Source organism: Haliotis cracherodii, unplaced genomic scaffold (assembly GCF_022045235.1).
Source record: "Haliotis cracherodii isolate W230 unplaced genomic scaffold, xgHalCrac1.p SCAF_7, whole genome shotgun sequence".
Classification (NCBI taxonomy): domain Eukaryota; kingdom Metazoa; phylum Mollusca; class Gastropoda; order Lepetellida; family Haliotidae; genus Haliotis; species Haliotis cracherodii.
This window is the reverse complement of record NW_027266330.1, coordinates 17,858,076-17,919,420: the sequence shown is the minus strand read 5'-3', so window position 1 is coordinate 17,919,420 and position 61,345 is coordinate 17,858,076. Positions and strand designations below refer to the sequence as shown.

Below are 61,345 nucleotides of genomic sequence, written 5' to 3'. Positions count from 1 at the left end.
TTCATTTCGTTAAATGTCACCAGTTTCAATTATGTCTCACGCTCCAAGAGTGTAGCTTGTTCATAGACTTGAATCATTCTTCTTGCGTCACATGCAGATAATCCAAAAAGGAAAGCACTCATTCCATGGCAGTGTCATGTTTCACCTCCGTCACCTCTAACAGAACCTTCAGAACACAGTACCTACAGTCGATTTCGAAACCCTGGACGACCCAGGTGAACACGTGTTGAACAACAGTGGGTAAGCCAGGTTAACCATGCTTGACCACTGTTTGAACATGTTAACTCATTTACGCCATACTTCGGTTGACCAAAGGTGCCCATATCTATTGAACCCGTCGGGTGCGATTCTCTGTTTAGCAGCCTCTAAGTGACATCTTCGTTAAAACTAATTTTGTTTAAATTATTGATTTTGTTCAGGAGTTGGTGAAAGAGCATAATCTGTCCTATATGCAAGGGAAGTAATAAGGAGTTTGGTTTAACGCCGCCTTTAACAGTATTTCAGTTATATCGCGGCGTATCAACTTAATGTGGGAGGAAAGCCCGAAGTGATGCAGGTCTTAGACGTTTACCACTTCGGTGAAACCCACGAGAACGGGTATGGTGCTGACAAACTTAGTAAACGTACGTACGAGAATCTGTACTTTACTACGAAAGTGATAACATTTGTTACATTTGACCACGTTCTTAATGGCATTGTGTGTTCATATTTAGGAACAGTTTTCACCCCCAAGTTGTCGTGGAGTAAGACCTTCAGTAGCCTAACAGCTCAAGCCAACAAATCACTCAGATTCATTAACTGCTGTCAAAAGAAAAATGGATACCTGTCATTTCAAGATGCCCTTAGAATATTTTACAGTGTTGTCGTTCCGATCTTAAGTTACGGAGCTGAAGTTTGGGGAACATCGTACAACAAATGAATTGAATATGTCCAAATATCCTTCTGTAAACGGTATCTAAGAATACACCTAATATATATGGTACCCTTTGCTATTGATGTACTTGGATAGTACCGAAGAGTGCGATGTCAACCTGTGACTGCCTGGGCCTGACACTAGTTTAGGTGCCTTCTTCATAAAGCTGGAGTGTCGTTGACTGTGGTGTATAACATTCAGTCACTACCATTCTTAGTACTATTGTAGCATTCTAAGGACGTACATTCTTTGATTTTACAGCGCTATTTTGGATATATTCGGTATGCTGTGATCTCAGGCCGCTACGCAAATTCTGCATACCACTTACATAAACTGTGTAAGCCTTGTAACATCTTTTTCCTAAACAATGTTTGTATTCTGAAACCTGAAATCCCTTCACATATTGTATAGAGGGGAGGGGCGGGTGGCCAAGTGGTCTAATGCGCCGGAATGTGCTGTACAGATATATCTACCCATGGGATCGAACATCGCGCTTAAATCGTCAGCCCCATACCCGTGTTCTTTGGTTTCACCTGAGCGGTAAATGAGATGCACCAGTTCGGGATTTCCGAACTAAACATTAAGCTGACACGACGTGACATAACAGAAAGAGCGGAAGGTCCGGGGTTCGATCCCCGGCCGCGTGATGCCAAAAGACGTTAAACGAATGTACTTGTTGTTATCCTGTCTGGCGCTCGGCATTAAGGGGCTAAAACAAGGACTGGTCGGCTCGGAGTCAGTATACTGTGTCTGAGTGGGGTATTCATGTTAAACTGCAGCATGGTATCTCAGTGGGCTAGCACTATAAATCGGCATCAGTCCGGACTAGTACAAGCAGCCACACACACGTACATGTACGTCGCTATATAAATGCAATTATCTTGGACGCGATGTTAAACCCCATTTCACCTCACCACCTAGAACAAATATAGGTGATCACTTTCCAAATCCGCACTAACGTATGCATGATGATTGAAATAAAGCCAGTATCAAGGGTCAGCGCTTTGCACAAGGATGTCTCTTCCTCTTCTTCATTTACCTTAGCTAAATGTCATACCTGTTGTTATGGCACCTTCCCAACCCATACCCCCACCCACGGGTCGACTTTGAGTCGAGACGCAAATTCATTACATGTTTTGCTTTACTCAAAGTGTTAAACAACAAACTTTAAATCAATCCAGGATATCAAAGCTTGTTTTTACAAAATGTGATTTAGAAAAGTTGAAAGAGTATATCTAATTTATTCAAGTAAGATTGGACGATCGTAGTCGTCGTAAAATTCCATAATCGAAAGTATAATTGGGTGTATATGTGTTTATTACAATTATAATTGTACCTCAACAGTCTCTTTGCCGAATCGAAGTTATCGTAAAAGTTTAGATTCAAAACAAAAATGTTTGCTTATTGTTTAACGCCGCACTAAGAACCTACATGTACATTTTAGATACATGTCAATATAATGTGTGCTCGTACCACTGCTTCATATGTATGTCTGTATGTCTGTACGTCTGTATGTCTGTATGTCTGTCTGTATGTATGTATGTATGGATGTATGTATGTATGTATGTATGTATGTATGTATGTATGTATGTATAGTGAAACAATACAGTGAGTCGCGATATTAAAGGAATTCGATTGTCACCTTTAACCAATAGAAAATATACATTATATTCATATCAAAAGGTCTGTCACTAAGAATTCAATTGTAAAACATAGGTCTTACAATTCATATGTAATACCCCAAAGCAGGTTTAGAAAACGTTAATTGAAAAACATATGGCCTCCAATTCAAGAAGTAAAATATCTGAGCATGTCTCACTTGTAAGTAGAACCTCTCACAAGGTCACAATGTGATAGTAAGATTCTTGGCAGCAGGAATGTCGTCCCGGGGTAGTTATCGATATACAATTAAAGCAAGCATGGTACATACTTTACCGATGCATGTTTTATTGCTTAAATGAGGGACATGATTTATTTATGAACAGAAATATCTTAATCGCGATGTCACTCCCTTGCAAAAATATAACCCCCCGTTAAATCTATGCTTTGTTTACAACTGTCGAATACATCAAAATACGATACATAAAAAAATCATAACACACAAACAATCGTCGTCACTGACTTCATAGACATAGCCATAATTAATCTGTTGTTCGATTAATAGTCTCCGTCGGTATATTTTCCCTTTTACCACAATTTTCCATTTCAGTTGGCTCGGCTATGTTGAAGCTGTTGTATGCACGTATAACAAAAGTCGGTCGAGTCGGCAACACCACTGCCTCATGCGTTTTGATACAGCTGATTAATGTGGTCTCAGATTTTTAATAAATGACCAATGAGATTTCATATACCATGACCTTTCATGCGATAAACTATATATAAAACAAGTCACCATATCACATAAAATAAGAGTGGTCTGTGATGTGGTATACTATACACAACGGAGTATGCTTGTTGTGAGAGGCAACTAACGGGATCGGGTGGTCCGGCTCGCTGACTTGGTTGATACATGTCATCGTATCAAAATTGCGTGGATCGATGCTCATGATGTCAGTCACTGAATTGTTTGGTCAAGGCACGATTATTCACAGACCACCGTCATATAGCTAGAATATTGGTGAGTGCGGCGTTAAACAACAAACAAACAAACAAACACACAAACAAACAAACATACACCACGGAGTATGGTTATCCCTATTGTTTGTTGAGGCCATTGAAATCATCTCACACCGCAGGCATGGGTTATCTGGCGACCTATATTCGGCAAGTTATACAATGGCCATCACTTTCAGTGAGTATGAACTTACTGTTGGGGTATGGTGACAGGAGTTACCTCCCGTGGACTACGATAGAGTGAGAATGTCAACAAATGCATGCAGGTCTTTGGCGTTTACCACTTTGGTAAACATTTCTTAGGAAAGTCAAGACAAGTTAGCATATATCCATGTGTAGTTGTGAATGTCGTGAGTTATGAGGAACAGGGAGTTCGATGTAATGCCCTATTTTAAAATTGACTTGTGTGTTTGTGATCGCTGCAACCGGTGGTACAGGATACGCTCACTTTTTACATAGTATTATCAGTATTGATATTATAGTATTGATAGTGATTCATAAACACTTGCTCGTGTTACAGTCGGAATCGTACGAAGGACTGTTCTAATGATTATGGAAAGGGTTTTGTCGGTTTTATTTATCTGTACGGCTTATCGTCGCTGAGATTTATGACCACAACAAGGAAAGTGCAGTTGCAGAACATTACAGTCCAACATATTTCTGTTTCCAAGATGCAGTAAAAGGGTGGTCCAGTCGTCATAATTCGCTTTCCAGAATTTGCAGATTCCCTTAAACGTGCAAGATTCCGATAATTCATAGTTTGAATCCCAGTTTCTCCCCTATAATTCACTGAGTTTTGACTTGTTGGCCATGGTTTATTTGTATTAGAAAAGTTTATGGATTAGATTTGGAGTCATAATATTGTTTCGCGCGTTTGATTCTAAGAGAATGTGGCTGCAACGATACTTTTGGTTCATACTGCACGAGACCGGAATAGTCAATCACCCTACTCCAGAAACACATCACCGACTTTAACAAACTTAAAAAGATAGCTAAACCTATCCGTGTATCGATCCCTATGACTACGAGAAACACTCTACAACTAATATGCAAGCTACATGAAACCCAAATTAAAATGATTGTTTCACGTAATTGTGTCAACTCATTTCGTTATTGGTTTGAATATGTACTGTTACTTGTGCAAGAACCGCTTCCGTGGTCTAATGATAGAGCGTCTACCCAGAGAGCGGAAGGTCCTGGTTCGATCCCCAGCTGCGTCAAACCGAAAGACGTTAAACAATCGTATTTCTCTTTCCGTGCCTGCCTTGGCATTAAGGGGATAAAACAAGGACTGGTCGGCTCGGGGTCAGCATTATGTGTTTAAGTGGGGTATAGATATTAAACATCAGCATGGTGTCTCGGTGGGTTAGCACTATAAACCCGGTATTAATCCGGACTAGTACAAGCAGCAACACACATGCACGTCGCTTTATAAATGCATTACTCTTGAATGAGACATTAAATTCACCTCACATCACCTCATACCACCTATCGAGAAGAACATTCTAGCAGATATTCTAATGATTCTCTATCTGTGTCAGTACAAACGTAGAACTAACAAATCATAATTTGATAGGGTTGTTAATGATACTGAAGTAGATATATATAATATAGTAGTAGGATGATGCACGATGTTTTACTTCTCCTTCAAATTTTAGATTCTTACCTTAAATGTATTCTTTAATAAATGTTACACCAAACACTAATTACTGGAGAAAATGAGCAGTGAAAACATAAATATGTTCATTCATTGTGCCATACTTGACACTGCCAACTGTAAATCATTAGTATGCAGGTATTTGGCCATCCTGTGTATTAAAAACATGGCTCACGCACTACAGATAAGTGCACATGCAAGTACCGTGATATCTATCTGATCAAGGTACCATGATATGTTTTGTTTTGTTTCTTGTTAAACGCCGCACTCAGCAATATTATAGCTATATGACGGCGGTCTGCAAATAATCGAGTCTGGACCAGACAATCCAGTGATTGACATCATGAACATCAATCCACGTAATTGGGATCGATTACATGCATCAACTCAGTCAGCGAGTCTGACCACCCGATCCCGTTAGTCGCCTCTTACGACAAGCATAGTCGCCTTTTACGGCAAGCATGGGTTGCTGAGCACCTATTCTACCCCAGTTCTTGACGGGTCTATCATGATAATTATGTATCAAATCGCACAGTTGGTGTATCGTCCCTATATAGATCATGACATTATGTATCCTTCAGTGGATCTCTGTGTCCTATAGGCGCCGATTGTCATACTGAAATGTTAAGTTAGCACTTTGTTGTCATATATGTGTTAATACAGTGCGCCCTCGCCTTCGGCCCTCGAGCTGATATTGGGGTCTCGAACTGAAATTGGGTATGATATCAAAACTACAATATAATAACCTCTTTATCATATATACCATGACATAAAATTGTAAAATGTATCTATTTGCAAATGAATGCAAAACATCTTCACCTTGTTTGGAAGTCATTGTCGCGGGAAAGCCAACTGAGCAGACGACGCACTAAGGGACGTAACTCTAATTTGTTACCACAGCGCTGATATTGATCGCCCATTCAAAATGTATTGACAAGCCATATCAGCCCGACAGGGGGTGTAATACGGGTCTGGTTATTACATCCCCTGTTTAATGACCGCATCCATGTTGGCTCCATCATGCAAAATGCCCCATATCATTGCCAGGCATATGATGACGTAAATTGTCAGACAACATTGTGTCATTATGCGCTTCTGTTCAATGACACGTAACCGCTTTTAGGGTAATGAATATGGCGTAAAACTTCGCCTCATATAATAAAGAACGGTGTTTCATCTTATTTGATAGTGATTCATAGACACATGCTTATGATATAGTTCGGATTAGGAAAACGGACGGAGCTTTTAGCAGGCGTTTCTTATGATAATTGAAAGGGATTTGTCACCTTTACTAACCGACATCCTACTCGGGAAGCAAGGGAGTAGTGACATTTCAGAATTTCATACCACATATCTTCGACGACATCCCCGTAAACTTACAAAGGCTTGAGAATCTAAATAAGAGGCGAACGTGTTTGTGTGATGATGAATATGCTCTTTTCCGTCCAACTACCTGACATTACTTCAGATAAATTCAGCAAATCTCAATTTTTCATTTTCAAATTTAATCCCTTTGTCAGAGTATGATTTTAAGCACAAGAAATGCATCTGGAATTGTATTTAATAGTTCACATTATCATCATATTTTAGTCAATACATTTTAGTTAATAGTTCACATTATCATTATATTTTAGGCAATACATTTTAGTTAATAGTTCACATTATCATTTTATTTTAGTCAGTATATTCAGCGAATTTAGTATATTCAGCATACAAATGTTACAAGACAATAGCCACACGCGACGTAGGACTTCAAATAATGGCCGATACTGCCGCTGTTTTACTCAGTAAACAAACAGGTTTATGAAAACATTGTCTTTTCTTGATACGGGGACAGTGGGAACTATTTCCGAATAAGGTTCTTGAGAACACTCGTAAGGTTGAAGCATTTTAAACTATCGTTCTGAAATAACCCCTTCAGTGTAGATAGCCCTGCAACCCCTTGTAGATAATTTGTATGCGTCTCCTTGTCTAAAGCCATAATCATGCTACTGTATTTAACATCTTGTCCAGGCGTTACATCAGTGAGATTACTGGCAGTGATCAAACCTATCACAGTGTGAGCATCATCTCAGTGCGGCACCGTATCAGCAATAGGTATCTCTCTTAAAATCCGTATAAAGAGATACACATATATTTCGAAGCAAGTGTACGGTCTCATTATCAAACGATTCATTCCAGGCATCAATACTTTTGTAAAGACTTGACGGTGCAGATTCTGACAAAAAGAAAACAATAACAAACGACGATGTATGTGCTTCAACTTTATATACATTGAGATAGACATCTACTAAATTTGAAACGCCATGCGATTATCCACCGAAACAAATTCCATGACAAGACAGGACACTCGGCCTGGAGATGCCACCGTGAGGTGAGGTGACCTGTTCCGTAAAGAACATGTTACATGTGTAACAGAAACTGCTCTCATGGTTGTAAGGGAGACGGATGACACAGGAATGGTTACCTGCCATATCACCTACACCGACGTCTTTAGAAACGCACGGATCCATTCCTTGATATCCATTTGGGTGACTAGTCTTTGTGTGTTGTCATATTTGTAGGCCAATCGTCCCATTTTATCATAAAACACAATCCCACTAACTGACCTGACAGAAACGTGAATGATAACAGGTTGACCATTAGGTCTGTCTTTTGTTTCTTTAGAATGTGACATGCAAGGAATAAAGTGAACTTCAGCTACATTAGCATCTGGTAATGTGTTCCCATCATAGTCACAGACAAGAATAGTATCGCGAATCTTCTGCTCCAAAGTCTTTTTTAAATAATCTTGATTATTGATTACAACAGAGTCAAGTCGGGATGTTTTAGATGCATACCCATGTTCCGTTTACTCCATTTAAATAGGAACCCCCGCCTTCAAGTTTGGTGAATGCGGTTATATATTCTGCAAGTTTAAAACTATTAAGTATGGAACAAGCAAGTTCCTCATCGCTTTCCTTTGAAAGAAAGTGACCCTTCATTTCAATTGATCTGCTTTCGTGCACATGCTTGAGGTCATCCGCACATACGATTCCTGAAAGTCTGTGGAAGGTTTCACTTAATCGTCTTTTTGTTCTCAAAAAGCTCCGAAGCGTTTTTTTGCTGTCGGTTCTATTATACAATCATCAAGTGCAATCTTTGTATTGAAGTTTGAAGTTGCAGTTTGCGGAAGCGGCACTGACGAAAAGAGACAGAAAGTCATGAAAATATTGTAGTTCTGTGTGAGTGCTTAGTCGTTGTTTGTTATACACATCACTAAACATGTTGCCATCCTGAATCAAGCCATTTAGTTTTATATCCACAAACTCATCAAATGCACCAGTGAAAAAATCCCCTGATACTAAACCAACAAGATGAATCAGCACGTATACCCCGTTTGAATTACGCAGTGCCGAGACGTTTCTTGACAGTTCCTGAATTTTATTTTCCCTTTTCTCTCTCTTTTTCTTTCTAGCGTCTTTCTCGTGTACAGCGGCACCGTACAGGTAGCTAACGTCAATTCCCATCGACAGGACGTTGCTTGCTGAATAGACAAGCTGTACAAAAGTACGAACTGCTTTTTCACACCTGGCTCTGTGTTCACTGAAAAGTAAGAGTTACACTGTCTTAGTCTTAGTAAACAATAAGAAAATATTTTGATGACAGGAAGCATAGTTCAGGCAGGACATACACAACGAATACCTATTAACAATAACTTGTGAAATTGACAAGAAAAAACCCTCTCTCCTTACCATATTTCTAATCCTTCCAGAATGAGTTGGTGAATATCGTTTTACGCCGCTTTTAGCAACATTCAACCGATATCACTGGACACCAGAAATGGGCTTCGAACACTGTACCCATGTGGGGAATGGAAACCCGGGTATTTGGCGTGACGAGCGAACACTTTAACCATAGACAACCCTACCGCCCCTACTCCTTTAAGATAGATATTGTATAGAATTGCATTTCTGTATCATAAGCGGTTGCTAGGATTCTATAATGGGATTATAATGCGCAAGTCAGTACATTTTGATATAATATCATTTTGTGATTAATATCAACGTCTTTTCTCACCCTGTACCATAAATTCATAAGCATAGGTTTACTAGCTTAAGGTTTCTAAAATTAATTCTGTTGTAAATGTACTTGCACAAGACAGTGGACAAGTAAGTCAAAGGAGAGAGTTATTGTTGTTTTCCGCACCAGTTAATACAATAGCACATTTACCCAAACTATTGCATCAGAAAAAAATAGAAATGTAAAGCCGTAATATTTTAATTATAATATAAATTATGATAAAATAATAAATAAAAAAAAAAAAATAAAAAAAAATATTTTTTTTTTATATTATCACAATAAGAGTGTTCAAGCGTCATATTCAAGTATATGTATTCAGTCCTCGCAGTGTGTGTCCTACTTACAACAGACACTCTGTGTGCAGTACTTGTTCAGCTGTTAGACGAATATCAGTTGATGTTGTAATGTAACCTTCCCTGCTGTATGGCGCAGCGTCCGATCTGACACAGACGTTGACACATTGTACTCCAAATGGTATATGACTCGTATCCCTTCTCTTTGTTAACAGTATATCCCGATGTTTCTCATAAACAGAAACAATTTCGAAACCCACTGGTACGCTGCTTCCTGCTCTGAGATATTTGACACAGCCGTCTTTCGTACAGACAGTGACACACTTGATTCCTGGTGGTATATGATCACCACGTACCACATAACGCACTTCTTCGTCTTTGTCATACACAGTTACACGATCAGACGCTGGTAGTATTTCATTTCCACAATAATCACATAGTAGCATGACACTGAAACACCTCGTAATGTACACAGTATAATATGAAAACTGTTTCGCGCTGACTCGTACAGGGCGTATATGTAAAAGATTAATGTTTCCGGGTCAAATAGTTTCCTGAGGAAAGAATTCCATAAGGGAAAATAGTCCAGTTTTAGTAAGATACTGGTTGTGGTAATAATATCCTTGGCAAAAAAATCCACTGAAAATTTGTACGTGAGATATTACTCCCTGGAACGAAACACCTTTTTGAAGCTGCCAACGCACAAAGCAACATCCGGGTCACTGTGTTTAGGTCACAGTGACCTTATAAGCTCAGGTGTCCATTAGTTCATATATGCCCTGGAGTAGAGAAAAGAAGGTAGTAGCAAGAACAGTGCTTTTGTCAGACAGCAAATAATCATTTCATTGGCAGGGAGGTTACCTGTTAAGCATGTCGTTGATGCGCCAGTACTTTGATCGTGTGGCCTGTTTCACCCAGCCTAGTGACACCTGCACATTACCTAAGGGATGGCCGACTGATCCAGATAATCACTACGTTGTTAACATCGTCGAATAAACAAGCGTATCCGAAGGAACTGCACGCTAACGCTTTGCATGGATGAGTTGCAAAGAGTGAGTGAGTGAGTGAGTGAGGTTTTACGCCGCTTTTAGCAATATTCCAGCAATATCACGGCGGGGGACACCAGAAATGGGCTTCACACATTGTACCCATGTCGGGAATCGAACCCGGGTCTTTGGCGTGACGAGCTAACGCTTTAACCACTAGGCTACCCGACCGCCCCAGTTGCAAAGAGATGTATGTACACAATGAGGTCATCACGTACTGACGGAGCGCGAGTTTAAGAACAGTACACATGTAACAAGGCGAGTCTTGATCAAGTACTTGAAAGCATTAGCAACCTTCTTAACGTACAATCAACATTTATTGGTGAAATCAGAAACCATAACCAATATTTATTTTATGGTCTTTATGAAGAAAATATATCTTTTTCTTGTTTATATACAAGCGTAATAAGAAAGTGATATATGTTTTAGTGTGGATTCTGAATATTTAGAACATTGTGACTGGAGTAGTCTATCGTAATAGCCTAGCAACAGGTAACCAATAACACGCTCTATCAAGACAGTTAACAATAGTGAGTAATTATAAGTTCGTGAGAATGGTTTCATGCCGTTTTAAAGCAATATTAAAGCAATATCAGGGCGGGGGGTACCAGAAACGGGCTTCAAATATTGTACCCATGTCGGGAATCAAACCCGGGTCTTTGCGACGAGCGAACGCTTTAACCACTGGGCTACCCCACCGTCCCAGTTTACAATATCAGATAACAAATTTATATGGATGAGATAAACAACAAACACCTATTCTACATTAAGGGCAAATACACTTAATCATACGTTCGATTGGAGTCGGAGTATATAATTTTGAACGTACAAATAACCTCAAACTATATTGTTTAGATAATACCTTATACTGATTCATAATATATACTGCAGTATATCTGTATCACATGCACTCATCTCCACTTTCAAATGTTAACTTTGCACATTATTGCCTTCGACGATATTGCACATTACAATACGCTAACCCTACACTCAACATGTATGAGAACCATCCGGCTTGGGTATTATCCGCTTGTTCTTAGCCGATCAATGTAGAAAACACCTTTTGTGAATGCAAAGTTACCATCTTGTCTGTCTTAGGAATTGCTTTCACAGTGGTTCAACAATGAACCTTTCGTTTTGTAAACGAAGTATATTAATGACAGTAATGATGTGTATGGGATAAGTAAGGAAAACACTTAGTAAGGGCTCGGAACAATTCTGTGACTATTATTTTACTGATAGACCTTCTATATATAATACTCGACTAAACTGACTTACAAGTTTTTCAATGAGGAATGAGAAAACACTGATTTAAAATAAATACCCTTGTGTGCAGGATATTATAATTATTATTACTGCTATTACTACTATTATTATTATTATTATTATTATTATTGTATTGTGAGCCGATAACCTGTATCACTGACTGTAAACGAATTACGACAAGGCTGTGTATGGGATAAGTAAAGAAAACACTTAGTAAGGGCTCGGAACAATTCTGTGACTATTATTTTACTGATAGACCTTCTATATATAATACTCGACTAAACTGACTTACAAGTTTTTCAATGAGGAATGAGAAAACACTGATTTAAAATAAATACCCTTGTGTGCAGGATATTATAATTATTATTACTACTATTATTATTATTATTATTATTATTATTGTATTGTGAGCCGATAACCTGTATCACTGACTGTAAACGAATTACGACAAGGCTGTGTATGGGATAAGTAAGGTAAACACTTAGTAAGGGGTCGGAATTATTCTGTGGCTGAGTGATATGTTATTTCCTTGAGCCAAATACAACTTGTGATCCGTCCCTCTCATAATGGCAGCAAGCCGACTAAATCCACTGATGGACATGACCAGAGTGTCGCACATGGACAGAATATACTGATCAAGAATCACCTTCTCCATTGAAGAACACTCATATTTCACCGGTGGTTTATCAATATGAAGAACATCCCCTTTTACCTCGAGATAGGATTTGGGGAAAGATTTTCGAAATAGTTCCCTGATATCATCGGAATCCGTTGCAATGAATAACTTATCACGACCCAGGTGTAACCTCTGTTTGAAGAACCTGACCAGAGCTTTTCGATCGGGACGGTTCGCCAATATGCTATCTCTTGGAATTGTCAGACTTTTACCCATACGTATGTGCGCACACACCAGTTTGTGGTAATTTGGGCCAATGCTACCAAGTATGCCATTCAGTGCATTTTGAGTTTTAGGTGAAAGTTTAAACAGTTTTTCCAGTGCGTATTTGTATATATCGAGGTGGCTTAACTTCTTGGCCCAAAGTACTCTTTTAAACAAAGGGTTTTTCATAAGAGAATAGACATAATCGATGTTTCCCGTGTACATCAATACATCTTTCTGAAACAATGCTTCCAAATCACTTCTTTCGAATAAAACAAGCTTACGATTTCCAAAACTAACGAACCAGTCCTTTCTCTTGCTTTCAAATAAGTTCATATCTATAGTCCAATTAACGTCCCTTGGAACTATAAACTCAGAGAGGTCACAAGGCCTTATCATACTAATGCCAAACCTGCGTCCAAGCATTTCAGACAAGACATACGCTGTTACCATCCCCTTTTGTCTGTCAGCATACCCCCCACAGTGACTTGTATTACATGTATAAATTACATATTTGTCTTCGATTGTCCCCCTTTCTTCTTGCTTTCTGAATGTAAAACGCAGATGCGTGTTATGTCTGCTCCTGGCTTCTGTTTTCTTTGATTTTCCTTCAGTCCTTGATTGCGTAGCATACATGTAGGAACAAACCATAACACCAGCCATTAATGTGAAAATCATCCATTGACGACATAATGTCTGAAACAAAGTGAACAAAATGAAATTACAATGATACAGATTTAGTAAAATCAATAAAGTGAGTGAGTGAGTATGGTTTTACGCCGCTTTTAGCAATAATCCAGCAATTTCACGGCGTTGGACACCAGAAATGGACTTCACACATTGTACCCATGTCGGGAACCAGGGTCTTCGGCGTGACGAGCGAACGCTCCAACCACTAGGCTACCCGACCGCCCCTAATATCAATATAAGATATGTCAATATGAAATATGTGTATTAATGTTAATGATAGTAATTATAATAATTAGAGCTGGATCAGAAGGGATAAAAGAATGGTGAGTCAGTGTTTTTCATAGTGTGCACGGACAATATGTTTTATGCAGTATGATTTTAATCTATGTTCATGAAACTATATCTGATCAGAATGATCTAAATCGTTGCAGTATGATGTGATTTCAGTTATCCATAATATAATTTTGACCGTTACTTTTGCCTTTCACGCCCAATCACTTTACCAACAAATGGTCTATGTAAGGGGTCGAATAAAAGCCCAAAGAATGTAATTTCAACATCAAGAGGTCCTGGGTTACCAATAGATAGAAAGACATCAGAATCAATAAAAAACAAAACCACTCATCACTTTTCTGCATACTGTTATGGGAGAAATCGCCACAATACTGATGCATCTTAGTTCAATATAGTGTCTGAAACACTCACCTTTCGAAATATACCTGGCCACATATAACCCTCTTTTAAGATGTTGATAAGTTTTACCATGTCGATACTGAAAATATTGAATCATTGTTTAGTAAACATTAGACACCATTAATAAAGATGTTGTAACTCATATCTATTCTTTGAGTAATCAAGATGTTTTAAATTAAAACACACACCCAGACACCTTTTATTTTTTTAATTCACTTAGTCAATTCTATTGAGTAGCAAGGCGTGGTTTTAATATTTCAGTCAAAAGCTCAATAATCATGGCATCCTTGTCCTTCGTGGCTCTCTGTAAATATTTCATGCCCAGAAATCAATGGATAAAGGCCTACTCAAACGTACTGCGTTTTCAAATTACAAATGGAACCCGATAACCGATGCACTGAACACCATTTATAACGATGACTTTACAGATATATCCTACGGGCGGTCAAGAATTTCTTACATCATATCAGTCAAAGGTACGATAAACATAAAAGTATGATTATTACGGTTTGCAAAGTTGAAGGCATTGATTCGAAATATGTGAACAATCAGGAAATGTTCAAAATGTGACTGCCTCATGGAGATAAGCCAGTTCAACTAGTTTTCCTCAAGCTAGAAGAAGATGAAGGTTTTTTTCTGTTGATAAATCACGTCAATGCCTTCGAGGCCACTCGACTTATTCGGTAAACTACAGAATACCAACAGCAGTAGTGATATTGCTTATGTACATGCAACATTTAAATGGTTAATTGAAATTAGATTTACAGTGATAAATAGAGAGAGCATCATTCTTATAAGGGTACTGTTGTCGCCTTATTGTGTTGTGTTATGTGATAGTCATCTGGAAAGAGTTTATGGAAAGTAGACTCACATGGAATTAGTAAATCTAGTTTCCATATTGATTCCCCAGACCTCCTGACATACCATCATTAAACTAAGCATCACTACCGGGACTAGTTCTAGAACACACTATGCGGCGGCCATTGCCTTCCCTGCACCATGGCTACCGGGTCATCACAGGGTATTGACACACAGAACCGATTGTGATGAGCGAATGAGGGGATATGGTAAATACAGCTAAGAATGGGGACTACATTCCACGATTGATATTCAATTTCGTTATTAGGATGATGGAACCGTAACACATATGTATAACACTTACCTCAGACAGGCTGTGGTACAGCAGTGTGCATACTATGGTTGTTACCAGGTTCACGACGCAAAATCATCCAATCATTAAAAGGACAATGGTTTCGTTCCTCTTCAGTAAAGAAACAGGACGCAACTTGAAACAGATAATCAATAGAGTACGTTTCGGGTTAGTGAACAAGCTCAACACATAGCCGTCTAATTAATAAATGATGGTGAGAAAGAGAGTTGTTCTAGAGGCACCGAATGCAAATAATAGACAGATGGATGTGTGGCTGTATGGATGTCAACTTTGTATTATTAGGAACACAACGTTTCAGAGTATCATCATTCACCAGATAAAGGAGTAAGCATATACCCCGAAACGTAGTGCTCGTCATAATAAAGTTAACATCACAACATTCTCTCTCTTATGTTTATCACTTCTAAATGCCATTCAAAGACCAAATGCATTCCACATGAGCGGGCACACACGAGGGTTGGGAGGTAACAGTGTGTGGCCTGGTTGATGGCATGTCTGTCATCATATGCGGAGGTGGCCGCCGTGTATAGCCGGAATATTGCTGACGGAATATATTAAATAACATTTACTCAATCACTCATGATATCAATATTGTAACATGGACACGGTTTAGCAGTCTATTTGCATTTGTTGAATCAGCAGAGTCGTCAGCACTGTTTTCAGGTATTGGTATTTGTATTTCAACGTTAACAAATATGTCCGAATATAAATCAACAGTTATGAAAAACATACAGTTTCAAGCATAAATCAACCATGCATGTACAAATAAAAGCGACAAGACCCTTTCCATATTCATAAGAAATCCCGATTGAAAGATTCCGACTGTATCATGAGCACGTGTATATGAATCACTGTCAAATAGTGATGAATCCAGTTTTTCGCGATTAAGGTGAGTCGATCCTGCTCCACCTGTGGCACCCGTCACAAACACATACAAAGGCAAGTCAATAGTTCACCTGAAAAACACCCACGGGAACATGTGGTACAAGTCCAAATGAGGAATTGCATCAGACCTGATTTTTGTCACTGATGCCTCAAATTACAGCATTATCCCCATTTCTGGAAAATCTCTTGTTCCCTGTGGCACCCGTCACAAACACATACAAAGGCAAGTCAATAGTTCACCTGAAAAACACCCACGGGAACATGTGGTACAAGTCCAAATGAGGAATTGCATCAGACCTGATTTTTGTCACTGATGCCTCAAATTACAGCATTATCCCCATTTCTGGAAAATCTCTTGTTCTTCTTGTACCTCTTTAAAACCTGGAATTGTTTTGGGGAAAATAGCTCCGGGATCCCCACACCTTCAAAAACAAAAAGAGAGAATCTCCGGCAAAGCAGGAATTCTTATTAAATGTAACAAAAAAAGTAAACAAATACACATTCAATTAACTGGTAACGTATTTAGATAATTATTCATAATTAATAGTCAAGACATGATGTTGCGTTATGTAAGGGTCAAACTCATTACGATACAATATGATAACTGCCATGATTGCATAAAACATGCAGCTTTGTCAGGCAAAGTAACACTTGTTAACCTCTCATACAGGTAGTCATGTGTTATAATAATACACATGGCTGTAGTGTTTCTCAGTCTCGTAGCAATCATTTTGTATTTTATCTGGGGTTGCATTTTGTGCGTTTTATTACACTATGCTATCCTTGGTGAACACTGGTTAGTTCAGGTTGAATTGAGTCAATCCTGGTTTCCAGAGATGTGGCTGACTCGGGTCACTCAAATTCTAATAATCGGATGCACGTACTTGTATTTATACATTTTCAAACTTTGGAGGATGTGCAAATATTTCAAGGAGAGCGGAACGTCGGTGATTTAACCTCCTGGGCCCCGTTCCACAAAGCAATCTTAGTGCTAAGACTGCCGTAAGTCTATGTTAAGTTACGGCACCTTCAATTCCCAACCCAACCCCCCACCCACGAGTCGGCTTACATTAGATGTTTTGCTTTACTCAAAATGTTAAACAACAAACTTCAAATCAATCCAGGATATCAAAGCTTGTTTTTACAAAATGTGATGTAGAAAAGATGAAAGAGTATGTCCAATTTATTCAAGATGTCGGGCTCATTCTGCCAAAGAGTGATTCAAGAAGTCGATAGACTTAAACTGATTGTGTACATGTAAGGATTGGACGATCGTAGTCGTCGTAATCGAAAGTATAATTGGGTGTATATGTGTTTGTTATAGTTATAATTGTACCTCAAGTCTCTTAGCCGAATCGAAGTTATGGTAAAAGTTTAGATTCAAAACAAAAATGTTTGCTTATTGTTTAACGCCGCACGAAGAACCTACATTTTAGATATATGTCAATATAATGTGTGCTCGTACCAGTGCTTCATATGTATGTATGTATGTATGTATGTATGTATGTATGTATGTGCGTGCGTGCGTGCGTGCGTGCGTGCGTGCGTGCGTGCGTGCGTGCGTGTGTGTGTGTTTGTGTGTGTGGCATGTGCAAGTATATTGCATTTAACTAGGTATTTTCAATGTTATAGCTTTTTACCCTGCAAAGGCTTTTGACATGTTACAATACCTTTTATTTACTAGTAGGTTTTAGATATTTGCTTGGAATCAAATCATTGGATTTATGAAGCTTCAAAACATTTTGAGTATTTTGATTCCTGAATATTGGAAATATTATCCGAGCCTATTACATATCGATTCCCTGTGTCGTTATGACATTTGAAATTTGAAAACGCAGTACGTTTGAGTAGGCCTGTATCCATTGGTTTCTGAGGATGAAATGCCACGACGGACAAGGATGCTATGATTATTAAGCTTTTGACTGAAATATTATTCATATGTAATACCCCAAAGCAGGTTTAAAAAACGTCAATTGAAAAGCCTATGCCTTCCAAATCAAACTGTAAAATATCTGAGCATGTCTCACTTGTAAGTAGAACCTCTCACAGGGTTACAATGTGATAGTAAGATTCTTGGCAGCAGGTTTATAAATGTCGTGCCGAGGTATTTATCGATATACAATTAAAGCAAGCATGGTACATACTTTATCGATGCATGTTTTATTGCTTAAATGAGGGACATGATTTATTTATGAACAGAAATATCTCAATCGCGATGTCACTCCCTTGCAAAAATATAACCCCCCGTTAAATCTATGCTTTGTTTACAACTGTCGAATACATCAAAATACGATACATAAGACACAATCCTCGTCACTGACTTCATAGCCATAGCCATAATTAATCTGTTGTTCTATTAATAGTCTCTGTCGGTATATTTTCCCTTTTACCACAATTTTCCATTTCAGTTGGCTCGGCTATGTTGAAGCTGTTGTATGCACGTATAACAAAAGTCGGTCGAGTCGGCAACACCACTGCCTCATGCGTTTTGATACAGCTGATTAATGTGGTCCAATTAGATTTCATGTACCATGACCTTTCATGCGATAAACTATATATAAAACAAGTCACCATATTACATAAAATAAGAGTGGTCTGTGGTGTAGTGTACTACATACACCATGGAGTATGCTTGTCGTGAGAGGCGACTAACGGGATCGGGTGGTCAGGCTCGCTGACTTGGTTGATGCATGTCATCGTATCAAAATTCCGTGGATCGATGCTCATGATGTCAGTGGTCAAGACTCGATTATTCACAGACCGCCGTCATATAGCTAGAATATTGATGAGTGCGGCGTTAAACAACAAACATACACCACGGAGTATGGTTATCCATACTGTTTGTTGAGGCCAGTGTAATAATCTCACACCGCAGGTATGGGTTATCGGGTGACCTATATGCGGCAAGTTATACAATGACCATCACTTTCAGCGAGTATGAACTTACTGTTGGGGTATGGTGACAGGAGTTACCTCCCGTGGACTACGATAGCGTGATTATGTCAACAAATGCATGCAGGTCTTTGGCGTTTACCACTTTGGTAAACATTTCTTAGGAAAGTCAAGACAAGTTAGCATATATCCATGTGTAGTTGTGAATGTCGTGAGTTATGAGGAACAGGGAGTTCGATGTAATGCCCTATTTTAAAATTGACTTTGTTTGGCATGTGTTTGTGATCGCTGCAACCGGTGGTACAGGATACGCTCACTTTTCACATAGTATTATCAGTATTGATATTATAGTATTGACAGTGATTCATAAACACCTGCTCGTGTTACATTCGGAATCGTACGAAGGACTGTTCTAATGATTATGGAAAGGGTTTTGTCGCTTTTATTTATCTGTACGGCTTATCGTCGCTGAGATTTATGACCACAACAAGGACATGTGCAGTTGCAGAACATTACAGTCCAACATATTTCTGTTTCCAAGATGCAGTAAAAGGTTGGTCCAGTCGTCATAATTCGCTTTCCAGTGTTTGCAGATTCCCTTAAACGTGCAAGAATCAAAGTGATTCTTAGTTTGAATCCCAGTTTCTCCCCTATAATTGACTGAGTTTTGACTTGTTGGCCATGGTTGATTTGTATTAGAAAAGTTTATGGATTAGATTTGGAGTCACAATATTGTTTCGCGCAACGAGAAGAGAATGTGGCTGCAACGATACTTTTGGTTCATACTGCATGAGACCGGAATAGTCAATCACCCTACTCCAGAAACACATCGCCGACTTTAACAAACTTAAAAAGATAGCTAAACCTATCCGTGTATCGATCCCTATGACTACGAGAAACACTCTACAACTAATATGAAACCCCAATTAAAGTGATTGTTTCACGTAACTGTGTCAACTCATTTCGTTATTGGTTTGAATATGTACTGTTACTTGTGCAAGAACCGCTTCCGTGGTCTAATGATTGAGCGTCTACCCAGAGAGCGGAAGGTCCTGGTTCGATCCCCAGCTGCGTCAAACCGAAAGACGTTAAACAATCGTATTTCTCTTTCCGTGCCTGCCTTGGCATTAAGGGGATAAAACAAGGACTGGTCGGCTGGGGGTCAGTATTATGTGTTTAAGTGGGGTATACATATTAAACATCAGCATGGTGTCTCGGTGGGTTAGCACTATAAACCCGGTATTAATCCGGACTAGTACAAGCAGCAACACACATGCATGTCGCTTTATAAATGCAATACTCTTGAATGAGACATTAAATTCACCTGACATCACTTCATACCGCCTATCGAGAAGAACATTCTAGCAGATATTCTAATGATTCTCTATCTGTGTCAGTACAAACGTAGAACTAACAAATCATAATTTGATAGGGTTGTTAATGATACTGAAGTAGATATATATAACATAGTAGTAGGATGATGCACGATGTTTTACTTCTCCTTCAAGTATCGATCACAATCGCACACTAAGTAAAATTTTTAGATTCTTACCTTAAATGTATTCTTTAATAAATGTTACACCAAACACTAATTACTGGAGAAAATGAGCAGTGAAAACATAAATATTTTCATCCATTGTGCCATACTTGACACTGCCAACTGTAAATCATTAGTATGCAGGTATTTGGCCATCCTGTGTATTAAAAACATGGCTCACGCACTACAGATAAGTGCACATGCAAGTACCGTGATATCTATCTGATCAAGGTATCATGATATGTTTTGGTTTGTTTCTTGTTAAACGCCGGTCTCAGCAATATTACAGCTATATGACGGCGGTCTGCAAATAATCGAGTCTGGACCAGACAATCCAGTGATTGACATCATGAACATCAATCCACGCAATTGGGATCGATTACATGCATCAACTCAGTCAGCGAGTCTGACCACCCGATCCAGTTGGCCGCCTCTTACGGCAAGCATGGGTTGCTGAGCACCTATTCTACCCCAGTTCTTGACGGGTCTATCATGATAATTATGTATCAAATCGCACAGTTGGTGTATCGTCCCTATATAGATCATGACATTATGTATCCTTCAGTGGATCTCTGTGTCCTATAGGCGCCGATTGTCATACTGAAATGTTAAGTTAGCACTTTGTTGTCATATATGTGTTAATACAGTGCGCCCTCGCCTTCTACCCTCGAGCTGATATTGGGGTCTCGAGCTGAAATGGGGTATGATATCAAAACTACAATATAATAACCTCTTTATCATATATACCATGACATAAAATTGTAAAATGTATCTATTTGCAAATGCATGCAAAACATCTTCACCTTGTTTGGAAGTCATTGTCGCGGGAAAGCCAACTGAGCAGACGACGCACTAAGGGACGTAACTCTAATTTTTAACCCATGCGCTGATATCAGCCCGACAGGGGGTGTAATACGGGTCTGGTTATTACATCCCCTGTTTAATGACCGCATCCATGTTGGCTCCATCATGCAAAATGCCCCATATCATTGCCAGGCATGTGATGACGTAAATTGTCAGACAACATTGTGTCATTATGCGCTTCTGTTCAATGACACGTAACCGCTTTTAGGGTAATGAATATGGCGTAAAACTTCGCATCATATAATAAAGAACAATGTTTCATCTTATTTGATAGTGATTCATAGACACATGCTTATGATATAGTTCGGAATCGGAAAATGGACGGAGCTTTTAGTAGGTGTTTCTTATGGTAATTGAAAGGGATTTGTCACCTTTACTAACCGACATCCTACTCGGGAAGCAAGGGAGTAGTGACATTTCAGAATTTCATACCACATATCTTCGATGACATCCCCGTAAAGTTACAAAGGCTTGAGAATCTAAATAAGAGGCGAACGTGTTTGTGTGATGATGAATATGCTCTTTTCCGTCCAACTACCTGACATTACTTCAGATAAATTCAGCAAATCTCAATTTTTCATTTTCAAATTTAATCCCTTTGTCAGAGTATGATTTTAAGCACAAGAAATGCATCTGGAATTGTATTTAATAGTTCACATTATCATCATATGTTAGTCAATACATTTTAGTTAATAGTTCACATTAAAATTACATTTTAGTCAATACATTATAGTTAATAGTTCACATTATCATTATATATTAGTCAATACAATTTAGTTAATAGTTCACATTATCATTATATTTTAGTCAATACATTTAAGTTAATAGTTCACATTATCATTTTATTTTAGTCAGTATATTCAGCGAATTTAGTATATTCAGCATACACATGTTACAAGACGATAGCCACACGCGACGTATGACTTCAAATAATGGCTGATACTGCCGCTGTTGTACTCGGTAAACAAATAGGTTTATGAAAACATTGTCTTTTCTTGATACGGGGACAGTGGGAACTATTTCCGTATAAGGTTCTTGAGAACACTCGTAAGGCTGAAGCATTTTAAACTATCGTTCTGAAATAACCCCTTCAGTGTAGATAGCCCTGCAACCCTTTCTAGATAATTTGTATGCGTCTCCTTGTCTAAAGCCATAATCATGCTACGGTATTTAACATCTTGCCCAGGCGTTACATCAGTGAGATTACTGGCAGTGATAAAACCTATCACAGTGTGAGCATCATCTCAGTGCGGCACCGTATCAGCAATAGGTAGCCCTCTTAAAATCAATATAAAGAGATACACATATATTTCGAAGCAAGTGTTTGGTTTCATTATAAAACGAGTCATTCCAGGCATCAATACTTTTGTAAAGACTTGACGATGCTGATTCTGACAAAAAGAAAACAATAACAAACGATGCATGTGATTCAACTTTATATACATGGAGATGGACATCTACTAAATTTAAAACGCCAACGCGATTATCCACCGAAACAAATTCCATGACGAGACAGGACACTCGGCCTGGAGATGCCACCGTGAGGTGAGGTGACCTGTTCCGTAAAGTACATGTTACATGTGTAACAGAAACTGCTCTCATGGTTGTAAGGGAGACGGATGACACAGGAATGGTTACCTGCCATATCACCTACACCGACGTCTTTAGAAACGCACGGATCCATTCCTTGATATCCATTTGGGTGACTAGTCTTTGTGTGTTGTCATATTTGTAGGCCAATGGTCCCATTTTATCATAAAACACAATCCCACTAACTGACCTGACAGAAACGTGAATGATAACAGGTTGACCATTAGGTCTGTCTTTTGTTTCTTTAGAATGTGACATGCAAGGAATAAAATGAACTTCAGCTACATTAGCATCTGGTAATGTGTTCCCATCATAGTCACAGACAAGAATAGTATCGCGAATCTTCTGCTCCAAAGTCTTTTTTAAATAATCTTGATTATTGATTACAACAGGGTCGGGTCGGGATGTTTTAGATGCATACCCATGTTCCGTGCAAGAAATCTCGTTTACTCCATATAAATAGGAACCCCCGCCTTCAAGTTTGGTGAATGCGGTTATATATTCTGCAAGTTTAAAACTATTAAGTATGGAACAAGCAAGTTCCTCATCACTTTCCTTTGAAAGAAAGTGACCCTTCATTTCAATTGATCTGCTTTCGTGCACATGCTTGAGGTCATCCGCACATACGATTCCTGAAAGTCTGTGGAAGGTTTCACTTAATCTTCTTTTTGTTCTCAAAAAGCTCCGAAGTGTTTCTGCTGTCGGTTCTATTATACAATCATCAAGTGCAATCTTTGTATTGAAGTTTGAAGTTGTCACCGCGGAAGCGGCACTGACGAAAAGAGACAGAAAGTCATGAAAACATTGTAGTTCTGTGTGACTGCTTAGTCGTTGTTTCTTATACACATCACTAAACATGTTGCCGTCCTGAATCAAGCCATTTAGCTTTATGTCCACAAACTCATCAAATGCGCCAGTGAAAAAATCACCTGGTACTAAACCAACAAGATGAATCAGCACGTATCCCCCGTTTGAATTACGCAGTGCCGAGACGTTTCTTGACAGTTCCTGAATTTTATTTTCCCTTTTCTCTCTCTTTTTCTTTCTAGCGTCTTTCTCGTGTACAGCGGCACCGTACAGGTAGCTAACGTCAATTCCCATCGACAGGACGTTGCTTGCTGAAGAGACAAGCTGTACAAAAGTACGAACTGCTTCTTCACACCTGGCTCTGTGTTCACTGAAAAGTAAGAGTTAAACTGTCTTAGTCTTAGTAAACAATAAGAAAGTATATTGATGACAGGAAACATAGTTCAGGCAGGACATACACAACGAATACCTATTAACAATAACTTGTCATATTGACAAGAAAAAACCCTCTCTCCTTACCATATATCTAATCCTTCCAGAATGAGTTAGTGAATATCGTTTTACGCCGCTTTTAGCAATATTCAACCGATATCACTGGACACCAGAAATGGGCTTCGCACATTGTACCCATGTGGGGAATGGAACCCGGGTATTTGGCGTGACGAGCGAACACTTTAACCATAGACAACCCTACCGCCCCTACTACTTTAAGATAGATATTGTACAGAATTGCATTTCTGTATCATAAGCAGTTGCTAGGATTCTATAACGGGATTATGATGCGCAAGTCAGTGCATTTTGATATAATATTATTTTGTGATTAATATCAACGTCTTTTCTCACCCTGTACCATAAATTCATAAGCATAGGTTTATTAGCTAAAGGTTTCTAAAATTAATTCTGTAGTAAATGTACTTGCACAAGACAGTGGACAAGTAAGTCAAAGGAGAGAGTTATTGTTGTTTTCCGCACCAGTTAATACAATAGCACATTTACCCAAACTATTTCATCAGAAAAAAATAGAAATGTAAAGCCGTAATATTTTAATTATAATATAAATTATGATAAAATAATAAATAAAAATAAAAATAACAATAATAATTTTATATTATCACAATAAGAGTGTTCAAGCGCCATATTCAAGTACATGTATTCAGTCCTCGCAGTGTGTGTCCTACTTACAACAGACACTCTGTGTGCAGTACTTGTGGAGCTGTTAGACGCATATCAGTTGATGTTGTAATGTAACCTTCCCTGCTGTATGGCACAGCGTCCGATCTGACACAGACGTGGACACATTGTACTCCTGATTGTATATGACTAGTATCCCTTCTCTTTGTTAACAGTATATCCCGATGTTTCTCATAAACAGAAACAATATCGAAACCCACTGGTACGCTGCTTCCTGCTCTGAGATATTTGACACAGCCGTCTTTCATACAGACAGTGACACACTTGAATCCTGGTGGTATATGATCACCACGTGCCACATAACGCACTTCTTCGTCTTTGTCATACACAGTTACACGATCAGAGCCTGGTAGTATTTCATTTCCACAATAATCACATAGTAGCATGACACTGAAACACCTCGTAATGTACACAGTATAATATGAAAACTGTTTCGCGCTGACTCGTACAGGGTGTATATGTAAAAGATTAATGTTTCCGGGTCAAATAGTTTCCTGAGGAAAGAAATCCATAAGGGAAAATAGTCCAGTTTTAGTAAGATACTGGCTATGGTAATTATATCCTTGGCAAAAAAATCCACTGAAAATTTGTACGTGAGATATTACTCCCTGGAACGAAACACCTTTTTGAAGCTGCCAACGCACAAAGCAACATCCGGGTCACTGTGTTTAGGTCACAGTGACCTTATAAGCTCAGGTGTCCATTAGTTCATATATGACCCGCAGTAGAGAAAGGAAGGTAGTAGCAACAACTGTGCTTTTGTCAGACAGCAAATAATAATTTCATTGGCAGGGAGGTTACCTGTTAAGTATGTCGTTGATGCGCCAGTACTTTGATCGTGTGGCCTGTTTCACCCAGCCTAGTGACACCTGCACATTACCTAAGGGATGGCCGACTGACCCAGATAATCACTACGATGTTAACATCGTCGAATAAACAAACGTATCCGAAGGAACTGCACGCTAACGCTTTGCATGGATGAGTTACAAAGAGATGTATGTACACACTGAGGTCATCACGTACTGACGGAGCGCGAGTTTGAGAACAGTACACAGACAGACAGACAATAGTTTATTAACGTCTCACTCCTGTACATACATAAAACAGCTTAGATAAAATGTACAGAACCATTCAATAGAATTATTAGAGACGAATTGTCACAGAATTTATACATAAATGATATAAAGATGATATAGTAAAAAGTTATCCATATAAAAGATGTTTTCTACGATTAAGAATTAAAAAGCAGACTTTGGCAAGTATAAAACACACACTGGAGTCACTGAAAATAAAACAAAGTTTGTCGATATCAGGCATATCTAAAACATTATAAGATTTAGCAATACATTCATTTAAAAGAGTTGCCCTGATATCATCATATAATGCGCAGTGAAACAAAACATGGACCTCGTCTTCTACGCTGTCATGACAGTGAAAACATTTTCTATTATTGACAGGTACACCTTCGTATCGACCGGTTTCCACTCGAATAGGAGCCACTCCACATCTAAACTTGGCTAGTGCCGATCTATAGTTTCTGGGCATCTTATTTAAAACATAGTATTCTGTCCCATATACTTGTTTGTAACATCGATACATTCTCAATTTATTAAGCCCATTTCGCCCCTCTTCCTTTCTTAACATATCACTCCAATATTCATTTTTACACCATTGGTCCACCTGTGTACAAAAGGAAAATTTATCAATAAAACCTGTGGCGTTTAATAGATGTCCTAAATCCATATTACTAAACTTCTTTCTTACCCTACCATTCCAATTTTTACAACCATTTACAGCGTATCTATCAGCCCAGTTAAACACGTGTTTGTTTAACCTACTAGACATATTCTTAAGGCGACACCATTGTCTTGCTACACTTTTCCACTGTCTGACAACAGGCGGCATCCATCCCATGTCCCCATTTATAGCGACGTTAGGGGCGTATTTGCCGAGTCCCAAATAAAATCTAATGGCTCTATGGTGTACAGCATTTATTGCTGACACATCATAATTACCCCAGATAGCTATAGCCGCCCCGTAGTCAAGAACAGACCGCACCATACTATCGTACAATTTGGAATAGGTTTGGAAATGCATACCGCCTATTGTCTTAACTTTGGATATCAACAGACCCAAAGCCCTATTAGCAGACTTTGCTGCTGCACGTGCCATTGCAATAAAATCTAAGTGGTCTGTGAACAGTAGACCAAGATAATTATACTTAGCAGCAATGTCTAAAATCATATTTCCGACATCAAAAACATGCTTCGTCTGTATGACAGACGGATTTCTAAAATGGACAATTTTAGACTTTTCCTTATTTATCTCTATCTTATTTGTGCAACACCAAGTATGTAAAACATCTAACAGTAGACTGAGATCAGCTTCATTCTCAGCTAGCAATGCTAAATCATCTGCATATGCTAATGCTGCAATATTAAAATTGCCTACAGTTACACCAATATTAAGACTGTTGAGAGTATATAATAAATCATTTCTGAACAAGTTAAAAAGCAAGGGCGATAACAAACACACATGTAACAAGGCGAATCTTGATCTAGTAATTGGAAGCATTATCAACCTTCTTAACGTACAATCAACATTTATTGGTGAAATCAGAAACCAAAAGAAATATTTATTTTATGGTCTTTGGTCAAATGGATTAATTTTGTATAGATTTGTGTACTCCTTGTGAAGAAAATATATCTTTGTCTTGTTTATATACAAGCGTAATAAGAAAGTGATATATGTTTTAGTGTTGATTCTGAATATTTATAACATTGTGACTGGAGTAGTCTATCCTGATAGTCTAGCAACTGGTAACCAATAACACGCTCTATATACACAGTTAACAATAGTGAGTGAGTGCGTGAGTGAGAATGGTTCCATGCCGTTTTAAAGCAATATTCCAGCAATATCAGGGCGGGGGACACCAGAAACGGGCTTCAAATATTGTACCCATGTCGGGAATCGAACCCGGGTCCTTGCGACGAGCGAACACTTTAACCACTAGGCTACCCCACCGCCTCAGTTTACAATATCAGATTACAAATTTATAGGGATGAGATAAACAACAAACAACTATTCTACATTAAGAGCAAAAACACTTAATCATACGTTCAATTAGAGTCGGTGTAACAGTGTGAACAAAATTCGATATAATTTTGAATGTACAAATAACCTCAAACTATATTGTTTTGATAGTACCTTATATTGATTCATAATATATACTGCAGTATATCTGTATCACATGCACTCATCTCCACTTTCAAATGTTAAATTTGCACATTATTGATACACGTGTGCCTTCGACGATATTGTACATTACAATACGCTAACCCTACACTTAACATGTATGAGAACCAGATCATCCGGCTTGGGTATTATCCGCTTGTTCTTAGCCGATCAATGTAGAAAAACACCTTTTGTGAATGCAAATTTATCATCTTGTCTGTCCCAGGATTTGCTTTCGCAGTGGTTCAACAATGAACCTTTCGTCTTGTAATCGAAGTACATGTATATTAATTACAGTAAGGATGTGTATGGGATAAGTAAGGAAAACATTTAGTTACCGGTCAGAACATGTCTGTGGCCGAGTGATATGTTATTTCCACGAGCCAAATACAATTCGTGATCCGTCCCTCTCATAATGGCAGCAAGCCGGCTAAAGCCACTGATGGACGTGACTAGAGTGTCGCACATGGACAGAATATACTGATCCAGAATCACCTTCTCCATTGAAGAACACTCATATTTCATCGGTGGTTTATCAATATGAAGAACATCCCCTTTTACCTCTAGATAGGATTTGGGGAAAGATTTACGAAATTGTTTCCTGACATCATCGGAATCCGTTGCTATGAATAACTTATCACGACCCAGGTGTAACCTCTTTTTGAAGAACCTGACCAGAGCTGTTTGATTTGGACGGTTCGCCCTTATGCTATCTCTTGGAATTGTCAGACTTTTACCCATACGTATGTGCGCACACACCAGTTTGTGGTTATTTGGGCCAATGCTTCCAAGTATGCCATTCAGTGTATTTTGTGTTTTAGGTGAAAGCTTAAACAATTTTTCCAGTGCGTTTTTGAATATATCGAGGTGGCTTAACTTCTTGGCCCAAAGTACTCTTTTAAACAAAGGGTTTTTCATAAGAGAATAGACATAATCGATGTTTCCCGTGTACATCAATACATCTTTCTGAAACAATGCTTCCAAATCACTTCTTTCGAATAAAACAAGCTTACGATTTCCAAAACTAACGAACCAGTCCTTTCTCTTGCCTTCAAATAAGTTCATATCTATAGTCCAATTAACGTCCCTTGGAACTATAAACTCAGAGAAGTCACACGGCCTTATCATACTAATGCCAAACTTGCGTCCAAGCATTTCAGACAAGACATACGCTGTTACCATCCCCTTTTGTCTGGATGCATACCCTCCACAGTGACTTGTATTACATGTATAAACTACATATTTGTCTTCGATTGTCCCCCTTTCTTCTTGTTTTCTGAATGTAAAACGCAGATGCGTGTTATGTCTGCTCCTGGCTTCTGTTTTCTTTGATTTTCCTTCAGTCCTTGATTGCGTAGCATACATGTAGGAACAAACCACAACACCAGCCATTAATGTGAAAATCATCCATTGACGACATAATGTCTGAAACAAAGTGAACAAAATGAAATTACAATGATACAGATTTAGAAATATTAAAAAAGTGAGTGAGTGAATATGGTTATACGCCGCTTTTAGCAATATTCCAGCAATATCACGGCGGGGGACACCAGAAATGGGCTTCACACATTGTACCCATGTCGGGAATCGAACCCAGGTCTTCGGCGTGACGAGCGAACGCTTTAATCACTAGGCTACCCGACCGCCCCTAATATCAATATAAAATATGTCAATATAAAATATGTGTATTAATGTTAATGATAGTAATTATTATTATTATCGTCTTCTATCGCGCTGGATCAGAAGGGATAAAAGAATGGTGAGTCAGTGTTTTTCATAGTGCGCACGGACAATATGTATTATGCAGTATGATTTTAATCTATGTTCATGAAACTATATCAGAATGATCTAAATCTTTGCAGTTACCCATCATATAATTTTAACCGTTACTTTTGCCTTTAACGCCCAATCACTATACCAACAAATGGTTTATGTAAGGGGCCCAATAAAAGCCCAAAGAATGCAATCTCAACATCAAGAGGTCCTGGGTTACCAATAGATAGAAATACATCAGAATCAATAAAACACAAAACCACTCATCTCTTTTCTGCATACTGTTATGGGAGAAATCGCCACAATACTGATGCATCTTAGTTCAATATAGTGTCTGAAACACTCACCTTTCGAAATATACCTGACCACATAAAACCCTCTTTTAAGATGTTGATAAGTTTTCCCATGACGATACTGAAACATTTGAATCATTGTTTAGTAAACATTAGACACCATAAATAAAGATGTTGTAACTCATATCTGTTCTTCGAGTAATCAAGATATTTTCAATTAAAACACCCACCCACACACCTTTTATTTTTCAATTCACGTAGTCAATTCTATTGAGTAGCAAGGCGTGTTTTTTTATATTTCAGTCAAAAGCTTAATAATCATAGCATCCTTGTCCGTCGTGGCTCTCTGTAAATATTTCATCCTCAGAAACCATTGGATATAGGCCTACTCATACGTACTGCGTTTTTTAATTTCAAATGTCATAACGACACAGGGAATCGATATGTAATGGGCTCGGATATTATTTCCAATATTCAGGAATCAAATACTCAAAATGTTTTGAAGCTTCATAAATCCAATGATTTGATTCCAAGCAAACACCGAAAACCTAGTAAATAAAAGGTATTGTAACATGTCAAAAGCTATAACCTTAAAAATACCTGGTTAAATGCAATAAATTTGCACATGCCACACACACACACACACACGCACGCACGCATGCATGCACGCGCGCACGCGAGCACGCACGCACGCACACACGCACACTTACTTTATTGCGCACATAAATCACAAAGTAATGACTCACATTTCTGCACTGATCTGTAACTCCGGCAAACCAAGATTGGAATCCGATAACCGATAGACTGAACACCATCTATAACGGTGACTTTACAAATATATCCTACGGGTGGTCAAGAATTGCTTATATCATATCAGTCAAAGGTACGATAAGCATAAACGTATGATTATTACGGTTTGCAAAGTTGAAGGCATTGATTCGAAATATGTGAACTATCATGAACAGTTCAAAATTTGACTGCCTCATGGAGATAAGCGAGTTCAACTAGTTTTCCTCAAGCTAGTAGAAGACGGAGGTGTTTTTCTGTTGATAAATCATGTCAATGCCTTCGAGGCCCTTGGACTTATTCGGTAAACTACAGAATACCAACAGCAGTAGTGATATTGCTTATGTACATTACCTATTACATTACATTGCTTATGGCATTTAAATGGTTAATTAAAATTAGATTTACAATGATAAATAGAGAGAGCATCATTCTTATAAGGGTACTGTTGTCGCCTTATTGTGTTGTGTTATGTGATAGTCATCTGGAAAGCGTTTATGGAAAGTAGACTCACATGGAATTAGTAAATCTAGTTTCCATATGGATTCCCCAGACCTCATGACATACCATCATTAAACTAAGCATCACTACCGGGCCGGCTAGTTCTAGAACACACTATGCGGCGGCCATTGACTTCCCTGCACCATGGCTACCAGGTCATCACAGGGTATTGACATACAGAACCGATTGTGATGAGCGAATGAGGGGATACGGTAAATACAGCTAAGAATGGGGACTACATTCCTCGATTCATATTTAATTTCGTTATTCGGATGGTGCAACCGTAACACATATGTACAACACTTACCTCAGACAGGCTGTGGTACAGCAGTGTGCATACTATGGTTGTTACCAGGTTCACGACGCAAAATCACCAATCATTAAAAGGACAATGGGTTTGTTCCTCTTCAGTAAACATAATCAATAGAGTACGTTTCGGGTTAGTGAACAAGCTCAACACATAGCCGTCTAATTAATAAATGATGGTGAGAAAGAGAGTTGTTCTAGAGGCACCGAATGCAAATAATAGACAGATGGATGTGTGGCTGTATGGATGTCAACTTTGTATTATGAGGAACACAACGTTTCAGAGTATCATCAGTCACCAGATAAAGGAGAAAGCATATACCCCGAAACGTAGTGCTCGTCATAATAATGTTAACATCACTACATTCTCTCTGTTGTGTTTATCACTTCTAAATGCCATTCAAAGACCAAATGAGCGGGCATACACGAGGGTTGGGAGGTAACAGTGTGTGGCCTGGTTGATGGCATGTCTGTGGCACCGGTGGCACTCGTCACAAACACATACAAAGGCAAGTCAATCGTTCACCTGTATAGCCGTAATATTGCCTACGGAATACATCAAATAACATTTACTCAATCACTCATGATATCAATATTGTAACATGGACACGGTTTAGCAGTCTATTTGCATTTGTTGAATCAGCAGAATCGTATAAACCACCAGACCAATAGTCTGTGACCACCCGATCAACCAGACCAATAGACTATGACCACCCGATCAACCAGACCATAGACTGTGGCCACCCGATCAACCAGACCAATAGACTATGAGCACCCGATCAACCAGACTGTGACCACCCGATCAACCAGATCAATAGACTGTGACCACTCGATCAGCCGGATCAATAGACTGTGACCACCCGATCAACCAGACTGTGACCACCTGATCAACGAGACCAATCGACAATGACCACCCGATCAACCAGATCAATAGACTGTGACCACCCAATCAACCAGACCAATCGACAATGACCACCCGATCACCCAGACCAATAGACTATGACTACCCGATCAACCAGACCAATAGACTGTGACCACTCGATCAACCAGACTAATCGACTGTGACTACCCGATCAACCAGACCAATAGACTGTGACCACGCGATCAACCAGACCAATAGACTGTGACCACCCGATCAACCAGACCAATAGACTATGACCAATGATCAACCAGACCAATAGACTGTGACCACCCGATCAACGAGACCAATAGACTGTGACCACCCGATCAACCAGACCAATAGACTGTGACCACCCGATCAACCAGACCAATAGACTATGACCAATGATCAACCAGACCAATAGACTGTGACCACCCGATCAACCAGACCAATAGACTGTGACCACCCGATCAACCAGACCAATCGACTGTGACCACCCGATCAACCAGACCAATAGACTGTGACCACTCGATCAACCAGACCAATATTCTGTGACCACCCGATCAACCAGAACAATCGACTGTGACCACTCGATCAACCAGACCAATAGACTGTGACCACTCGATCAACCAGACCAATAGACAGTGACCACCCGATCACCCAGACGAATAGTCTGTGACCACCCGATCAACCAGACCAATAGTCTGTGACCACCCGATCACCCAGACGAATAGTCTGTGACCACCCGATCAACCAGACCAATAGAATGTGACCACCCGATCCCCACTAGTCGGCTCTTACAAGCATGTATTACCAGAGACCTATTCCGCCGCAGAATACTCATAAGGAAGCACACACTGAGTCTAAGCATGGTAATTCATGTATGTTGTGGTCATCACTTCTGACTCCAAAAAGCCAATAATGTTGACTCTTGGTTGGAACACTATGCCAGGAACAAGGACATTTCGATCTACGTTTCAAATATGGCTTCATGACGTCTATACTGAAAATGACACTTAAACCTATTCTGCATGTCTCATAGTAATATATTAGATATGCATTGAGGATGGGGAATTCCAAATAACGAGTTCACAGAAATGTGTAACGAACACTGCATAAGAAGAGGTTTAATATTGACTGAAAGAACACGGATCGTTGTATATTGTACAGACAACATAGCGGTTTTCCATCAGACGGATGAGACCGGTAACATCGATCAAGGTGGTGTTTATCGTTTACACGATGCAAGTCTACGATGACCTGTAACATAAAAAAAATAATACACAGTTCAATAACTTTTAACTCTTTGAATATTTGAACAAGATGCAGAGAACAAGTTCACTAAACATGTGTGGAAGGTCGCTGTATTTGTGTGGAAGGTCACTATATGTGTGTGGGAGTTCAGTATATATGTGTGGAAGTTCAGTATAAATGTGTGGAAGTTCAGTATATATGTGTGGAAGGTCACTGTATGTGTGTGGAAGGCCACTATATATGTGTTGAATGTCACTATATATGTGTGGAAGGTCACTATATATGTGTGGAATGTCACTATATATGTGTGGAAGGCCACTATATATGAGTGGAAGGCCACTAAATGTGCGTTGATGGTCACTATATGTGTGTGGAAGTTCAATATATATGTGTTGAATGTCACTATATATGTTTAGAATTTCACGATATGTGTGTTGAAGGTCACACTTTATGTGTGGAAGGCAACTATATATGTGTAGAAGTTCACGATATGTGTGTTGAAGGTCACAATATATGTGTGCAAGGCAATTATATAGGTATGGAAGTTTACTATATATGTATGAAAGGTCACTATATATGTGTGTGTGTGTGGGGGGGGGGGGGGGGGGGGGGCACTATATATGTGTGTTGATGGTCACTATATATGTGTGGAAGGCAATGTAACATAACAATATGAATATTTATTTGATATTTTTTATTACGTGTTTGAATCCTTAGCAATCGTGTAGCTGTCCGATTTTCAATCACGAACGTTGATACTACTAAATTTCGTTTATCCGCCATACTCGTTAATCCGACATAATCATATGCAACCATCGATGTCGGATTAACGGGACTTGGTTGTATATATGTGTGGAAGGCCACTATATATGTGTGGAAGGCCACTATATATGTGTGGAAGTTCACTATATATGTGTGGAAGGCAACTGTATATGTGTGGAATGTTACTATATGTGTGTGGAATGTCACTATATGTGTATGTCGTGCACTTTGACGTAAACATGTTTAAGACGTGTTCTGGTGGTGTTTAGGCTGTGAGACGATAACTCATTTCGTCAGTTTAACACTAAACGTGTTTAGATAGAACACCACAAATGTACATTCCGTTTAGGATTTAAACACATTCCTAAACATGTAAAGATGTAAGTAAGTGAGTGATTGAATATAATTTTACGTCGCTTTATACAATAATCCAGCAACATCACGGAGGGGACACCAGAAATGCGCTTCACACATTGTTCCAATGTCGGGAAACGAACCCGGGTCTTCGGCGTGACAAGCAAACGCTTTGACCACTAGGATACCCGACAGCCCCTGCTTATATCTAAACATGTCTTGTATGTTTACATTCTTAACGCATTTTTTAACAGTGTATACTGTTTTAATTACGAAAATGTTGAAATGAATAAAACACTTACAGAATGTATCAATTTTCAGTCTCTGACCCCTCATTTTTTCAAGCAACTCTATCGTTTTGGCTGGACTCGAGAACTGCTCCCTGCACTCCAAGATGTACATCTCCATACACGCTACATAAGCGTAGGCCCCACTGAAAGTAGGATATTATAGTCTTAGACGTATGGTGGACACTTCCAAGAATGACGCTTCCGTGACAAAATTGATATCCACTTAAAGATGCCATATTTTCCCGTGTGTGTTCAGGAAAACACTTGACTTTCAAACAACACATCTTCTTCACAACATGCAGCATGTGACCGCCTCCGTGGTCTAGTGGTAGAGCGTCCGCCCGGAGAGCGGAAGCTCGGGGTTTCGATCACCTATCGAGTCATACCCAAAAACGAAATAAGATGATACTTATTGTTACCCTGCCTGTCGCTCGGCATAAATGAGGTAAAACAAGGACTGGTCGGCTAGGTGTTAGTATACTGCGTCTGAATGTGGTATTCATGTTAAAACTGCGGCATGGCATCTCTCAGGTAAGAGGCGACAAACCGGATCGGGTAGTCAGGCTCGCTGACTTGGTTGATGCATGTCATCGTATCCCAGTTGCGTATATCGATGCTCACTATATCAATCACTGGATTGTCTTTTAGATACAGACCACCATCATATAGCTGGAATATCGGCGTAAAACAAAAAACAACAACAGGTGCAGGTTCGTTGCTACATAAGTGCGATAATCTTGGACGCGATGTTAAACCCATTTCACCTCACGTCCAGCATGTCCAGTGACCAACTATTTTGGGGTGATGCAAATGTCATTCTCCAGTACCTTCTGGATCAGTTCTAAGGCGATTTATAACCGGCTTAGGGGCGGTCGGGTAGCCTAGTGGTTAAAGCGTTCGCACGCCACGCCGAAGACCCGGATTCGATTCCCGACATGGGTACAATGTGTGAAGCCCATTTCTGGTGTCCCCCTCCGCGTGATATTGCTGGAATATTGCTAAAAGCGGCGTAAAACCATACTCACTCACTCACTCACTCACTATAACCGGCTTAAATCCATTGTTCTTGGATCACTCGGTTCATACGTCCAAATTGCAAACGGACCCAAAGTTATTCGCACGTGTTCTTTTATACTGATGGCATGTTATTATACTGCATTCCTGATATAGACAGGCCCCCAATACCTTATGCTTATCGCAGGAGTCGACTGAAATGTGGACATGTCCATCTGTCACCGTACATTGACAGCGTTGGACATACATTGCTTGTGTTATCAACCTTATTTATTTCATAATTTCTTCGTTTTTTTATTTATTTAAATTAAATAGTTACTGTCCAGCTCATACCATAAACGCATATATCTGTTCCTACCTGCATCCTCTCTGCAGCTGTCGGGCTGTTTTGGCTCGTGCCCAGGTCGTCATCATGTCCAGGCAACGAGCTACAAGGGGCGTGGCAAGGTGCTCGTCACACTGGCTTAACGCTGAACCTGGTGATACGAAACATGCTTAGTGAATACTCACACGGCATTCTCCTAAACTGATCAAGCGCACAATCTTTGTTTCTCTATGGCCATAGCGTCCACACGAGTAGACTAAATACACTACTGAACATTTCTGTATGAGAACATACCGTAAATCGAGTGCGAAATCGGCAACACCGGAAGCGCTCGTTAAATATCCAACATCATCATCATCATCATTACCCTAAATCACGAAATTAATGCGAGCACGATATTGATGCGGAAAATGTGTCTCTCTTGCTCGCATTAATACCGTGATCTTCTATTCGGACGTTTTTAAGCATATTGTCATCTCAGGTTCACTGCGCATGGGCAGTTGTTCGTTCGCAGCGTCAAATTGCGGGTATATGTCTTAGAATCCAGATTCAACTGAATTATTATCCTTGGTCGGTCTGCACCAATCGGACTTATGGACGTGGTGCGATCCTATACGAAGTGCGCCACAATTGGCACTCTTTCAAATTATCTCCGTGCTGTGACTCAGGTATTCTTGCAGGCGATTATTAACTTTGTAGTAACCTCTTTCTGAATACGTAACGTAAAGAACGTCGAGTTAAAGATCATTGCAGTTATACAGCAACGAACTTGTGTTTGTGTTTGTGAAACTGTTAGAGTACCATCTTTTCACGTCTTTTGGAATGACGCTGCGATCGAACCGGAGACCTTTCGCTCTCCGGGCAAAGGATCTATCCAGTAGACCACGGAGGCGTTCCTGAATATGTGCACCGTGCACAAACATATTGTTAATTTGCTAATGTTTTAGGGCGATTATACTAACGACTGAGACATTTCTTTTCAAAATCATTATCCACCTGAGACATTTCTTTTCAAAATCATTATCCACCTGAGACCTGAGACTGAGATTTTTGATCAAGCAGTTTATCTTTTATGTAAGTCATTCTGGGTACTTGTAATACATAATGTTTTCAATCATATTAACATATATAAAACGTCAACGGGCGGTGGGGTAGCCTTGTGGTTAAAACATTCGCTCGTCACGCCTAAGACCCTGGTCGATTCCCCACATCGGCACAATGTGTGCAGCCTTTTTCTGGTGTCCCCTGCCGTGATATCGCTGGAATATTTCTAAAAGCGATGTAAAACCATACACACTCACTCGCTATAAAACATCAACGCAAGAGAATAACCCATGTCGATAATGCGACGAGTAGGAATCCACTGGGCGTAATAATGCAAAATAACGGTGAAAATGATAATAAAATATATATAATTATAATTTTGAATTATGTCTGCTGTGTACAAATGCAGAGATTGTGCTGCTGATAAGTTTTAAAAAACGTTTCAGAAATGTGTTCACTTCTGTAACATAGTAGGGGATGTTTTAATGTCTCGACCCAAACATTTATTTTGTTGACTCAGCATATTTGATAAATGCTACTGAGCTTATGACGCTTAGGACTTCATTCTACCAGCAGAAACATCGACCCAGTTCAAATAAATGTAAAACGTTAACACCAGAGAATGACCGATGACCAAATACTCACCGAGTAAACCAAGCACACAAAGAACAAGCAGCACTCCCTTCATCGTGAAAGTCCAATGGACAAGTCTCGGTAGTGATAAGTTTTAATAGTCACATAATTTCACTTCAAACATCTACAGTCCGTCGCTGTTTTCCGTTCTAGTGATAAGCAGCGGTCGCTTAGCGAGACAAGCATTGGTAACTACACTGAAACTTTTGTGCAATGATTTTGTCTTTGTTACGATTTATAGAATTGTTAATTTTAATATAACGCGTACTCTTGGTTAATTTGTGTGTGTGTGTGTGTGTGTGTGTGTGTGTGAGAGAGAGAGAGAGAGAGAGAGAGAGAGAGACAGAGAGAGAGAGAGAGAGAGAGAGAGAGAGAGAGAGCTTGAGGGAGTCGCTGTGTGTGTTTTTGTGCGTATGTATGTGTTTGTTTTTTTAAAGACGCATTCGGCAATAATCAAGCTTCATGACGTCGGCCTGTAAAAAATGGAGTCTTAGCCAGACTATTCAGTGATTGATATTATGAGCAATCATTCACATCGTCGCGGCCTATGACTCCATGACATAAAGTTTAATTAGGATGGAGCCGCACAACTCTGTATCTCCCTCCTGCTACTTTTCAATGCGGAGTATATTTATAAATTCTCTTGGTATGTCTTGTCCAAGCTTGGCTAGTTACAGACTGTCTTGACATAACGTTAACACTGCAACACTGAAACAAGTGACTGTTACTGTTCCCAGATACCTCGGTGTCGCATATCCGCAAACCAGTTCTGGTTTAAACGATCCATGATATTAAATTTACCTAATTGTAGAAAATTCTACAACCAACCTTTCCTTATGGAAAATCTAAAAATCGAAAGAAGTAACTGTTACGTGTCTCAAGTCATCTCAGTGGGATACAAGTGCATAACGTCTTTATGAATGTTGCTGCTGTTTCCTAACAGTGACGTTGTCAGTGTTATAGTGCAAACCATTTCAAAACTTTTATTTAAAACTTCATTTATCTAAAATACGTAATTGGTTCAATATGTTTCCAAGTGCACCGAAATTCTATACCCTTGTCTGTTTAATATGTTCAGCATACATTTGGCGTATCCCTTCTAATCATAGGCCCCCTCCGAACAGAATCCTTAATCTCAAGCGTTATCTATAAATGTCAGTTTACACCAGCTCACGTCGCCGGATCATATGTATATCCATACGCGTGGGTCACCGAGTTTGCCCGACCTTATGTAATACCTGTCTGTAATAAACCTGACTGACATGGTCAGTCAAGAGACGGGCCCAGATCATCGCCAGAAGCGGATCTCCGTACCGGGAACATTGGCCACTCAGTCCCGGTGTGCGTTCTGTCACGTTATTAGCTGCCTGTACCTTTTCGGCCTATTTCAACCTGCAACAATAAACAGTCTGTAAGTAGCCAAGCTTGGACAAGACATACCAATAGAATTTATGAATATACTCCGGATTGAAAAGTAGCAGGAGGGAGATACAGAGTTGTGCGGCTCCATCCTAAACATGTTGTCGTCTAGATCTTAAACTTCATCCCTGAGTGTTTTCTACCCCGAGCTACCATCCGAGTGCGAAACGTATGCCCTTGGATATCGGCATAAGACGTAAAGGGGACTGACGTTACCGTTAACGTCGTTGTGTCTTTCACGTGGGAATATACCGTTGTTCTTTACACGTGAAACATTACAATGATATTTCTTGAATATCTATAGTATTGACACCAAAGACTATACATTAACAGGGACAACGTGACCCGGTGGTCTAAAGCGTCGTGTCTGTGTCATAATGTATAGTGCAGCATGCCTAATCAATTCGTCTTTTTGAATCCCTCACACGACCTGTTTATGTTCGACAAAGAGACCCACCTGTCCATACGCTCAATGAATTGACTGCTGCTTTGCATGAGGAATGGAACAGAATTCCTCAGAATCAAATCCAGAGATTGATCCAAAGAATGAGGAGGCGTCTTGAAGCAGGTGTTCGGGTTCAGGGACGTTACACAAGATATTGATGGAAAGTCAATATATGGACTTGCAGGACATTAGTCTTCAATTCCGTGAACCAGAAGTGTGCATGGTACCGACAGTCTGTGCAATAAAAGTGACATTCGTAATTTTTTGGATGAAATTAAGTCATTTCCAAATCTGTAACATCTCCAAAAAAGCACATTATTTCATGGTAATCTTGGCTATGTTTCTCCTCAACCCTTTCTTTTCAGAAAATAATTTATACGGGTGTTGCTTACCTAATTTCCATATGTATATGTCTGAAATTATATACCGATATTAATGTATATGCTTGTACGTGTGACACATTAATAAACATAACTCTTGGTGTCTCCTTATATTATATTGCTCACATTGTTCCATTCTTGGTGATGATATTGCTGGATTGGACAGAAATAAGATTTAAGGTATTCAGTGTCTCACTGTGTGTCACTTCTTAAACTGAAATCGGGTGGTCAAGCTTGGTGATTAGGTTGAGTGAGTGAGTGAGTGAGTGAGTGAGTTTGGGTTAACGCCGCTTTGAACATTATTCCAGTTACATCATGGCAAGTCACTTTGATGTGGGAGTAAAGCCCGTAGTGATGCAGGTCTCAGATGTTTCCAACTTCGGTGAAACCCACGACCACGGGTATGGTGCTGACAAACCTAGAAACATAATCGCTGCGAACCGGGATTCGAACCCTCAATCATATGTTTCTGGGACGCAACTCTGCACAGCCGAACGTGCCTCCTGACTTGGTTGATTGTGAGTGTGAGCCCTTGCTCATATCAACCACTTTTTAAACAAACAAATAAACACATTATTTACTGAAAGTCATCTTTGTGAACATGCTTACTGAAACAGTCATGCGAGTAGCACAGTATTTGCGGTGTTACTGTATCAGTAATTGTACATAAATGGCGGAAATACCGCAATAACAGCCGTACAAATGTAAGCTAACCTTCAATGTACGCTGAGTATACTGCCAATTAGATCTATTCCTGACAAGAGAATCACTGATTGTGCTTTCATGCATGGGAACTGTATCGAAATAACTGGTAACATTATGCAAAGTGTTTTATAATTCAACAATGAAGTCTCCTCTACGGTTTACTTGTTGAACCTGCATAGATTGTTTGTGTACTAATGATGAACATTGGGACTAATGAATATATAAAGAGAGAGTCGGAGATATTTCGATTTGATTTCGAAGTAAGGATTAAGATTTACAAGTTTGACGGAGTGCCAGCCAGGATATAGGTTCTAAACATACATCAGTCAATGTTTTAGCATCGAGTACGGGAGTTTGATTAAGGTGAGGGGAGGTAAGGGGAGGTGAAATTGGGTTTAATTTCGCGTTCAAGATTATTGAACTTATATAGCGATGTGCATGTACCTGTATGGCTGCTTTCACCAGTCCGGACTGATGCTGATTTGCCCACTGAGATACCATGCCGCAGTTAAACATGAATACCCCCACTCAGACACAGAATACTGACTCCGAGCCGACCAGTCCTTGTTTTAGCCCCCAGAGATACCATGTCGCAGATTAACATGAATACCCCACTCAGACACAGTATACTGACTCCGAGCCGACCAGTCCTTGTTTTAGTCCCCTGAGATACCATGCCACAGTTTAACATGAATACCCCCACTCAGACACAGAATACTGACTCCGAGCCGACCAGTCCTTGTTTTAATCCCACAATGCATCGCGTATTACGCTGTCGGGGATCGAACCTCGGACATTCCGCTCTCCGGGCGGACGCTCTACCAGTAGAGGCGGTCGTTTTGTAATTAAGGCCTCATCGAACAGACATTCACTGATTCGATTGCCGGTTCATGTGGCATAACCAACTGGTGGCTGTTTAATAATCATATCGTGCGACACGATACCAATCTGTCAATAAGTGAAGATCTCACCTACACGTGCAGCTGACAAATAGGCGGGGATCTCACCTACACGTGTAGTTGACCAACAGGCGGGGATCTCAAAAACACGTGCAGCTGACCAACAGGCGGGGATCTCAACTAAATGTGTAGTTAACCAACAAGCGGGGATCTCACCTACATGTGTAGCCCACCAACAGGCGGGAATGTCACCTAAATGTGTAGTTAACAAACAGGCGGGGATATCAAAAACACGTGTAGCTGATCAACAGACGGGGATCTCACCTACACGTGGAGTTGACAAATAGGCGGGGATCTCACCTTCACATGTAGCTGACCAAAAAGCGGGGATCTTAACAAAATGTGTAATTAACCAACAGGCGGGGATCTCACCTACACGTGGAGTTGACAAATAGGCGGGCATCTCACCTGGCCGTGTAGTTGACAAATAGGCGGGAATCTCACCTTAATGTGTAGTTAAACGGAAGGGGGAATCTTCCATACACGTGGAGTTGACCAGTAGGCATGAACAGGCGGGGATCTCATGATCATCTACACGTGTAGCTGAACATCAGGCGGGGGTCTCACCTACACGTGTAGCTGACCAACAGGCGGGAATGACACCTACAGGTGTAGTTGATCAGTAGGCATGGATCTCACTTGCACGTGTAGCTAACCAACAGGCGGGGGTCTCACCTACACGTGTAGCTGACCAACAGGCGGGGATGTCACCTAAATGTGTAGTTAACCAACAGGCGTGGATGTCACCTACACGTGTAGCTGACCAATAGGCGGGGATCTCACCTGCACCTGTAGTTGACCTATGTGCGAGGATCTCACCTGCACGTGCAGTTGACCAATAGGCGGGGATCTCACCTACACGTGGAGTTTACCAATAGGCGGGAATCTCATCTGGACGTGGAGTTGACCAATAGGCGGGAATCTCACCTGTACGTGTAGTTGACCGATAGGCGGGGACCTCGGAAAGGGCGGAAACGTGGCTTTTACAATCAGTTAACTCCTTGCCTCGGGAAGATGTGTATGCCGTCGTTTAATATGGGACAATGATCAGTCGGTGGTGCATAGAAGGATATCGATTGGCTGTTATCAAGATGGAAAGGGAGACACATCTTTCAACACAACCACGGTGTCTCGTTTTATTTCTCCGGTCAATGCATTTACTCACAATTAATATTTAACTCGTCAGCTATCACATAACAGTGAATACGTACGATCATTATACTTTAACAGATGATAACGACTTTAACCCTTGATATTCAATGAATGATTCAGTGCGTTGATGCATCATTATCTGTGACAATAAACTGTGTCCAGTACACAAAGAATGCAATGAATGTAAATATGTTTATAGGTTACAGGTTAGGTTGACATTGAGGCGGGGATCCTACATCCTACACGTGTAGTTGACCAATGTGCAGGGGTATCCCATCCTACACGTTTTGTTGACCAATGGGCAGGGGTATTTCATCCTAAACGTGTTGTTGACCAGTGGGCAGGAGTATCTCATCCTAAACGTGTTGTTGGCCAGTGGGCAGGAGTATCTCATCCTACAAGTGTTGTTGACCAGTAGGCAGGAGTATCTCATCCTTCACATGTTGCTGACCAGTAGGCAGGAGTATCTCATCCTACAACTGTTGTTGACCAGTGGGCAGGAGTATCTCACCCTACAAGTGTCGCTGACCAGTAGGCAGGAGTATCTCAGCCTACACGTGTAGTTGACCAGTAGGCAGGATTATCTCATCCTACAAGTGTTGTTGACCAGTAGGCAGGAGTATCGCCTCCCCGAGTGTAGTTGACCAGCAAGCAGGAAAATCACCTACAAGAATATTATTTACAAATGCAGTTGATCAGTTGGCAGGATCAACATCTACAACTGTAGTTCACCAGTAGGAAGGAATATCGCATACAGGTGTGACGGGCATATAAAAAGTTGTTTGACATTGAAGTATGCTTCTTTGTTGGTGCTAAGGAAATAAATATAAATGTGGTGAAAACAAAGGACATTTGTATTCTGTTTGAAAAGTGTTACCCCTTGTATATTGCATTGTACAGCAAATATGTACAATCAAATTCTTATCAAACAACTAACAATAATTCTGACAAGACGTCAGCAATGTTCTTTCAAATTAATATAATTCACAGAGGATTATCCCAACAACAACCTCCTACAATCCGATTTGTGTCACAGATTTCACCCACAAGTGTACGCTGATGGAAGTATATGTTAAGATACTGTTACAGAATAGATCACTGACCACTTATTAAAATGATCAATTCATAATAAATTTCATCACTATTTTGTCTTTTACTTCCTATGGAATCAGTTTCGGTAGATATTCGGCATGTTTTTTTTCTGACGTTTTGACTCTCATCTCTTGTATAGGTCCGGTATTGCATCTCTTTTGAGCAAATTGGGAACAGGTTAAACTATTTTTCAGGACATAAAATACACGTTTTATAAATTGGCCTAAAGTCAGTACTCATTAGTCTCCGCCATTCGTCGATTTAGGCTGCATCCATGGTCCAGTGGATAGAGTGTCTGCCACGTTCGGCGGTTCAACCCCTCGGCCGCGTCATAGCAAAACACGTTAAAAGATGTCACTTGTTACCCTGCAGGCACGCTTACACGTACGCATACACGCAGGCACACGTGCATGTACATCTATATGTAAGAGAAATAATCTTGAACGCGACGTTAAACACAATTTCCCATATCCTTTGACAGACTCTGTGTTTATTGCATGGATAGCAAAGGCAAGGGTCAAAAGTCAACAACTCGTTTCCCCTCCACACTGTAGCCTTGAACACTGGCCCTGCTGTGGGACAATAAGCAGGCGGGAGACGAGGGGTCACGAGTCGACAGTCAACACACATTGCCAGTGGCTGTTATCTCAAGATGGAAAGGGAGACAAATCTGTCTAAACTACAGTTGAGTACGGTGAGGTCGCTAGTATCCATGCTTGTATTTACTGTCTCAGACCATTCAATCTCTAAGATAATATTGGGTATAAGGGTACGTATGGATAGAGTTGATAGGGCTATTCCGAGTAGAGATGTAAATATTTTCATGAAATACTTTCTGTAAGAAATAATGTGAATGCGTGCGATTAATATGATTTAACTTTAAGATATTGGAGTATATCAGGGTTGTATCCATCTTTAATCTATAGCAGCATTGTGTCTCGCGTGCACAAAGTTAACAGTGGATATGAATATTGTGTTTGGGTGCACTTTAAATGTTGTTATGATCAAGAACAAGTTCTTCTGGACAAACATTGTCTTCACTACGGTTGAGGGGCGGTCGGGAAGCCTAGTGGTTTAAGCGTTCGCTCGTCCCGCCGAAGACCCGGGTTCGATTCCCGACATGGGTACAATGTGTGAAGCCCATTTATGGTGTCCCCCGCCGTGATATTGCAGGAAAGTGGCTAAAAGCGACGTAAAACCATACTCACTCACTTCATTACGGTTGACGTTTCGGTGCAGATTCTAAGGCATTTATGAAGCAAATGAATGTCAATATTTTTGTACTCTCAGGAACTCGGCAGGTATCTTATTCGCAAGTGTTGTTGGGCAGGAAGTGAGATCTCACACCAGTAGGCGGTAATTACAGCCACAAGTGTTGTTGACCAGTTAGCGGGTGTATCACCTGCAAACGATGGAACCGTGCCAGTAGGCAGGAGTATTATTTTAATGTGTTGTTGACCAATAACCGGATATATCATCCTTATGTGTGGTTGACCAGTAGGGGGTATATCATCCTTAGGTGTGGTTGACCAGTAGGGGATATATCATCCTTATGTGTTGTTGACCAGTAGGACATACATTATCCTTAGGTGTGGTTGACCAGTAGGAGATATATCATCCTTATGTGTGGTTGACCAGTAGGGGGTATATCATCCTTAGGTGTGGTTGACCAGTAGGGGATATATTATCCTTAGGTGTGGTTGACCAGTAGGGGATATATCATCCTTAGGTGTGGTTGACCAGTAGGAGATATATTATCCTTAGGTGTGGTTGACCAGTAGGGGGTATATCATCCTTAGGTGTGGTTGACCAGTAGGGGATATATCATCCTTAGGTGTTGTTGACCATTAGGGCATACATTATCCTTAGGTGTGGTTGACCAGTAGGAGATATATTATCCTTAGGTGTGGTTGACCAGTAGGGGGTATATCATCCTTAGGTGTGGTTGACCAGTAGGGGATATATCATCCTTAGGTGTTGTTGACCATTAGGAGATATATCATCCTTAGGTGTGGTTGACCAGTAGGGGATATATCATCCTTAGGTGTTGTTGACCAGTAGGAGATACATTATCCTTAGGTGTGGTTGACCAGTAGGAGATATATTATCCTTATGTGTTGTTGACCAGTAGGGGATATATCATCCTTAGGTGTGGTTGACCAGTAGGGGATATATCACCCTTAGGTGTTGACCAGTAGGGGGTATATCACCCTTAGGTGTTGTTGATCAGTAGGAGGTATATCATCCTTTGATGTGGCTGACCAGTAGGGGATATATTACCTTAGGTGTTGTTGACCTGTATGGGGATATATTATCTTGGGGTTGCACTAATTTCTATTCTCATTTGGTTGACGTCGAAGGCGCCGACCCACATGTGCTCGATTGGTGAGAGATCAGGGGAGCGAGCCGGCCAGGGGATGACATTCACATTGTTTTGTTGAAGAGAATCCTGAACAAGCCGAGCAATATGAGGCCGGGCGTTGTCATGTTGAAAGGTAATGCCTGGGCCATGACGACGCAATAACGGTAGAACAACAGCGCAGATGATCTCGTCGCGGTAGCGCTGTCCATTGAGATTTCCCTCTACCACTATCATACGGGTCCCCTGTCTTGCTGTAATCCCACTCAATACCATAACGCTGCCGCCCCCGAACCGATCTTCTTCCATGACACAATGATCGACGTAACGTTCACCTCGACGTCGGTACTCTCGAATCCGTCAATGGCTGTGGCTGAGGGGAAAACGAGAACTTGTCCCCATTGCATGGCCGTCCAGCGTAGATGCTGTCGCACCACTGTAGACGTGCTTGACGGTGGTTTCCTGTCAAAATGGCACGTCTGGCGGGTCTTCTGGCGACAATCCCTGCACATCTGAGGCGGCGACGTACGGTTTGTGAAGATATTCGTCGGAGGCCAGGGATGCTTCTTGCAGTCACTGTTGCTGGCTGGAATCGATTTCGTAGGTGTGTTGTTGGAATCCAGTTGTCTTGTCGATTATTGGTTACGCGTGGCCTGCCACTCCGAGGATGGTCTCTGACTGCATTCGTCTGTTGCCAACGTTGCCATAAACACCAAATGGTTAAATTGTCTTGCAACACCACGTTGACTCGATCCTAGTTCAAGCATACCAATGGCTTGCAGACGCTCATTTTCGGACAGGCGTGGCATTTCGTAATGTTGAATAATTGCGTAATTTTGTTGTTTTTTCTGAGTGGTTGTTGTCAGCACGATGCTAAACAATGCATATGGAATCCCGTTAACGCACATGTTTTCATACGCATTCTCGGGTAGTGAAATGCATGGGGCTTGCATAAAAGTCAACTTTTGCATGGAATGCATGCTATCCTGTAGCAGTTGCGTTTTTGTGACTTCCATACATGTACTACAATATTGAAAACCAAACTTTACTTGTTTGAGAAATACACTTAAATATTGGTGTCGCAGGAACTTTTGTTGTTGAGTATATATACCGGATGTTTTGTGTAGTCAGGTTCAATGAACTACATACTATCTGTACTTTTCTTTTTTGAAGAGTGTATATCAATCCATATCAGGGTTTCAGTCTTCGGTATTTTACAAAAAGGAATTTCGAGATCAACTTCCTACTCCGATGTTCAACTGAAAACACGCCAAACCCAAACACGAACACAAAATCTGAGTGAATAAAGAGGCGTTTATTAGACAGCGAACACGTACATAAAGGTCGACAATCAACTGAGAACAATCATACTGAAAATGACATGACATGATTATTAATCATGGATAAAAATTGAATAATACATAGCACGATCATAATTTGCATGCGACACTTTTATATGACTAAATAATATTGGCACACAATACACTCTATTCTATTTGAATGCATTACCCGAGTAATCATTCACAAAGGATAGAGTAAATGTTAATCATAACTGGATTTTAACATAAAACAAAACAACACAACACGACTGACATACGATACTATGTTCACAACAATATTACATATCTAGTGCATATCTAAAATAAGTTCACATAACCTCACGAACGTGCAGATATTGCCAAATATAGTTAAGATTTAACATAGTAAGTGCTAGACAACCTTGATTACCTTAGTCAATAAACAAGCGTTTAATAGGGAGCCAAAGAGTGATATTCGAACAGTTTTGTTAGTTTGTAATATTTCCTTATTTAAATATTCATGTAATTTCTCACAACACCCAATCCCTGTATATTTTCTAAATTATTTTGCTTACTCTTCATTCAGAAAAATTAATGCTCCTGTTTTAAATCTCAAAACGCGTACATTTTAGGATAACTCTCTTAGTTGAGTGTTCAAAACTATATGATAATTATGAATAGAGAGAAATCAACAGTTGACTGGTCGAGCAAATGGAAACATGACAAGCATAACCCAGAAGTATATCAGGTGATGGCATACAGTAGTAGTGTATGAGCATACAACGCCATTTAGAAAGTGGTCAAATGTAGCAAATGTCATATTTGGGATAACACTTTCTCAGTAGAAAACAGATTCTCGTCCTATTTTACAATTTTCTAAATGGCGTTGTGAGCACATAGCTTTCGGCCGTGGGAGCCATGCCAATTTACACTTGTCAGAAGGGTACACAAAGTATTGTTATACGGTAAAGATGCATCCCCAAAACCTGGTATAGGATTCATGTTATTTTGAGAAAATAGATATTTCATCGCTACTATTAGTATTCTAAGTCTTGAAGTTTTCAATGACTAAAGTCTGAGGAAAGAAATACTTATTCAAGACAGATGTTCCCATCACCATTGTTGACTTTTAAATAGAATAACGTTTTGAAGTTAGTACTTATTTAAATCTCCCATGATTTTAGGCTTTGATTTTCTGATAAAACAAAATGCTGCCATGAATTTTCAATATCATACTTTGATCGCTCAAAATGGTTCAACAGATGATCTTGGTAAATAGATCTCGGCCGAGTGTCTTTTGATATATATATCAACACGAGTTGATAAAAGTGGGAAAACTCAGAGGCTTGCCGAGGATTTTTTCCACTTTCATCAACGGTTGTTGATATATTTGATATCAAAAGACACGATGGTGAGATTGTATTTATCATCCAACATCATTCTTCCAACTTTTTCAGTTTGTAGACGGTAATAAGCAGTGTCCTAAGTGTTTAAAGTACTGCCTTTTGGTGGGAGAATTTGGTTCATGTATCGCTGAGGCGTAAGATTGCCCTTTCTATTGACCAAACCTGTCCTGCCATGATGAGAAATACCCGCCCACATCATAACGCTACCCCATCAAACCTGTCCACTTCCTGTACGCAGTTTCCGGCGTAACGTTCTCCCCGACGTCTGTAGACCCGTGCTCTTTCATCCCCTCGACGGAGGAGAAATCTTGATTCGTCGCTGAACAAGCCATCTCTCAATTGCAATTGAGGCCATACCATGTTGATGTCACAAATGCAGTCGTTGTTGCCGATGTTGTCGACTCAATATGACGTCTTGCTCGTAGACCTGCTGCTCTGAGTTGGTTTCGTACGGTCTGGTCGGAGATTATGCGCAGTCCGGGTAGTTGGGATGCAGTTGAGGTGGCTGTGGTAGTCCTTTCACGTAGTTGGCGCAGTCGGATTTAGTCATCTTGGGTGGGGGTGGTTACTCTTGGTCTTCCCCACCTTGGGCGATCACGTGTTGAGCCATGCTGTTGAAACCGATCCTATAGCCTTGTAATGGTGCTGGGCGCTACATTGAAAACCCTGGCTGCAGCTGATCGGGATTCCTCTTCCTGCCAATGACGTTGTTTCTTTGCACTACTGTTAATCTTGGCACGTTGTTGAACTGTCACTGTTCGATTGACGCAGATGCCAGGCGATTAAAAACCCTGCTCGTTAATACCGTTAATAGTGCTGCTGCACGTGCAGTGCGTGCAGCTCCATAGCCCTTTCGTTAATGCACCGGGTGCGTTTTCCCGAATCGTACGTGTTTCCCGACCAATGGTTTGCATGTCCTTGTTGTGATAATTTTGATCCGAGAAATTTGTAACGGACCCTACACGAGGGCCGTTAAATAAGTTTTGCAACTTGGGCATTTCTGTTTACACAAACAAGTTCCAGGTACAACAATAAGTTAGATGTGCTGGCTTCATTCACCTAAGGGTGGTCACAATCATGGATTCTCTCAAACATGAACAACGCGCTGTAATAATGTTCCTTACCAAGGAGGGATGCAAAGCAAAAGAATTCCATGATCGCATGTGTAAAGTGATGGGTAAGGATGATCCTGACAGTTTGCCGTTAGTCTCTAAAGTTTAAAAGGGGTAGGAGTACATAGACGATGACCCAAGGTCAGGCAGGCCTCCAGATGTCAGCCAACCGGAAACCATTGCTGCGATAGAAACAAGAATTTTGTCTGACCGACGAGTGAAAGTATCTGACCTTTCTAGGGAATTCCAAATATCAGTTGGAACTGTTGGAACCATTATTCATGAGCATCTTGGTATGTCCAAGGTATCTGCAAGGTTGGTACCTAGAAACCTCAGAGCTCAAGATCGCCATTAGAGAACTGAAAGTTGTCAGGACCTCCTTGATCTCTATACTGCTGATGAAGCCGGATTTCTTTCTCGTCTAGTGACAGGTGATGAAACATGGATCCACCACTGGAACCCAGAAACTAAATTGGAATCCATGGAATGGAAGCACCCCAATTCTCCGCCTCCGAGGAAGTTTCGCACTCAACCATCGGCTGGCAAGGTAATGGCCACCTTATTTTGGGATGCAAGAGGCATATTACTGATTGATTACATGCCACCAAAAACTACAATCAATGGACAGTACCATGCTAATGTAATGAAAGAATTGCGAAACTCTATTCGCCAGAAACGCAGTGGGATGTTAACTTTTGCCTGACAACGCTCCGGTTCACAAGTCGAGAATTGCACAGGCCGCCATATGTGAATGTGGATTCGAACATACAATCGATAGGAACCGGGATTCGAACTCACAATCATAGGTTTCGTGCACGCCTTCAGTGCCCGCCTTTTTACATCGACCTTAAATCATTCGATAATAAACCTTACTCACATGTTTTTGTTTCTTTTCTTTTTTTGTTTAACGCCGCACTCAGCAATATGATATTCAAGCTGTATGACGGCGGTCTGTAAATAATCGAGTCTGGGCCAGATAATCCAGTGATTGCCATCATGAACATCGATCCACGCAATTTACATACGATGACATGCATGTAGTGGCTATATACTGCAGAATGTGAAACATCTTCGCAAACTTGTCATGTTACATATTCTCGTATATCTGACAGTTTACTGGTTATTAGTAATTAAGCTACATATATCTATGTTTTGTGGATCATTTCACACTGTAATTGAAAATGGACAGCGGCCACTGTTGTTGTTTGTTGTTTAACGCCGCACTCAGGAATATTCCAGTTATATGACGACGGTCTGTAAATAATCGACTCTGGACCAGATAATGCAGTGATTGACATCATGAACATTGATCAACGCAATTGGGATCGTTGACATGCATCAACCAAGTCAGCGAGCCTGACCACCCGATCCCGTTAGTCGCCTCTTTCGATATGCATTGTCATCCGGATCTTCCTGGGTCCAGCGGCCACTGAATAATATCTTACCGTGTGAAGTACATGGTCTTAAGGCATGAATGTATTTGAGAGAGATACAAAATGTTGTTACCCCATGATTGAAAATGAACAACAACATAACTGATGAACTGTTGATTAAAATCTAAATACAGTAAACTACGGTTATAACGAACACGCTTATAACGAACTGACGGATATAACAAACTTACTTTTTGGTCCCGACTACTTGCTGTAGTTATGCTGTATATGTACTTATAACGAACGACGGTTATAACGAACTAAAATTGGTAGTCACTTTGAGTTCGGTATAACCGTAGTTTACTCTACTTTACAATGAACGTGTTTCAGGCGAAATATGATTATACACTCAGTCTGTTTTTTAACTTTATGTGGTTCTGATTTCGTAAAATGGGAGAAAACCTGTGTATATCAGGGCAATCTTCTATATTATTATAGATATATATTTGGAATTTTGGATGACTATTGGTCAATGCCCTAGTAAAGAAATCGATTTGAAACCCTGGGTATCAGGAAATTCTTCCTTATTATTATCAAATTAGAACTATATCCTCAGGACATTTTGGATGACAATCTGTCAATGTCCTGGAAACGAAATCGATTTAAAACCTTGCTGATCAATATCCATAGATGTGTGGGAACATTTCAGTTACATATGAACAAATGCTAGAATATATTGTCGTGAGCCACAGCAAACTCTCACCACGATATGGCCCTCTTTATTTGTACATCAGTTGACCTTGTCCGTAGTGTTGTGACGTCACAGCGGAAAATTGATTTTGCTTCATAAAACAAGAAAGCTTTCGTATCGAATGTGTCACGTTATACATAACCATACAATTGTAATATATACTCTTCAAAAAAAGAAACTTGACACTGACTTTCAGGGGCGGTCGTGTAGCCCAGTCGTTAAAGCGTTCGCTCGTCACGCCGAAGACCTGGGTTCGATTCCCGACATGGGTACAATGTGCGAAGCCCATTTCTGGTGTCCCCCGCCGTGATATTGCTGGAATATTGCTAAAGCTAAATATCACACACTCACTCACTGACTTTAAAAATGTAATATAATGCGATTGTTTCAAAATAGGACACAGAAACTATAATTGAAACACTGTTTGAAGATCAATGTACACAATGTTCAAAACATTTATCGTGTCACCTAGACAGACAAATGTCAGTATCGGTTGTGCCCACCACGTGCATCAATCACCGCTTGACACCGACGACCCATAGATGCAATCAAGTTGTCAATAACACGCTGTTGGATGTGCTGCCATTCATGCTGGAGTGCATCAAGAAGCGCCGGAAGTGTTCGGGGCGGTGGATTCCTTCTGCGAACGCGTCGATCCAACTCGTCCCACATATGCTCAATCGGGGACAACTCTGGTGACCGGGCTGGCCAAGGTAATGTCTGGATGTTGTTGTGCTGTAAGAAGTCCTGACAAACACGTGCAATATGCGGTCGAGCGTTGTCCTGCTGGAACTGTCCGCCATGAACGTTGACGTGAGGAAGTACGTAAGGCTGTAGGATCAAGTCTCTGTAATGCACACCTGTCAATGCACCTGCCACATGCACGAGAGGCGTCCTACCACCGTGATGAATTCCGGCCCATACCATGACACTCCCGCCGCCAAATGGGACAACCTGCTGCACACAGTTGGGGGCGTAACGTTCACCCCGACGTCTGTAGACACGTGCGCGCCCATCAGCACGTGTGAGTAGGAAACGGGACTCGTCAGTAAAATGCAGGATACTGAGCTGCACGTTTTTTATAGGCGGTTGCGTTTGGATGAAGCTGTAAAATTGATCCCGAAACGCTACGTTTATGTGCTTTGCATGTGTTTTCGCGAATTATAGACACATCATCTTTCTGTTTGACTTATTCGGTTCTCATTTAATGTAATCATTTTAGATATTTGGCAAAAAGTGGTTTTACATCTATGTCAAGTTTCTTTTTTTGAAGAGTATTGATGCCATTATGTCGTTCAGATATGAGGCAGTATTCTGTTCGCTCACAGTTTACATAATGCTGTGAAATAAAACTTACCCTCGCACGGTACTTATTCAATGTACAATAACAAGTGGCTACATTTTGGAGGTTTTTTCGTAAGCGAAACAGAAATTTGGACAACATTTTCATTTTTCACCGTGGGGTAGGAAATTCAATAAAATACAATTCCGTGAAACTGTAACAGTCAGAGGCTGACCCAGTGCCACACGATGACAATTCTCGCACAGTGACCATTTTTTTAAAATATGGGTCTGAAAATTCACTGGGCAACCAGTATTCCCTCGGTAATGCAGTAAATCACAAGCTTTTGGTCAGAGATTTCACGAGATCCAAGTTGTATGCAGCTCGAATGTGTAAGTGCCGAATCGTATAGAACTTCAGTTTGTACAACTAATTGCAATACTCTCCCTTATTTTATTATTATGATCACACGTTACTCCTGACAAAAAGATAAACGATGACACCTGTATTAGTTTATGTATAGTTACTGTTACACGTTGACAGGCACAACCAATACGTGTAACTCATTTCTACATATACATATTTCCTTTCGAGAATATTCATTATAGCAGATAATATATATATAAATCGTAAATAGGTTAATAGAAAAAAACACCATATTTTTAATTTAAAGTTAATGCATACCTGAACGAAAATCGTCTCATTTCTTTCTTATTAATATATACAAAAATGTGAACAAAATGATTTTTTTGCATTTGTATTTTATTGTTTCATTGGCGAAACATTGATGTCTAAAGATTGCACCAGGTGCGCGTTTATAGGGACGACCTTTTGCCATTCATGACTTGAGGCGGGTATCTGTTTGGGTGCTGTTCTACTGATGAAACCTAATATTTTGTCCTCTTTATCGAAATTATCTTTACTATGAACGAATATTAGGGGAAATATAATTATATAATCATTCTGGTTCTCTATTATTTGTGGATCGATTTCGCACAATGGGGGAAAACCTAGATATATCAGGACATTCTTCTATATAATTATAAGTATATCTTCAGGACATTTTTTATGTCTATTTGTCAATGTCCTAGAAATACGCCTTTAGTCACATCATTGCCTAATTAATAATCTATAAATCCGTGGTATTTGGTAATACCTCGCTTTAATATTGCAGTGTAAGTAGTAAACGATTACAAAAACCTCCCACACGGATTCCCAGAAAGACTAGACGGACAGACAAGTCATAATCAAAGTATGATTGAAATGTATCGTCTATCTATCTTCGTTTGTTTGATTGTTTAACGCAGCAATATTCCAGGGAAACATGAATTAGTCATTTTGGTTTGGAATTTCTGGAATCATTATACGTACCACACTCCAGTCACGGATATTTCAACTTATTCGCCATTTGAATGATTTTCGTTTGTATACATGCATACTAATAGGTGATTTACTTCATGTCGGGTGATCGGTGCATACATTATGAAGCATCTGCGCAGGTAGTACAATAATTGTCGAGAACTGTTCATGATTTTGAGTTTGTGTCTATCAGATGACATCAGATTCATCACTATCAACGTCAGAAAAGGTAAGCGACGTCTCATATTATTTTAGTCTATATATCATCTGAGATGCCCTATCGTTGGGGCCCGTTGAGAGCACGTTGTGTCCTCAGCACCCCATTGCTTGTCGTAAAAGGCAACCGAATTGGGCAGCCTGTTTGCCATGGGCTGCGACCCCGTGTCGGCAGAGGAAGAGAGCCTGGTGGTTCCCTGGTGGTTGAGGGCGACGGATCCGGTGTCCCGGTATAAACTCTCCCCCGTACAAATTCTCCCCCGGAGATTTTATACCGGTACATATTCTCCCCCGGATCATCTGTTCTGAAATAAAATCTCCCCCGGGCGGATATATTTCGCGCCCCCCTCAGTATAAAGTCTCCCCCCACCCCACCCCCCCTGATTATTCGGTTTGTTGCAATGTCTTTAAGTACTTGATTCTTTAAATAGTTATCTTTAACGTAACATCGTCTCTATCAGAAGTGTTTGGCTTGTCTATAGATGTAAACACATTTGATGATACATCTGTGTGTTTAAAGCGGATTTTGACAGCCCGGGCCAAGTCGGACCCAACACAAGCCTAACACTTCTGATAGAGACTATGTTGAGAATGTAGAGGGAAAAGGGCTTCACTTTGAGCACCTTGCTTTCTTTAAATACCGCGATATGAAACACTATAAAGTGGTATATAGGTAGATAAAATACTAATCTATAGGTGTGAATCCATTTCATGTTACATCTGTGAGGTTTAAGTTGATTTTGACAGCCCGGGCCAAGTCGGACCGAACACTTGTGAGACTGTTGAGAGTATGAGGAGAAGAGGTCTACTTTAACCAACGTGTCTGCTTTAAATACGAGGAACAGTGACATTATAAAGTGGTATTTACTTAGATATAGTACGTTCCCATAAATATAAACGCTACGCCGACAGATGGAAATTTGTACACGATAGCTTGAAGAATTTGCTACGTTTCATCTTATTTCGTTTAACGGTTGATCTTTTACATGTTACCTAGCTAGATCAGCGACGCCTACACACAGCTCCACTTTCTGGTTTTCAAGCGATTTACTTCGAAATACTTAATTATGGTGCACGTGTTTGGTTGGTGATTGTTCACTAATGTCATGTGTGTATGTTGCATCAATACTATGTAGGTATGATCGCCGATAATGAAGTACATGTGTAATTAGCCAATAACACTTTGGCCCGTCTTGGCCCGGCCCGGCCCGACTTTTAGGCAATCCCGACTTTTAGGCAATGTCCTCAACTATTGAACTGCATGGCAAGTATTTATAAAACGACGGGGGGAGGATATATTCTGGGGCGAGATTTTATTTCGTAGGGTGGGGGAGAGTTTATTTCGAGAGGGGCGGAACTGTACCGGTATAAATTCGCATGGGGGAGATGTTATTCTGGGGGCGAACATATTTCGGCAAAAGTGCTCCTAAGTCTAACGCACCACTTCGTACCTAACTTTGCCCAGACGGGCTGTAGAATGGGCCCGATTCTATCAATCGGCTGGTCGTGTCATGCCCTGTGCATACACGTTTTCTCGCACAAACGTTTGGTATTCAAAATGACGAGACTATATGTATCAATCTATAAAACTAACTCAGAGCCCTATGCCTAGAAGGCGGTGGCTCTTGGGCCAATCTGGTGATGATGCCCTCCGAATTCTGTACGTCTCCAATTAATTTGGTGGATAGTTATAGCTTTTTGCGTCAAATTTACTGGAGTATACCATCCCTTTATCCTCGGCCTTTGCAGCTGCAATGTAAGATTGTCCTTGTTGGCACTCCATGGTGGGTTGGGAAAAGGGGTGCACCTACCTTTTAAGTTGCGCCCGAACGTCTATCCCCCAATCGATCAAAGCTGGTTATTGTAACATCCACTCCGGTGCTACACCTGCCAAGCCCCTGCTGTTTGTTACCGCTGCAGTGACAAACACGAGGACACTGACTGCAGGAAGGATGGGAAGTGTTCAAACTGCGGTGGGAATCATATGGTTTCTTCAAAATCATGCCTTGTGTGGAACCGCGAGTCCCAAATCATTAAAGACAAGACCAAACAAAATGTCTCGTACAACGAAGCAAAGAAGAGGGTTCAAGGGCTCACTTCAAGCACTTCCACCATCACCTTCTCTGCTGCTATCTCTCGTCCTCCCGTCACTACTGCCTCTATCGACTGCCAGACTGATCTGACATGGGTCAAGTCTGTACACCCGCTTCCAGCAGCTTCAATCCAAAAACCAGCTGTGCCATCTTCGTCTGTAACACCTCCAAAACCAAAACCTGTCAAAATAATTTGAGTCTCAGACTCCTAAAACAGCACCTGAACTTGTTAATCTTACAAACAAGGAAAGAAAGTCTTTGAAAAAAGCAGCAGTCTTCCTCACGTTCGCGTGACATTTCTCCTGTGGAAGCACCACCATGAATCCACAAAAAAACATAATACAATGGAATTGCATAGGTCTTAAGAAGAATTTTAATGAAATACAACATTTAATCCAAGATTTTAAACCGTCAGCATTTTGTCTCCAAGAAACATATTTTAAAACACAGATCTATTTGATATCCATCAGTACATAATCCATAACCCTGCTCCACTCAACACTACTCTACAAGATGTTGCTGTCCATGTATTTACACTGTGTTCACTGTATCTTCCACCTTCCTCAATTATCTATCAATCAGATCTTCAGATCTACTCATACAAATAATAGTGAAGAGTCCTTGAAGATTTTATCTCAAATAATGATTTATGCATCTTCAATGATGGTTCTAATACCTATCTTCATCTTGTCACTGGCACATTCTCTGCCCTCGATCTTTCACTGAGAGATTCAAATATTCTAGACGCATTTGAATGGTCGGTCCATGATGACCTTTGTGGAAGTGACCATTTTCCAACAATACAAACCACCTTCAACAAGGTGGAACTTTACAACTGACAAATGAGCGTCTGCGAGCGATTGGTATGCTTGAAGCAGGATCGAGTCAACGTGATGTTACAAGACAATTAAACGTCCACAGAAACACCATTTGGTGTTTATGGCAACGTTGGCAACAGACGAATGCATTCAGAGACCATCCTCTGAGTGGCAGGCCACGCGCAACCAATAACCGACAAGACAACTGGATTCGCACAACACACCTTAATTTACGCAATTTACATACGATGACATGCATGTAGTGGCTATATACTGCCGAATGTGAAACATCTTCGCAAACTTATCATGTTACATATTCTCGTATATCTGACAGTTTACTGGTAATTAGTAACTAAGCTACATATATCTATGTTTTGTGGATCATTTCACACTGTAATTGAAAATGGACAGCGGTCACTGTTGTTGTTTGTTGTTTAACGCCGCACTCAGTAATATTCCAGTTATATGACGACGGTGTGTAAATAATCGACTCTGGGCCAGATAATGCAGTGACTGACATCATGAACATTGATCAACGCAATTGGGATCGTTGACATGCATCAACCAAGTCAGCGAGCCTGACCACCCGATCCCGTAAGTCGCCTCTTTCGATATGCATTGTCATCCGGATCTTCCTGGGTCCAGCGGCCACTGAATAATATCTTACCGTGTGAGGTACATGGTCTTAAGGCATGAATGTATTTGAGAGAGATACAAAATGTTGTTACCCTATGATTGAAAATGAACAACAACATAACAGATGAACTGTTGATTAAAATCTAAATACAGTAAACTACGGTTATAACGAACACGCTTATAACGAACTGACGGATATAACGACCTTACTTTTTGGTCCCGACTACTTGCTGTTGTTATGCTGTATATGTACTTATAACGAACTACGGTTATAACGAACTAAAATTAGTTGTCCCTTTGAGTTCGGTATAACCGTAGTTTACTCTACTTTACAATGAACGTGTTTCAGGCGAAATATGATTATACACTCAGTCTGTTTTTTTTACTTAATGTGGTTCTAATTTCGTAATATGGGAGAAAACCTGTGTATATCAGGGCAATCTATTATATTATTATTATAGATATATATTTGGAATTTTGGATGACTATCGGTCAATGCCCTAGTAAAGAAATCGATTTGAAACCCTGGGTATCAGGACATTCTTCCTAATTATTATCAAATTAGAACTATATCCTCAGGACATTTTGGATGACAATCTGTCAATGTCCTGGAAACGAAATCGATTTAAAACCCTGCTGATCAATATCCATAGATGTGTGGGAACATTTCAGTTACATATGAACAAACAAATGCTAGAATATATTGTCGTGAGCCACAGCAAACTCTCACCACGATATGGCGGATACGGATAGCGGAGTTATGGCCCTCTTTATTTGTACATCAGTTGACCTTTCCGTAGTGTTGTGACGTCAAAGCGGAAAATTGATTTTGCTTCATAAAACAAGAAAGTTTTCGTATCGAATGTGTCACGTTATACATAACCATACAATTGTAATATATACTCTTCAAAAAAAAGAAACTTGACACTGACTTTCAGGGGCGGTCGTGTAGCCCAGTCGTTAAAGCGTTCGCTCGTCACGCCGAAGACTCGGGTTCGATTCCCGACATGGGTACAATGTGTGAAGCCCATTTCTGGTGTCCCCCGCCGTGATATTGTTGGAATATTGCTAAAGCGGCGTAAAACCATACTCACTCACTCACTCACTCACTCACTGACTTTCAAAATGTAATATAATGCGATTGTTTCAAAAAAGGACACAGAAACTATAATTGAAACACTGTTTGAAGATCAATGTACACAATGTTCAAAACATTAATCGTGTCACCTAGACAGACAAATGTCAGTATCGGTTGTGCCCACCACGTGCATCAATCACCGCTTGACACGACCAATAGATGCAATCAAGTTGTCAATAACACGCTGTTGGATGTGCTGCCATTCATGCTGAAGTGCATCAAGAAGCGCCGGAAGTGTTTGGGGCGGTGGATTCCTTCTGCGAACGCGTCGATCCAACTCGTCCCACATATGCTCAATCGGGGACAACTCTGGTGACCGGGCTGGCCAAGGTAATGTCTGGATGTTGTTGTGCTGTAAGAAGTCCTGACAAACACGTGCAATATGCAGTCGAGCGTTGTCCTGCTGGAACTGTCCGCCATGAACGTTGACGTGAGGAAGTACGTAAGGCTGTAGGATCAAGTCTCTGTAACGCACACCTGTCAATGCACCTGCCACATGCACAAGAGGCATCCTACCACCGTAATGAATTCCGGCCCATACCATGACACTCCCGCTGCCAAATGGGACAACCTGCTGCACACAGTTGGGGGCGTAACGTTCACCCCGACGTCTGTAGACACGTGCGCGCCCATCAGCACGTGTGAGTAGGAAACGGGACTCGTCAGTAAAATGCAGCATCCTGTGCTGCACGTTTTTTACAGGCGGTTGCGTTTGGATGAAGCTGTAAAATTGATCCCAAAACGCTACGTTTATGTGCTTTGCATGTGTTTTCGCGAATTATAGACACATCATCTTTCTGTTTTACTTATTCGGTTCTCATTTAATGTAATCATTTCAGATATTTGGCAAAAA

General features: G+C 40.3%; 4 protein-coding genes and 1 pseudogene across 4 annotated transcripts; all 5 read right to left on the bottom strand.

Moving 5' to 3' along the window:
• Positions 1–7,506: 7,506 nt before the first annotated feature.
• On the bottom strand, positions 7,507–10,041 carry LOC139448424 (uncharacterized; annotated as a pseudogene).
• A 2,265-nt stretch (positions 10,042–12,306) lies between these two features.
• On the bottom strand, positions 12,307–15,324 carry LOC139448506 (uncharacterized). Its single transcript, XM_071230065.1, has 3 exons — positions 15,276–15,324; positions 14,126–14,192; positions 12,307–13,426 (listed from the first exon to the last, which is right to left on the bottom strand). Exons 2-3 carry the CDS (start codon positions 14,183–14,185, stop codon positions 12,332–12,334), a joined length of 1,155 nt encoding a protein of 384 aa, XP_071086166.1. The 5' UTR covers positions 14,186–14,192; positions 15,276–15,324; the 3' UTR covers positions 12,307–12,331.
• A 7,566-nt stretch (positions 15,325–22,890) lies between these two features.
• LOC139447703 (uncharacterized) lies at positions 22,891–25,930 on the bottom strand. Its single transcript, XM_071229150.1, has 2 exons — positions 25,852–25,930; positions 22,891–24,229 (listed from the first exon to the last, which is right to left on the bottom strand). Exon 2 carries the CDS (start codon positions 24,151–24,153, stop codon positions 23,113–23,115), a length of 1,041 nt encoding a protein of 346 aa, XP_071085251.1. The 5' UTR covers positions 24,154–24,229; positions 25,852–25,930; the 3' UTR covers positions 22,891–23,112.
• Positions 25,931–28,317: 2,387 nt separating this feature from the next.
• LOC139447633 (uncharacterized) lies at positions 28,318–29,701 on the bottom strand. The gene has a single exon (XM_071229045.1). It carries the CDS (start codon positions 29,689–29,691, stop codon positions 28,615–28,617), a length of 1,077 nt encoding a protein of 358 aa, XP_071085146.1. The 5' UTR covers positions 29,692–29,701; the 3' UTR covers positions 28,318–28,614.
• A 3,885-nt stretch (positions 29,702–33,586) lies between these two features.
• Positions 33,587–38,569, bottom strand: LOC139448443 (uncharacterized). The gene is made up of 4 exons (XM_071229992.1): positions 38,512–38,569; positions 36,856–36,973; positions 35,496–35,626; positions 33,587–34,083 (listed from the first exon to the last, which is right to left on the bottom strand). The coding sequence occupies exons 1-4, from the start codon at positions 38,552–38,554 to the stop codon at positions 34,052–34,054; spliced, it is 324 nt and encodes a 107-aa protein (XP_071086093.1). The 5' UTR covers positions 38,555–38,569; the 3' UTR covers positions 33,587–34,051.
• Positions 38,570–61,345: the final 22,776 nt, after the last annotated feature.

Coding starts and splice junctions, on each gene's coding strand:
- LOC139448506 (XM_071230065.1), bottom strand. CDS start 14,185: ATGGTAAAACTTATCAACATCTTAAAAGAGGGTTATATGTGGCCAGGT. Junction 13,427..14,125: donor GGCCAGGTATATTTCGAAAG/GTGAGTGTTTCA, acceptor ACTTTGTTTCAG/ACATTATGTCGTCAATGGAT.
- LOC139447703 (XM_071229150.1), bottom strand. CDS start 24,153: ATGGGAATTGACGTTAGCTACCTGTACGGTGCCGCTGTACACGAGAAA.
- LOC139447633 (XM_071229045.1), bottom strand. CDS start 29,691: ATGATTTTCACATTAATGGCTGGTGTTGTGGTTTGTTCCTACATGTAT.
- LOC139448443 (XM_071229992.1), bottom strand. CDS start 38,554: ATGAAGGGAGTGCTGCTTGTTCTTTGTGTGCTTGGTTTACTCG. Junction 36,974..38,511: donor TTGTGTGCTTGGTTTACTCG/GTGAGTATTTGG, acceptor TCGTATCACCAG/GTTCAGCGTTAAGCCAGTGT. Junction 34,084..35,495: donor ACTGAAAATTGATACATTCT/GTAAGTGTTTTA, acceptor TTTATGTTACAG/GTCATCGTAGACTTGCATCG.